Here is a 71,281-nt window from a genome sequence, read left to right as displayed (position 1 = left end):
ATTTCAACAGAGGTGTTTGCATCCAAGCTCTGAAGCCATTACAGGGAATTTTGCAAGGAAAAACGACTGATTGCTGCCCAAGATGAACCGGATTTCAGGAGGAAAGAGGAATTTGTGAGCCAGTCTACACATCAGAGGTAAGAATCCCATCACCAGAAATCATCTGAACTTTATGAAGGGTTGGGGCAGGCTCCAGCTCAAGCCTCCCAAGTGTCCTGCTCTTTCCCAAGCAAAAACCAGTGTGAAGACTCAAAGAACAACCAGGAATGTGTCACTTCAGATTAACATGAAGGGCACTTGGTGGGCATGCACACTGGGGAGGTTTGCATGCTAAAAATAGGTTTATCAGAAATCAACAATATTAAATGCCATTACAAAATTATTAATAATAACAATAACAATAATAACAGTAGTAATAACAACAATAATTATAATAGACCAAGTTTTTAGCAAGATTCCTCCCTGCCTGCTTGCCATTTCATTGCTGAAGCAGACGTGAGCTCCACCAGGCATCTGCACCTCCACAGTGTTGGTGGGAGCAGAAGCAGAGACAGTGGCACCTTTGTGGGCATCTGTCGCCAGACTTTTTGATGCTGCTGCTAGACTTAAGTCCTGGGTCTTCTCTCCCTGCCTCCATTCAGTTCTCCCCCAAGACCCTTCCTTTCCCTAAGAGTGATTAAGCCAATATTGCTGCAAATTTATTTTTTTTTATATGTTGAAAAAGAATGGGGAATTCAATCCCAGCTGCTTCTGCTCACAGGAGTTTCTAGGTGCAAATTAACATCTGCTAAGCTGTATTTCCTCTCCTGTGGCCTTCATTCCCAATTGACTGCAGGTCTGTCCTCCCCTGTGGACTGCTACATTAGCTCATGTCATTTGCAGAGGTTTGCAGGGGCTTGTTTCAAAAAGTGGTTTTGAAGGTCACCCTGTCCCAAAACAGCATATTCCCCAGAACGATTGATACTCAAGCTTATCACTTAATTTGGATATTTCACCTTCCACCAAAGCCTGCTGATTAAAAATTCTTCTACAGCACTGTGGGATATGTATGAAGGGGTTACCATGGTTAGAAAAATTAATTCAAATATAGCAGAAAAAAACAGGAGTGCTTCTTGCAAATGCAAATACTGCTGCTAGTATTTCCCCAGATCTTATGGTCTATCAGAAAGCAGACAGGATTGCTATTTGTTTCCTGCAGCTAAAACAAAAAAGTTTTTCTTCCTCATCAACATAATGAATGGCATCAGAAATCAAATTCCAACAGCTACATATTCCAATGGCACCATGGGTCTATACATAATGCTATTGATGGCTACTAAATATTATTTAGAATACTGCCTTTGTGCATAGTAGGGCACGTTGCTGCGGCCCCCCAGGAGCAGCTGGGGCCTGATGAGATTTGGCTGCTGCAATCTTAAGGAGTAGCAAAAAGTGTCAGAGAAGGAGCAAGCCCTTGCTCCCTGCTCTCTTTCCCTGTCCCTTTTTGAGGCTGGCAGGCAGAAGCAGGCAGCAGCAGGCAGCTGGCCTCTGCAGGAGAAGTGTTCAGTGTCATCTGCCTGTGCACGGGAGATGCCTGAGGTGGGGAGAAGGAGGGGTCTCTGTGCAGGTCTCTATGCAGGTCACTTTGCAACTCAGATCTTTTGCTGAGACTTCTTTTGTCATTTGCACTACACAAGTGTTGGATAATTATAGAGTATTCAGAAAAGCACCACCACACACCTGCTGTCTCTTGTGGTCTTCCCTACAAATCCACTTCTGGCTGCTGTGTTAATGGCTCCTGTTGGACAGCACCTTGGGTGCTGCATGCTGGGCTGAGCAGACTTTTGGCTTCACCCAGTGTGGACATTTTTTTTTTTTAAATAAAATCTTCTTGCCTCGTGGGCAGGGTTTTGCATGATTTACATGCTGCCATCAATGTAAATAAGCCAATGAGTGTCTTTTAACTTTTGCAGGCAATTTAACACTGCAGGCTGAGTGACTCAGCAAATATATGTTACCCCTTGGCAGTGAGCAGCACTCTGTGACACTCTAGGTGCCTTTCCTAAGTTTTCCAAGTTTTCCAACTTGGGAAAGGGGAAAAGGCAGAATTGCTTCCAGTTGTTTGCTACTGACTCTAGCTGGCATCAACCAACCATTGCCTCATGGCACCATCCAGGCTCCTCATGCACATAATGCTGGTTTGCAATGCATTTTAGGCAGTCTTCAAGTTAATTTTTAGTGCCTCAGCATTGTGCTGTGCGGGGCACTGCTTTCAGGACTTTGTATATTGCTGCAATATGGGTTTTGATAACAGACTGGGAGAGAGCACATTTGTTGCTGATAAAAGGCACCTTTTTCAAACTTACAAAAAGCCTTGATAAAGTTCTTTAGATTAAAACAACAACAAAAGGCCCTGATGAGACAAACTGAACAGAAGCTGTGTCTAGATTTTTTACTGGTTTATGCTGTTGTCTGCATGGGATCAGAACCCACTGTGTGCTTCGTAACTCAGCCATGGCGTGCCTGGATTTGTGTAACCATGTCTCTAGAGCAAGGTGTCTTTGTTTTAACCTGATGGGACTGGGAACATGTGTACGGCACAGGGAAAGGAAACCCACACTGGGCAAGAGGCTAACTGGCTGGGAGGCCAGCTGTGCCTGGGTCAGGGCAGTCCAGCTCTGACTCCTCCTGCTTGCTCTTCTCAAGGTCCCAACCTGCTTGTAGGTCTGCTCAGTCATTTCAGTGGTTGCATCTTTGTATATAGTCAAAGCAGTTTTGCTGAGAAATCAGGACTTGTGCTTATTCCTTTCCTAAGAGGATGAGGAAACCAGGACCAGCTGAAAGCACTGTGACAAGGCAGGGCACAGAGCTAGCTAGGAGAACGTGTTAGATGGATTTTCTAGAGCACATGGTCACAAAGAAGTGGAGCCTGGCTGCAGGCCAGCACGACTCCACACAAAGACAGGATCTTGTAGACTGAGAGAGGAACCAGGCAGTGACTGCTGCAGTGTAACTTTCTCCAAGTGCAAAATTACTCCAGGGTCTTAGAGTCCAAGCCCCTGAGCAATTCACCAGTCAGGCCAGCACCACCAGCTGCACATCCTTCTGCAACAGGGCTTGCACCAGCATAAATCATGTGTGCTGCTACATTCAGAGACAGGAAAACAAGGAAGGAAGAGAAACAAAGGGCAGAAGCAGAGATGGCCCTAAAAGGGAACTTACTTTCTTACAGAGCAATCCTGAAAGCAACAATCAGATGCTAAACAATAAAGCAGTACATTGCTACACAAGGTCACAATCCACCTTCCCCCACAACCACTCTCAGTGGGAGGCTCATTGTGGAGCGACGGATGCAGAGCCGAGTTGACAGCCCAACCTGGGAGATCTGGCTTTTTCCCCAGGATGGATCTGACATCCTTGGGGCTTAGGAGGAAAACAAAGGGTGAGAGAACAGAAATATTATCATTGCCATTCTACAGAGTAGGACAGAAAGCAGTGGCATTCAGGCTAGCTTCACGACAGGACAGCTTTATCCGAACAGGAATAGCAGCTTGCTATCCGGCAAAGCACCTCTAGTGAGGACAGAGCTATTTCAGTAAAACTGGATTTTTTTTTTAAATTTTTTTTTTTTTTAGCAGAATAACACCCTCCTGAATGCAGTGAGCAGCAGTGCAGCTACAAGCAACACTTTTGACAGTTTAACACTCAGAAGCTGCTTCCCAATTGCACATCTGGGTTAGCTGGGGATACCAGCCCTTCCCTCTCCTCACCCACAAAGCTGGCTTGGTTCACCTGGTTCAGACTTTCTGTGTCACCTGGGACAAAATGTTTAAGGTAGAGCTCTACCAGAGCCCTGATGGAGTTACCATTCTTCCCTACCACCCTGCTGGGACAACAAATGCAGAGGATCTTGGTTTTGCCCTCACTGTTTGGCCCAGCTCTGGCTTCTCTCCCTGAAACCTCAACTTTCAATGTGCCGATGCTGCTGAGAAGCCTCCAGACAGCTTGGTTTGCTTCCTTCCCTCCAGCCAGCATGGCTCTGCATGGAAAAGCTTCAGCAATACGTGGGAAAAAAGGCCATCTGTCACTACTGCTCACTCGGTTTGAGGAAATGATTCAAGCAGCATCAGCAGAGCTCCTTTGCTGCATGACATGCCTCTCTCGCAGGGGGCTTAGCCCCTGGGATGAAGTTGACCATCGTTTTTTAAGTAGGAACAAAGTTTTCCAGATTTTGAGAATTGTCAGCCTGTGATAAATGAATGGCTGGCGTATTACTTGTTTTAATGCTAGTGGGAAAATGGGCCTTTAGAGCAGAGGAAGAAAAGATGAGTTTGATGAGGAGTGAGGAGGTGGGCTACAAGCACCCCAATCTTCAATCTCTGGCAGAACACAGATTCTTAAGATAATTAGATGGCCCTCCCTTTGCTGTAAAGTCTGAAGGTGTGTTCACACCCCTTACTCAGGGAGCCTAATTTAGGAGTTATAACTACTACATTCAGATGAGTCATGAGTGATTCAGGCTGCTCAGACTTGATTCCTCAGACAATGGAGAGATGGAGTTGTGACAGGCGTGAGGGCACAAGCAGTCTGAACACAGCCCCAGCTGCCTCATACTCCCTAGATGTGTTCTCCCGATGTCCCCCCAAAGCAGGAAGCACTATTTCCATCTTACATACAGGAAAAGATGACTTTGTCCGGAGCATGCTACCAACCTAAATGAAACAAGCTGCTTCCACCAGCTTATCTCGATTTTGTCAGAGTTTACTTTGGCCGAGACCGGCACATTCTCCACACCAAATCCTCACCAAACTACTGAAATCACTATTCAGTGTAATACTTCCTCACTTATGAAAAGGTCATCAGCCATCTTATACTGAGTATAGATACTTGAAAGCAAAAGGGAATTTAGATTTCTCAACAATGGGGATTTTAACATGTACTGCTTGCCAATATGATGAGCGCATCCAAGAAATATGACTCAAGTCTTCATGTTTCTTGAAGCTAGGAACTGTCTTGTCTGCTAAACGTGCCAGAGTTTTCCATGGATGTGACTTGGCTTCTATTTTTGTTCTCCCTGCATTATCTTGAACTAGATTGCAGGCACAATGCAACCTAAATAGGTATACCAAAATACATACACTTTCTTCATGACGAGATCTGGAATTAGGGAAAAGTCACATTAATTTTATTCATGCATTTCTCTTCACACTGAATTTCTGGCATTTTAGCATACAGCTCCCCACGAGAATGTTCTTTCAGTTGTATTTAATCCCCAGACCCCCTCTCTTGACTGCAGCAAAGGAAATTCCAGTGTCTGAGCAACTATTCCTCTTCCCTGGAAGTGTCAGACCTTTGGACAACATGGGGAGATACAGAGCTCTTCTGCTGAGTCATCTTGTCAGTCAGATCAGGTGGGCTTCCTTAGGTCCAACAAAGGGCTAGAAAACGGGCTAGGAAAAGCTGAAATGTCTGGATGGGATAAAATAAAATAATAAATTTAAAATATAAAATAAAATAAAATGCTCTCAAACAAGAAAGGAATTGGTCCTACCAACTGCTTTTTCTTGCAAATATTCAACCTGCAAATATTTAACATTCAAGCTACCAAGATTTGCCCCAACAGAGGGGTTACCTGAAGCACTCAAGAAAAGCAAAGGTTTGCCACTGTACATCTGAGAGGTCTCCATAACCCCTTAAGCTTTTGTCTAGAAATCCATATCCAAGGTACCAGTAACCTGGAAAGTATTTTAAAATATAAAGTATTGTGGAACTAGGTAGATGAAGGAATAGGGAAGAGGATCATTAGGCACTAGAGTTATTCCAAATCTTCTGTCACAGGCTTCCTGCATATACCTTAGCAGCATAGTTTTGGATGTATTTCTACAACCAGGTCCCTCACTACAGCTAGAGGTAGAGGTTAAGGCCTCTTCCAAAAGCAACATTGGCTCTTAACACAAGGTATCCTAACACATTAGATATCTTGCTGGGGCTGGATCCTTGGGCTTTAAAATGTGGATTTAGAGAGATGTGTAACAATCTATGTTTTGCTGATTGGCTTGTGGACCTGGTCTCTTCTCCCAAGTAACTAGTGATAGGGCAAGAGGAAATGGATTTAAGTTGTGCCAGGGGAGGTTTAGGTTTGATATCAGGAAAAATTTATTTACTGAAAGAGTGGTGAGGCATTGGAATGGGCTGCTCAGGGAGCTGGTGGAGGTGTTCCCTGGAGGTGTTCAAGAAGAACTTAGATGTGGTGCTTCGGGATGTAGTTTAGTGGTTGTGGTAGTTGGATTACAGTTGGACTCAATGATCTTGAAGGTCTTCTCCAACCTGAGGCAAAAGCTTGATTGGTTGTCAGAATACAAAGCAAAATCAACACAAACTGATAACAAACACGAGTTAGTACCACAAAAATAATGTTAGACCTCACTCAGAGTTAATACATTCACATCAATTGCTAGGACCCCATTCCTTCTATTGTTTTTGCACACAGCTGTATGCATGGCAGTGCATTCCTACGAGAGCCTGCAGAAATGAAAACTGGTGTGAACACCCAAGGAAGTCTGAATTTTCATGAACATTTGCACTTGTCATCTCTAAACACTATTTGTAGGCCTGGGAGTAGAACTGCTCTCAGTGGGATTTAGGGGACCCAATGCACATCACAAAGGTTCTCTTTGCAGAGCATCTGTGTTACCATATCCTGGCATGATTCTTTTGTGGAAGAAGACATTTTTAGGCAATTCTTGACAGATTTCTAGCTTTATAGTATCTAACTAGGATTTTAAACTCCTTGGAATAGTACTACCTAACTTCACCTACCCCCAAAGCACCATAAACAGTTCCAGTATTATAAAAATAACAACTTGACTGATCTATATGTAACCTGTATTATGTGCCCTGCCATTTCTATTGATTTGTGGATGTGCAAATGAAGTCTGGTCCAGACTTTGCATCTTGCTGCCATGATATAATCATGGCAAACAGGATTAGTCAATACAAAGTTTTGCACTCAGAGAGAGAAGGTATCCAAGCTGTAACATTCAAAGCTTAACAAAACATTTGGGTGCAAACAATTAGTGCAGATATTCCAACCATTTCACTGGGATGCACGATTCATTCATATTAAAATGAATTTGCTGCTAGCAAATAAAATCCTAAATCTTAACTGAAAATTACTTTCAGAAACAGGTATTGCATCTCATTTCTCTGGGCAAAGTCGGGACTGGAAACACATCTGGGAAAACATCTGGGTTTATTGCCAGATGCTAAAAAGACACACTGAAACACAGTTTAATTCACATCCTTCTTACCCATGCACTGGAGTTAACTGTATCCTTGCTCCTCTTGTGGTGAATTTTGTGGTGAACTATCACCACAAAGCTTTTTTTCAGGTTAAAACTGTGCTATCTTCCCATTTTGATAAATATATGGTAATAATCTTTTATTCACACATCTTATTCTATAGAGTTTCCCTGTGTCACCAGTTATAGAACTGGTTACAGTTCTATAGTTACTGGTTAAGAAGTTTTCTGTCTTTTACATGAGGTGTAACTACATTGCACCGTATTACAAATACATTTTACTCTGTTTAAGATGATAAACGAACAACTTTGAGCTATAATGGAAGGCTCTTTTTCATATTTTTGGTGAATTTAGCAGCTATTTTGAATATTTTATGTTCACCAAAATGTTTTCCATTTCAAACACCAGCTTTGAAGAGGACAGCCTTCTCTGTATTTTAAAGCAAGTCTACATTAAGCTCAAAGCAGCATTTACTGTTACATATTCTTAAACACAGCAGACTTAAAAAAAGTTGTTAAATAAAGTGATAAGAATTTCCTTAAATACTTCCTCCGTCCCCCATGAACATGAGAAATTTAATTCCACAAGAAGCACTTTCATCTCAGTAGTCTTTCATGGCAATGAACCACAGTTGAAAGCATTGTTGAAAGATACCAAAAATAAAAAAGCTTCACACACAGCTTCCCTTTCCTTTCATAAACATATATATGCATGTATGTCTGTATACTCATTATACCGCAGTATAGGAAGGACATGTAGGTGCTAGAGAGGGTGCAGAGAAGGGCAACCAGGCTAGTGAGGGGTCTGGAGAACAGGTCTTATGAGGAGAGGCTGAGAGAGCTGGGCCTGTTCAGCCTGGAGAAGAGGAGGCTGAGGGGAGACCTCATTGCTCTCTACAGCTACCTGAGAGGAGGTTGTAGGGAGGTGGGTGTTGGCCTCCTCTCCCTGGTGACCAGCAATAGGACAGAGGAAATGGGGTCAGGTTGTGTCAGGGGAGGTTCAGATTGGATATGAGGAAAAATTTCTTCACAGAAAGAGTGGTGAGGCATTGGAACAGGCTGCCCAGGGAGGTGGTGGAGGCACCATCCCTGGAGGTGTTCAAAAAACAGGTGGATGGGAGATAGTTTAGTGGTTAGGGGTTGTAGGGTGGAGGGCTGGACTTGATGATCTTGAAGGTCTTTTCCAACCTTGATGATTCTAAGATTCTGTTTCAAGGTTGAAGAGCCAACCAACTTGATTACACATTATGGTGTGGGTCACCTAATACAGTAACATCACTTCAAGGAAGAGTCACAGAATGGTGGAGGTTGGGGGAGTTCTCTGGAGGTCATCTGGTCCAAGACCCCATGCCCAAGAAGGGACAGGCCACCTAGAGCCAGTTGCCCAGGACCATGTCCAGATAGGTTTTGAATATCTGCAAGGAAGGAGACTTCACAATCAGCCTGACCAAGCTGTGCCACTGCTTAGTCACCCTCACAGTAAAAATATTTCATGATGTTCAGAGGGAACTTCCTGTGTTTCGGTTTGTAGCCATTGCTTCTGGTCCTGTCACTGGGCACCAGTGAAAAGAGCCTGGCTCTGTGTTCTTTTCACCCACCCTTCAGGTATCTATATGCATTGATCAGATCCCTCTGAGCCTTCTCTTTTCCAGGCCGAACAGTCCCAGCTCTCTCAGCCTTTCCTCACAGGAGAGATGTTCTGGTATCTTCATCATCTTTGTGGTCCTTTTTTGGACACTCTCTAGTATGTCCATGTGTCTCTCATACCAAGGAGCCCAGGACTGGACATGGCACTCCAGGTGTGGCCTCACCAGTGATGAGCAGAGGGGTAGGATCACCTCTCTTGGCCTGCTGGCAGCCCAGGATGCCATTTGCTTTCTTTGCAGCAAGGGCATATTGCTGGCTCATGTTCAACTTGTTGTCCACCAGGACCCCAGGTCCTTTTTTGCCAAGCTGCTTCCCAGCTGAACAGCCCCCAGCATGTACTGGTGCCTGTGGCTGTTTCTCCCCAGCTGCAGGACTTTGCTGAATTTCACAATGCCCCTGTCAGCCCATTTCTTCAGCCTGTTGAGGTCCCTCTGGATGGCAGCACAACCTTCTGGTGTATCAGTCACTCCTCCCAGTTTCATGTCATCTGCAAACTTGCTGAGGGTATACTCTGCCCCATCATCCAGATCACTAATGAAGATGTTAATCAGGACTGTACCCAGTACTGACCCTTGGGGTACACTGCTACTTACTGGTCTCCAACTTCATGCTACTGTCACCACCCTCTGGGCCCAGCCATTCAGCCAGTTTTCAGTCCCTCTCACTGTCTGCTTATCCAGCCCATACATCAAAAGCTCATCTGTAAGGATTTTATGGGAGAGAGTATCAAAAGTCTTGATGAAGTTGAGGTAGACAACATCCACTGCTCTCCTCTCATCTACCAGGCAAATAATTTTTATAATAGAAGTTTATCAAGTTGATCAAGTATCACTTCCCTTTGATGAAGTCCTGCTGTCTGCTCCTGATGATTTTCTTGTCTTTAAATGTGTCTGGAAATGGTTTCCAGGTTTTGTTGCTACATCACCTTCCCAGAGAGTGAGGGTGAAGCTGATCAGCCTATAGGTCCCTGGATCCCCCTTCTTACCCTTCTTGAAAATAGGAGTGACAATCTTCAGGCACTTTTGCCAATCACCATGATTGATGGAGGATTATTGAGTGTTGCCTCACAATGACATCAGACAGCTTCCTCAGCACTCTTGGGTGCATCCTGTCAGTGCCCATGGACATACTAATGTTCAGTTTGCTTATGTATTCCCTGACCTGATGCTCTTGCACCAAGGCTACATCTTCCTTGCTCTAACCTTTCTCCCTGGTCTCTGGATTCCTGAAGTCTCATCTTGCTGAGGCAAAGACTGAGGCAAAGAAGGTATTCAGTACCTCAGCTTTTACCATGTGTCAGTGTCTCCCACCTCACTGACTGGCAGGTGCACATTTTACCTAATCTTCCTTTTGTCTTCTATGTACTTATAGAAGTCAATCATAGAATAGAATCAATCATAGAATCAATCATAGAATCATAGGGGTTGGAAGGGACCTCGAAAGATCATCTAGTCCAACTTGTAGTCTTTGACATCCCTAGCCAGATTGAATTCTATTTGGGCTTTAACTTCTCTAACTTTGTCCTTGGATGCTCAACGTTTCTGCAGCCCTCCAAGGTTACCTGTCCTGGCTTCTGCCCTGTGCACACTTCCTTTCTGTGTTTGAGTTTGGCTACGAGTTCTTTTGTTCATCCAGGAAGGCCTCCCGGCATTCTTGCATTATTTATTCACTGGCATGGAACCCTCTTGAGTTTGGAGGAGGTAGTCTTTGAATATTAACAAGCTTGCTAGGGTCACCCTTTCTTCCAAGTCCTTATCCCATGGGACTCTGCCAAGCAGTTCTTTGAAGAGGCTGAAGTCTGCTCTCCTGAAGTCCAGGGTTGTGAGCTTTTCATCCTCTTCCCTGTTGTCATGATCTTGAACTCTACCATCTCATGGTCTCTGCAGCCATGGCTGCTTTTGACCTTCACATCCCCAACACATCCCTCCTTGTTGGCGAGTATGAGAAACAACAGAACATGTCTCCTCAATGGCTGCTCTATCATTTGGAGGAGGAAGTTATCATCAATACACTCCAGGAATCTCCTGGATTGGTTCTGTCCTGCTGTATTATCTCTCCATCAGATATCAGGGAGGTTGAAGTCCCCCACAAAGACCACGGCCTGAAAACTTGAGGCTGCTCCTCTCTTCTCTACAAAGAGCCTGATCCACTTGTTCTTCCTGACCCAGGTGGCCTACAGCAGCCATCCATTAAAATGGCACCTTTACCTGTCCTCTCTTAATCCTAACACATAAACTGATCATGCACTTCAGCTGCCCTCTCATCTTCCCATCCTGCCCTTCGAAAAGATGCTGTATCTCTCCTTTGCAGCACTCCAGTCATGGAAGCCACCCCATGTCTCCATTAAGATTGTAGCCCTGCAACTGCTCACAGACAACTCATCATGTTTATTACCAATTCTGAGTGTGTTAGCGTACTGACACTTCATAAAGGCACCCCAGCATGTTGACTTCCTAGAAAGGGTTTGAGCATTTCTCCATAATGGTGCCATGTAGGCACTTCCTTGCTTATATGCAAATGCTTAAAACCCATTTTTTGATCCCTTCATGTCACACCACCCATACCCTTCATTCATTGAGCCTGTCCATCACACCCTCACTCTCCCCCCTCTCCATCGTTCTTGGTTTAAAGCTTTCCTTGGAAAGTGTAAAGCTTTCCTAAAAACAGGTCAGCCATTCTCTATTGGTAAAAACAGCTTTGCCCCACTTAATGAGGTGGATCCCACTTCTCCCAAGCAGATGCTGATCTGCATACAGGGTCCCATGGTCATAGAACCCAGACCCCTGTGGCCAACACTAGTTGGCCACAGCTCATCTGTCATACTAGGACCCTCCTCCTCACTCTGTTTCCCCTCACCAGCAGGACTGAGACCATCACCTGGGCCTCCATGCCCCAGACCTCTGTAGTCACTTTTGGTACTATCCAGATTTCCTCTGGCTGTATCCTTTGCACCTATGTGGAGTAACAGCAGGAGTCAGAGCACCGGATGAGCTTCAGTAGTTGCTCCACAACATTCCAGCTCCTAGCCCCCAGAAGGCAGCAAACATCTCTAGATGACTGGTTGGGTTGACAGATGGCTGCCTCTGTCCCCTGAAGCTGAGTCAGCCATTATGACTTGCCATTTACTCCTGGTAAATCTTGTGTGGTTTAAGGTTAGGAGGACCAGGTTCTTTGCTTGAATGCAGATCTAGCTCCTCTTCGAGGGCAGAGAACATACTCTGCAGTTGTAAGCCCTTAGGTGGGGCAGGAACTTCCCTCTTGTTGCCGTAAGTCACAAGCTTACATCCTTCCCATTCTCTAGTTTTTAACTTACCTTGCTAGTGCAAGGTAGACACTGCCTGCTTCCCTGTTGCAGATGGGGTCTGAAGCTCTTCAAGCTGTTAAGTCTCAGAGAAGCTCCTGGCTTATCTCCCTTTCATCTTCTCTGATGTAGTGCAGCCTGCTCAATTCCTCCTGTAACTCACCCATCACAGATTCCCCTCCCATCCCATCTGTGGTGAAGATCATGGTAAGGCAGGGTGTCCGCGTGCAGCCCATGGAGGTCCATGGTGGAGCAGATATCCACCTGCAGCCTGTGGAGAACCCCAACCAAGAGCAGGTGGATGTGCCCAAAGGAGGCTGTGACCCTGTGGAGAGCCTGTGCTGGAGCAGGCTCCTGCCAACACCTATGGCCCCATGGAGAGAGGAGCCCACAGAAGAACAGGTTTGCTGGCAGGACTTGTGACCCCACAGGGGACCCATGCTGAAGCAGCCTATTCCTGAAGGGCGGCACCCCATGGAAAGGGCCCACACTGGAAGTGAAGAATTGCAGCCTATGGGAAGGACTTACATCAGAGAAGATCATGGAAGACTGTCTCCTGTGGAAGGGACCCCACGCTGGATCAGGGGAAAAGTGTGAGGAGTCCTCCCTGTGAGGAGGAAGGAGCAGCAGAAACAACGTGTGATGAACCAACCACAACCCCCATTCCCTGTTCTCCTTCACTGCTGGGGGAGGGGAGGTAGAGAAATCAGGAGTGCAGCTGAGCCTGAAAAGAATGGAGGGGTGGGGGAAAGGTGTTTTAAGATTTAGATTTCATTTTCTCATTATCCCAGTCTGAGCTGATTGGTAGTAAAGTATCTTCCTCGAGTCAAGCCTGTTCTGCCCCTGAAGGTATCTCCCTGTCCTTATCTTGACCCATGAGCCTTTTGCCTGGGTAGGCCACCACAGAAGCCTCTCCTGTAGCAGGGACAGCTGCTCCACTATCTACTGGGGAAGATGAAATGAAACATATGAATGTTTTGTCTAACTTAGAATACTTATTAGACCAAAGCAAAGCAGAGCAGATTTCAAGGGGAGATGATAAAACTGCACTGTAATCTCCCAAGCTTTACACTGTAATGCTGACAAAGGCGTAATTTCTTTCAGGTTGAAAAGTTCTAGTCAACACTGCCACGTGACACCAAGGCTAAAACTAAGAAAAAACACAGGCCAGTCAGAACGAAAAGACAAGACACAGAAAATCATAAGGTGAAAGGCTTTGAGAAAGCTGTTTGTATTTGAAAAGTTCAGAATCAGATCGTTTCTAAAAATATTTAAACAAAACCATTAATTTATGTAAATGCCTTAACCCAGGAAGAGCCAAAAACAAAACCAAATGTCCAGTATGAAGATTTTCTTTACAATAAAAAGTATTCCACAAAGTATATTAAATATGGTGAAAGGGAAAAAAAGCATCTCACAATTTATATTCGAGGGCATCACATTTTAGAACAATGTCTTAGCCACTAATCATTTATAAATGATTCACAAAGAAAATAAACATGCTATTCCATAAAAGAATAATCTAATTTACAATTTAGATGTAAGGCTTCACCATAACATCTCATAACCTTCACCTGGCTCTTTTCCAGGTTGAGTGATCTGAACTTACTCTACTACACAGTATGGTGGTCCTCAAAAACCCAGGGTGTGTCCAGTTTTACTTTATAATGCTCAACAAAAAAGTGTAACTGAGAATGTCCTATTATTTGTAACAATAAAAGCAAATGAAAAGCTAGGAGAAATAGGTAAGTTTTATTTGTAGGTCTAAGGTTGAAGGACGAGATTAAATTACACCTTGCAAAAAAATTATCTAGCTGCTAGTTATGCCATTGTGTTATTAGCCATTGTGCACAACTGGGACACCACAACTCCAAAGCACAGACTAGACACACAGTGCTTCCTTTAGACAAAGTACGTAACTTCTGTGTGAAAAAAGCTGGGGAAAAAATAATGAGAACCATCCATCTCCATAGCTGTCATAGGTGTAAGAACAATTGGCTTTACAGAGCTTCAGTTTATTCAAAATCCTGAATGTAATACTGATGTCAGTAATAACCCTTAGTCTCCTTATGCATCAAGTACAAATCAGAGAAAAACTCTGCCCCTAAGCACTCACTTTCAACCACAAAACATTGTCAGAAATCTTGTATTTGCAACACAGCTATCTGGTGCTGCAGTCAACATATTAATTCTGCAGATGACAGTCACAAATACTTACTGAAAATACAGATATGTTTCCTAGGAATAATGTGAAGCTTTATTTAAGATGACAAAGCTTTTGTAACAGTGCAGGGTGCAAATTTTCAGTATGAAGACATTCAGAAGATTTGCTGCTCAAAGAGGATCTTTTCAAACCCTGGTGGAGGTGTATGATAAAATTCACTGAACTGACAATCCAGAATGGCACTGTCATCGACTGCAGAAGAGAACCAAACAGAAGGAATTAAAGAAGGAATGCTTGCAGTTTCATCCTCTTATTATACCATCTCACTAAATTACATACTCCGCTCAAACCATGACAACTATTCTCCAATACATCCATTACATATATACAATAAAAGAAATCTATTTGACAAATTTGCTAAAGCCTGACACGCATACTGAAGAAGAGCAAATAATCTCTCTTTCTGGCTACTTACTGTAGTCAGTAATGGTCCTTGGTGAAGTAAATGAGAATGCTACCTCTGATTTCACTGGGAGTATTAGTTAGGCTTCAGGCAATTTTCTCCAAATTTTCTACTCTATTTCTCTGGAAATCTACGGATTGAGGACACTGCAAGACACATACTGCAAGGCTGTCATCCCCACAGCTGCATATTTCTCTGCCCACTTCCTAGTTCTGCTGAAGTGTCAGCTGTCTGCAATTTTTCTGGAGGTTTACAAGGTTTCAGAAGCCTGTAATGGTCCGTGTCAGACCATGCATTTTAGCATGTGATACTTAGCGAGCTTCTTTAAGTTGGAAGTTAATGGGCTTTTACAATACCTCTCCTTTCTGCATAATCTGAAACACAAGTGTTACTACCTTCAATGTAGAATACAAAGAACCTTCTGAGGATTTTCAGGACAAAGCCTTTACGTATGGCATTAGCAAACTGAAACACCCAACCATCCAGAAAAGCAAGATTTCTTTGAAAGATAACTTCTTCAAAGATGGACCTGGTACACTAGCAACATTAGATCAAAATAGAAAAGCTTCATCTCTGTATTTTGGGTTGCAATTTGGGTATCTCAGAGCCCATGTAGAAATCTCTCCCTCATAGGCTCAGTTAAAACTCTTATTAGTATATTTGTACATTTCTGTAGTACTAATCTAGTGTCTGCAACTCACTTATGCAAAAATGCCTAAGGTACAGCTGCTCTAGGGACCAACCTTTAAGTATACTTTTCTGTTTCACATTCTCAGACTTGACACCATGTTTCCCTGTTCTATCATGTTTCTTTTAAAAAGAGATCTACAGTTCCAGTCTGAAGTATGGATAGGATAAATGCTTATGAAAGTCTGTTCTCTATGGTCAAATCCTTTCACATAACTAGAAGTGCAGATTATATTAAGGACATTTACAGTTAAAGTTTATCCCAATTGAGTATAATGCAAAAACAATCTGCAGGCTGCAATTGTTCTAGCTATATGTAGTAGACATGATAATTACATTGAAATGATGCCCACTTGTGGAAGATGATAACAGCCTGGCAATGAAAGGTCACTGCATTCCCCAGACATGGAACTTCTTCCAGTCAGAGAAAAAGGCGATTTATGGAAGGGCTAACATGACACCAAATGTTTTCTGAATGCAACCTGCTCTCTCCGTGCTATGTAACACCATTTTCAAAATACAGGGAAGATGCAACAAACCAGTTATCACACAGCAGCTCCCTCCCAGCTGTTCAGGGTTTTTGCCCTAGGAGATCCCGCGGTTTTCCGGGGCAGCTACTGTCTGCCACAGCATTTTAGCAGCGCCATCATGTGGCACAAGAACGCAGCACAAAAGGCCATACAAAACAATTTCCACCCTAACAGCTTGGAAAGATATTATTTGTTAGCTACTTTTACGGACGCCCAAGACTCTACAACACATCTAGAGTATTTTCTTCCCGTTCATAAAATCCAATATTACAAATGTATCAAGCTATAAATGGGAACATGCCAATAGTTCATTAGGAACCAATCAGCAAATGAAAAAATGAGCCACATCACATAGCTAATGGTATCTCAAGAAATTATTTTGGAAGAACCTACTACTTTGATGAAGCTCACACAAGAATGAAGATAAACTAGAGATGGCTGTAGGTAAAATACAGGGAATCCAATGAGCAGTTATCATGTGCTGTAAGTGAAAAGCCTACCCAGAGTGTAATGTTGACCATGCACTGAGCTAGGGGAAGTGCTGCCTTTCAGGTGAGATGTTAAACAGAATTCTAACTACTTGGGGAATACAAAACAACCACCAAGGTCTGGAAGAGTGGACTGTTAACACATATATCTTGGCCAAATTCCAGCTTCCATAATTCATAAATTTCTTCTTGAACTGCCTGTGCAGGAATTAATTGGATGTGGTATTTCTTTCTTGTGCAAAACTGCTGTGTTGTATTGAGGGCAACAAAGATGGTGAAGGGCCTAGAGAATCAATCTTATGAAGAACGCTTGAAGGAGCTGGGAATGTTTAGTTAGAAGAAGAGAAGGCTGAGGAGAGACCTCATCCGTCTCTACACCTGCCTGAAAGGTAAAGAGGGTGGTGCTGGTCTCTTCTTACAGGTAATTAGTGACAGAACAAGAGGGAATGGCTTCAAGCTGCAACAGGGCAGGTTCAGACTGGACATTAGGACATTTTTTTTCACAGAAAGAGTGGTCAGACCCTGGAATAGGCTGCCCAGGGAGGTGGTTTAGTCACCATCCCTGGAGGTGTTTAAGGGTCGTTTGGATGTGGTGTTGGTGGATATGGTTTAGGGGAGAACTTTGTGGAGTAGGGATGATGGTTGGACTCGGTGATCCCAAGGGTCTTTTCCAATGTGAATAGTTCTATGATTCTATGATGCTTGCTAGTGATGGTTGCTGGCAAACCAGCTACCACAATTCACTTTCAAATTGCTAGATTTCAAAACTGGGCATCAATTTGGTGTAGCAGCAAAGAGCTGTACCACACTATACAGCAGGCAGCTGTTTTAGTACTACATTAAAGTTATTACTTCCATAAGAATATATAAACAGCAATTTAGTATCCATTCATATTTAACACTCAATGCATTTATGAAGTATGTGAAATTAACGGGCATAAACATCAAGCTTCGCAGATAAATCAGATTAGCCCACAAGTCTGCATTACTCTGAATTTCCATTTTTTGTGGACACTGTAATTAGTCGGTAACTGGTGCTTTTTTTTTCACTTACTAGGCAGCATTTAAGATGACGTGAAAATATACTGTTGTATTTTCCCAGGTTTGTATTTTCATGCAATTTATTGTTGTTGTTGCCAAAAACAAGTGACTGGCATGTGTTCCATTTAAGTAGGAAAAAGAATACACAGCTCACAAGACAGATTTGGTCAAAAATATTTTTACACACTGTAAAACAGTTTGAAAATCTCTGACTTACCATAGACCACTGGGTAGACAGTCCCTCGGATTCCTGAAGCTGGACAATGCATGTTCTTCCCATTTAAATATACATTTAATTCTACATGGTCATATGTAATGCCCTATAAAGTACAGAAAATTGCCAAAGAAAAGCATCAACAAATTTATACATGTAAGATTGCTACTTAATTTAGCTTTCTTAGCCATAGGCAAATTTTAACACCATTATGCTAACCGCAGCATCCTAGAAAACCTCACTTGAAATACTCCTGCAGAGGACTGGAAGTTAATAAATTACCAGTAGCATTTGTATTTTCAAATACTCAAGATTCCTTATTGCTCATCCAATTTAGATGCAGCACAGAACTGCACACTGCTTCTTACTAAGGACAGATTACAAAACAAATTCCCAAACTATTCTTCACTATGTTAAAGAAACACAAAATCTTCTATTACTTTGAACGTTAAGCAGTTTGCCATCTTCTTGCTTATTAAAGCTATTTCCTTGAGGAGATACAGTGATGCCATGAACTAATTTTATCTGTCCATACCTCCACACAGTAGCCTCTCTCAGCTCATTTAATCTGGCAGCAGCAACAGACTGTGATTTCATACATAACACCATAAGTATGCTGACTAAAGAGCAGAAAGCAAACACTAACAAGGTAATAAATGACTTGTTAGCTAAATTATTTTTCTCGCTGTTTTGGCACAGCTGAGTGTGATAATTCGTTTTGTCATTCATTACTTCAGGAATCTGTCTTCAGGATAGAACAAAATAAATGGAAATTTATGATAATTGGAGTTTGCAAAGGAACACATGAGCTACTTTTTTTGTGATTAGTTGAAGCTCTTCAGACTACTTAGGTTCATTAAACCTTGAAACAGTCTGCAACCCCCCAAAAACCAATTTCTGAAGGGGATTAAAAGAATAATATACTATCTGTGGGTAAAGGGTAGAGGAGTCAACCTTAGGCGTTTGAGGCTTCTAAAGATAAAAATTCTAACCATCACTATATAGAGGCAAGGTTAACCCAGCAAGAAAAAATAGTGATGATAAATGGCCTAAACTTAATTGCATTTTTCCTATGTATTTTTGAAAATAAATCTCTCACAAGTCATTGAGAAAAATGACAATGAGAGAACACAACCCTTTGAACAGAATCCCTTAAAGTTGTTTTGAGAAACCTAGAATAGTAAGGTACAAAAAAAAAACATTAAGGTTCTCCATTTGCTCTCATTAATTATTCTCCTAGTGAGTATTACCCCCTCTCTACTTAATACCTCTCCTTCCCTACAAAAGCTTAGCCTGGCTAAAAATACAATTCACCTACCACCCAGGACCTATCTCTGCCCAGCTGTGTCCTTCTAATCATTAACCAGTTAGCTACAAGGTCTCCAGCTCAGCTGGGCATCGTGCACAGCTATGTAATGCATTCCAGCACATTATTTGTTCAGGAAGGTCCCATCTCAAATAATGTAGGATCCTTGTGATGGGAGTTACCCATCAGGTAGGTAATACAATATTGCGTTAGACGCTACTTTTCAAACATTGGTAAAGTCTGTCCCTCATTCAAAAACTTAACAATACTGAAAATGAAGTCCACTGGTATCCAGGCTGCTGATCCGTTTTAAACACAATGGGAGTTTGTGTCAGCACTTTCCAAACAGGGAGTTGCAAGCTGAACAGTTTGACTGAAACAGCTGAGGAAAATAAAGAAGCCTTAAGAAACTCACCACTACATCACCCTCCTGAGGAAGGCTGTTTGCTGGGAGTCTGTTTTTCTCCTCGTTGTTATAGTAGAGAGCTCCATCATTCCTCATCACCAGGCTATGGACATCTCGACCAAGTGGAATTTGATTTAAGTTTGCTTTCTGGGTTGCGACTCCAATACCCCAAATCCCTAAAGTGGGAAATGGAGATGGCAAGAAAAAAAAAAAACAAACACATTATTTTGAAGACTGTCTGAAGCAGGACAGCATAAAGAATGTGTTTTTAACTAGGCAGTACTACCAGTAAGTATCTCTAGGAAATACAGGGACTACTGTGATTTAGCCCTGGCAGGCACCCAAGCACCACCCAGCCCCTCACCCACTTGCCCCCACAGCCCTCAGTGAGTTGGAGGAAGAGGAAAGGAAGAGTAAAACCCAGAAAACTTGTGGATAAAGATAAAAATTGTTAATAGGAGAAGTGGAAGAAAGAAAGAATCCTAAGCAAAACAAAGTGATGAAAAGGCAAGCACTCACTACCTCCCAGGGGTAGACCAATGCCCAGCCAATTCCCAAGCAAAGGACAGTGGCTAACCTCCCTAAGTCCCCTCCTCTCTCTTTTGTTGCTGAGCCCAGCATGTGGCATGGAATATCTCTTTGGTTAGTTTGGGTCATCCACCTGGTTGCATTCCCTCCCAGCCTCTTGAGCACCCCCAGTCTTACTCACTGGGAGGGCAAAATGAGAAACTGAGGAGGCCTTGCTGCTGTGCAAACACTGTTCAGCAATACCTAAAACATGAGTGTGTTACCAGTGTTGTTTTGGTAACACGTCTAAAACACAGCACCACAAGAGCTGCTATGATGAAAATTAACTCCATCCCAGACAGACCCAGTACAAGCAGTCACAAGAGACTGAAGATAAACAGCACCTATCCTGAAAAAGAAGGACTCACATTATTGTAACTACTTAAGCTTTTACTTTTATTCCCAGAAAAATACTGAAAACAATCTCTAAGACCATAGGAGGATGTAAAAAAATAAACCCAACTAGCATAGACTTCTGAACAACACCATTTCCTTTACAGCTGGTTAGACTAGTCTTAGGGGGGAAAAAAAGAAACTGTAAATATGATAGATCTTGATTTGGTCATTTTTTTGAAACTCATAAAACATTGAAATAGCCAAATTACAAAAACATGGTCTAAACAGTTACAGCAATATGAATGCAGAACTGGTTAGAAAACTGTACTGCAGAACTACTCAGCAGTAGCACCCCAACAAACCAAAAAAGATCACTCAAGTGGGGTTTGAGGTTTTGCACCAAATGCCCAAGGCTGGGTGCTGCTCCATATTCACAACCATGCCTTGGATAACATGACAATGTGCTTATCAAATGTGCTATCAACATCAACCTGACAGGACTGCAAGCTCTTCAGAAGCCCCTCAAGTTTTAAATGATCCTGACAAATTGGTTAAGAGGTCTGAAATAAGGAAAATGCATTTGCTTTTTCTGAATTATGGTGAACAGCAGGTAACTAGAGCAGTAAGTGGCACAAATACAACAGCAGCTTGGCAACCAGTTCATAGAATGTAATTTGGGGGTATTCACAGACCACATGCTGAGCATGAGTCTGTGCCCTACTGCTGTGAAAGACTTCTAGATGCATGGCATGTATAAAAAGCAGACATTTTGTATGGACAGCAGATGAAGGATGTCTACTGCTGCTACAGGTAGAGCAGAGTGTCCCTTTTAGGCATCATACCTCAAGGCAAAGTAGGTCAATTAGAGATATTCTAGAATAAACAACAAAACCAATCAAAAGTGTAAAAAACACCATCTATAAGAAGACAGTGAAAAAACTGGGACTGTTTAATCTACAGAAGACTAAAAAAGAGGCAAAAATATACGAAAATTAGTTTCAAAAGACAAAATCGCAGAACAACTTATTCTAATACTTACATGACCAGAATTAAAAGGACAAGAGCATAAACAAGATTCAGATTAGACTTAAAAAAACTTCCCAATAACCAAGATGTCTCCATAGATGACCTTCAACAGATTGCACAAGGACACTTCTGGGAATCCAAGTTTTTAAGCTAGGCGATCTACACTTCTGCCTTGGGGCAGAGGAAAACATGAGGCACAGCTCATGGGGACCAGGACAGCTTATTTCCTGTGTTTCTAAAATAAAGTGTAAGAACATTGATCTCTGTGAATAATGAGCATATATGAACAACAGCTGCAGTGGATTCCTTCCCCAGCAGAAAGGATACTAAAATTGCCCAATTATGACAGAGATGGGGTTTATATGTATTTTTAAACTCAACAACTGGTTTGACTGCAAGGTGTTTTGGACAGATCTGTGTTCATGCTGCCTGCACTCCAACCCACTGAATGCAAACAACCCTTACCCAAAAAGCACCAGGTTCGAGCTCCAGCTGGTACTGTAAAGCCTGTCTCTGGACTAACACTTCCTTTCTTCTTCCCTCACCCTACACACTCAGGGGAAGAACAGCTTCATTTTCACAGTGTCTGCCATCTAAAAAAATATAGGTTGGTTGATTTTAAGATTAGAAAACAGGCAAGCCTAGAAGGCACTCTGTACTACTGAAGCTGACTGTATTAGTAAAAGCATAATTCTTCCAAATTTCATTCACTTTCAGCTGCCTTGCACTAGATCTGTGCAAAACAGATAAAGAAACAGGGTGCTCAAAGGCTGCTCTTGGTAAGACAGTGTCAGAATAAGTGCTGCACATTTTGTTTGAATAGCAAAGTGTAGCACAACGAGTGTTGCCCTTGCATGGTGCATGCTAAATGCAAATGAAGGTAGGCAAATAGCTACAGATATTGCTGGATACACCGCACTATTTTAAACAAAAATATTTCATGGCTACAGTGTTTATGTGGTCACAAGCATTTATTTACCAAAAAACATTTCTCTAATATGCTAACTGAAAAACATGCATAAAACAGCATATAAAACAACATTGTGTTTTAGCATTTGCACTCCTTTAGTAATATACTTACCATTCTTTTTAGTATTTCAGAGACACAATTAAAAAAAAAACCTCTCTTTTACACAATGACAACTAAGAAAACTCTCCAGTGTTCACAAGTTCAAGGATGCAATTAGAAAGATGCATGTGCTCAGTATCTGAGATATGACTGCAGGCAATCTGACATACCTTCCAAGTTTAAAGTTGTACATTTTTGCAGACTAACCTGTGGACTGGATTTTAAACTCAAAATAGCTCTTGTTCTGATGCAAAGGTGCATTGGCTAAGCAGCCTCCTGTGCCACATATTCTTCTGCCATTTTTAACAATAACGACATCTGTTCCTGCAAAAAGAAAAAAAAAACAAAACAACCATGCAATACTTCAAAACATTTTCAGAAGTCTGGAAGCAGCCCTTAAAAGGCCTAAATATTGATAGTTAGATTTTGTTCTTTCTGCATCAAGTAAGAACTTCATTACTCTGTGAGAATTATGATGATAAGCCATGCTTTGAAGTAAGAAAAGGAAGGCTGTTTACAGGCTAGTTCATCTTTCAACCAGGGTTTATTTATTTAAAACCTATATGCTGCTCTAATTTTGCATCTTGTGTTCTATGGCCCCACACTGATTACAGCCTTTGTTCAGCCACATCAGAAGCATAACTTACAACTTAAGTCAGAAAGGCATCACTGTGAGACCAAAGCCCTGTACCCTGCCCCTATACACGGGAGAACAAAAATCTGCAAGGAGAAGGAAAGGCACATCGGGTAGAAATGTTTGATGGAATTGCAAGGCGTTTAAATATTCTTTGAAAAAAAAACATTTTTATGTGAAACATGTCTGTCAATACAGGGAGGAAAAAAAAAATCTCTGCAATGTTTTCCTTCTCCAGTGGAAGACTTCATCTTTCAGCACTGTTGTCATGGTCAAGAACATGGGAGACAGTCAAGGTCCACTAATACAACTGAATGAAAACAGGCTAATAATTGTGCTTCACCACTGGACCCTGGCTTGGCCACACTGCTTTCCTCCTAGTTTTTTCCCTGCCTCTCCCACAGCTGACCCAGATCACTTCTCTGCTCGGCAAAGCCCACTGCATGGTTTTGAGAACAGCTCATCCCAAGGATGAGGCTCAAGGAGCGGCGCGGACAAGCCTCCGTCCCGCCTGGCCCCTTCTGCACCCTCACGGCCACCACCCCCTGCCCGCAGCCACCACCCCTCGCCTAACCTGGCCCAGACCTCCAGCCCCTCGCAGGCAGCCCTGCCCCCTCAGGCAGCCCCTCTGCCGCTCAGGCACCTCCCCACCCCCCCCCTCCTGCCCACCAGCTGCCGCTGCATTCGAAACAAAGTCATGTATTTGTTTTCCCCGTGACAACCGCCAAACCCTCCTAAAGAAACAGCCAAAACGGGACTTTCCCAGTGGGTTCCACTGAGAGCGGTCACACCCCACGGGCCGGTGCGGTTCCACCGCTCAGGAACACCCCGGCACGCCCAGCAGCTCCGCGGTCAGGCTTCCCCGCAACCCCGGCCCCGAGCCCCCCTCACGCACGGGGTACCCCCTCACGGGCTGCCCCGCGGCCGGGCCCGCGGTCTCCCCGCCGGGGAGGCGCCCCGAAACGCCACCGCCCCGCAGCCTCCTCCGCCGGCCCCGCGGGCGGCTGGCGGCGAGGGCCGGGAAGAAGCCGGCCCGCCCCGCTTACCCATGCGCTGCGTGTCGAGATGCACGGCCGGCATCTCCTTCAGCGGGATGTGGCCGGCGCCGGCATCGCGGCACCAGGAGAAGCAGCAGAAGACGGAGGCGGCCATGACTGGCCGGGCCCCGCCGCGCGGCCGCAACGCCCCGGCGGGCAGCGGGGAGCGGGGAGCGGGGAGCGGGCAGCGCCCCTGGCGGGCGGGCGGGCACGGGGGGGGCACGGCCCTGCCCGCTGCCCGGCATGGCGGGAGGCGCGGGGCCTTCGGGAGCTCGGGTGTGCTTAGAAAGAAAACAAAAGAAGAAAAAAAAGGAAAAAAAAAGAAAAAAAGGAGAAAAGATGCCATGAAAACCCCAGCTTTCCTCAGGAAGGCAAAGTTTGAATTAAAAGGTGCGGCCGGAAGCGAGCTCCTCTGCGGCCGAGCAGCTTGTGCCTGCGGTGGCGGCTCCGCTCCGCCGGCCGCCCCGGCCGCAGCGCGCAGGCGGCTGAAGGGCAGTTTACAGTCACAGAATCGTGGGATGGTTAAGGCTGGAAGGGACCTTAAAGATCATCAAGTTCCAACCCCCCTGCCATGAGCAAGGACACCTCACACTAGACCAGGCTGCACAAGCCTCATCCAACCTGGCCTTGAACACCTCCAGGGAAGGGGCTTCCACAACCTCCCTGGGCAACCTGTTCCAGGGCTTTACTACCCTCATGGTGAAGAGTTTCTTCCTGATGTCTACCCTAAATCTCCCCTCTCTCAGTTTAAAACCATTACCCCTTGTCCTATCACTATCTTCTCTGCTGAAAAGCCCCTCCCCAGCTTTCCTGTAGCCCCTTTCAAGTACTGGAAGGTGCTGTAAGATCTCCCTGGAGCCTTCTCTTCTCTAGGCTGAACAGCCCCAACTCTCAGCCTGTCTTCATATCAGAGGTGCTCCAGCCCTTTGATCATCTTGGTGGCCCAACCCTCTCCAACAGCTCCATGTCTTTCCTGTGCTGAGGGCACCAGAGCTGTACACAGTATTCCAGGTGGGGTCTCACCAGAGCAGAGTAGAGGGACAGAATCACCTCCCTGGCCCTGCTGGCCACACTTATTTTGATGCAGCCCAGGATGCAGTTGCGCTCTGGGCTCCAGCACACACTGGCGGCTCATGTCCAACTTCTCAGCTACTACCACCCCCAAGTCCTTCTCCTCATGGCTGTTCTCCAGCCATTCTCCCCAAAGCCTGTATTTGTGCCTGGAATTGCACTAACCCTATATATATATATATATACACACATACATACATGTGTATATAAAAGAAGGACATTTTTTTTCATGTGTAAATATATATATAAAAGAGGCCGCTGGTATGATGGGCAGATGGTAGGTATCACGTCAACTAACTTCACAGTGCTGGGCCATGTGGGAAGGGACTCCTGCATGGAAATTTACTGGTCAGATATTCCTGGCTCCAAGTAACAAGAACGCCATTTATCTTTTTTTTTCCTTTTCTTTTATTATTTTCTTTTTTTTCCCCTCCTCTTTTTTTTTTTTTTTTAATTCTTTCTTGAACAAGTCAAAAGAGACAGGACCCTCCGAAGCAAAAGCTTTGTGCAGCCAGGCCTGGCAAGGGCCATCCGCCTCCCTCCTGCCTAAGGTCCCTCTGCCTGCTTCCATGGCTTTTGCTCCCTATAGGTTGCCCTTTCTCTGCATCTTCCAGACCCTTCCAGCTAGTGAGTCCTAAGTCTGAGTTTTTTCTTCTTTGCTTCTAGTGTATTTTCTCATCTGTTCGAAAGCTTTGGTAGAGTGTTTTTCCTGATTTACTCAGGTCTTGACTGAACTCAACTGTGAGGGCGGCTACAGTGAAAAACCAGCATGCTATCATTGCACTTGTCATTTTATTGCAAAGCACACCTTGGGACCCTCTCCCAGAGGCAGAATGCCACAGAATTAAAAAAGCTGTAGCTTCTCTTCTGGCTTTCAGGTTACACAGGTGTTTCTTTAACAAAAGCCCTAGAGCAGTCCTTGTAGCACACAGCATCCAGAACAAGGGCCACAAACTGGGTTCCCACAAACACAGTAAACAATGATAACACGGCTATAGAAGCCCACCTGTACCTACTTCACATTTTTATGAATCCACAGAAAATGATCCAATAAATGTTGTGCTGTGAACTGCTGATCTAGAATGTTTGGCAGACAGCAGATATTTTTAAAACATATATTTAGAGGCCTATTTATCTCCAAACCAATTTGGGATGAAATTGTTGTTTCTCATTATTTTCTGCTGGTGCCTTATTTTGTGGCATTGCTCCTACAAAGCTCCCTGAACATTTTATTACAGAATTCAAGATGATGCAACTAATGTGACCCATGTGGTACAACGTTACCTGTCTTGGAGGGGTAGGGGGCTAAGCAGATATTCAAAAACCATTGTTAAATGAAATCTTCATAGGAAGAAATACCTTATTGGTCTGGATGGGTTGTATCAATCACACTTACCCCTTTACTTGAAACATGAGGTGAGATGCTGTCTTTCTCAAAACTGCCTAAAAGCAATCCGATTTTAAGAGCAGCTTTAAAATATGCTTCCTTTCTTTTATTGGACTTACTGTTACAGCCCATAAACATTTGAGGTCAAGAGCTCACTTCCTTAAAGTATGCCAAATGGGATTAGTCTTGAACTCCTAAGAAGTAAATATTAGGTGGGAAGTGATGTTTATTTATTTCGTATGGGGGGCATCATGATTCTCATTGGTAGCTTGTTGTTCACATAATTAGTTCCATTTAACTCACTGCGGGATTTTTATTGTCTGTCACACACTGCGGGTTTGTTACAGTAAATGCTAAATGACAAATGTTAATATAGTTTTTAAAAAACCCAAACCTTAGAAAGAGACTCCAACCTCCAAATGACTCTGCATCCTGTCTTTTTCTCTGCGGCCTTTTAAGTCCTTTCCTCCCCAAAATGAGCACTGGGAATACAAACGCATCTCGCCACATGAAGTCAGCATTGCCAAATCAGTTGGACTCAAGGGGCTGGGGCTCTGGGGAGTGGTGCCTGACTCTGCCTTCCTGCCAGTTTCTTGCTCCACTACTTTCTTAACTTGAGAAGCCAGTTTTACAAGCCAGCAGACTGCAGCACTTGTTGGGTAAAGTCCATGCCACAGGCTGGAAAAGTTGCCAGTGTTGCTCTGGAGCACATTGACTCCACTGCCTATTTGCTCAGCGGGCTGGCAGCCCCGAGGGGACGAAGGTCAGTGCAGCTCTCATCCCTGCACCCATCTTGTCTCCCTCCGGCTGAGCACCCTGAGAGCAGCTAGTGACAGCTGGGTGTCACATTGGGTCGTGCAGAAACAGTGGCAGAGATGTACGTGTGCCCCAAGTGAAGGCTCTGGCGCAGGACAAAATCAAGCAGATAACAACGTTGGTCCGGTGGAAGTAAGCCAAAGGCAGCTGGTCAGCTGGTAAGAAACATGGCTCGTTTGTATGCTTTCCTTGGAGGATGAGGTGAGCAATTCCAGCAGGATAGTACTGTATGTGTAAATGGGCTTGGCAGCCTGTTCAGCACATATTTGAACACTAAAGCTTTTACAATGCACAAAGAATTGCCCCAAGGAAATTAAGATCTGGGCTCCAATATTTGGAAGTATAATTGTGCTTGGTAATGAAGGGTTAATTCAGCTTCTGCCTTTCCTGAATGTGCATTTCTTTCACTGGGGAGGCCAAGTATTTAGGACCCTCCCACACTGGAAGCAAAATTATGCTCAGCATGCCTAGACATGTTTTGTTTCTCAAAGTTTTTTGACTTTATTTCCTTGAACAGTAGCAGCAGAGACATTTTGTCTGGGAGCCATGTTAGAAGGACAGGGAAACAGCCAGTCCCATCCACTTCAAAAATGCAGGTGTATGTGAAGGTCCTGCTGAAAGAAAATGATGGTCATTGACTTGTTTTCTTCTCTAGCTCAAAGCTTTATTCACAAAATACAACTGTCTCCCATTAGCCCTGCAAAGCAGATCTGGCTGCAGACAAGCATGTTTCAGAAAGGTTCCCTGATGCACCAAATTTGTGAGAGAGAGGGGAAGTCTCTCCGGTTGTTACAGCATGTAACACAACATGGCTAAACAGTTCTCAAAAAAATAACTTCTCTTCACTCTGGTTGTAAAAACCACTGGGGCTTGCTTCTCCACTGCCACAAGCTTTGTGGAGGCACTTACACCTGTGAAAACCAATGAAAAATGTGGTTATTAAATATGCTGGAATGGGTTTAGTGATGTGTCCATGCAATTTGCACAGAAGTGAATGATGGTGCAGGACTGGAAAATCAAGGTTTGTTTATTGAAAGCAGTCCTTCCACTCCCAGGGTCAGGCCTGTGGTTTGGAAGATGATCCAGACAAGGTCTCAGATGAAAAACAGGTTGTGCTTGTACTTTTGAAATCTTCATTATAACGTGTTCTTGTGAGGATTAACTTTCTGTAGGAAGTCTTCTGTTTTATACAGTTAATCTGATGTTTGCCAAGTCACAGAAGAAATTGTACATGAAAATTAATTTTGTTCCTTATTGTTCTACTTACTTTGGAGGTGACTTCTTTCCTCTTTATGCAAAATAAGCAAAACCTGCTGGAGCAGAGCTTTGATCTGCAGGCAATCACAAACCTCATTAAAACTGACAGGCACGCTGACCATGCTTTGTGCAGGAAGGAGCAATTAAGTTCTTTTGTGCCACAAGACAGCTAAAAACTAGAAACTGCTGCCCACGGCACAGGCTTACATGGGCAAGAGCTGAGATGAGCTAACTCGTATGAGCAAGCACTAATTTGGGGAAAGTCAGAGATTTCTCCAGGGACTGCTTGCAAAGGCGGCAGCAAGAGCACAGATTGGTTGCAGCTGTGTTTGCCTGTGTGCATGTCCGGGACCGGAAACACCAGGCCAGAGCCAGCAGACAGTGGGAGAAGCAGTGGTGCATGGCCCTGAGAAAAAGCCAAGGGACAGCTTCTTCTGGGCAGGCATCCTGGCTAGAGCAGCAAACTTGGACTGCTGCGCAGTGCTCCCTCCCATTTGCTTCCTCTGCGTGCAAGGAAATGGGACGTGGCTGCACATTCTTTGTAAATAAATAGGATTATGCTAAGGAGATAACGGAATTCATAATCGATCCCCCCCTGTCCCCCACAGGAAAATCTGGTAAACTGTTAAATATTAGTTAACTGTGTGGGTCAAAGTTCTGTATGTAAAACTACAGAGCTTTTCAGTACTGCTGAAGCATCGGGGACCCTGTAGATATCAAGGCAGTCTCTGAAATTCAGGCCTCAAAAGAAGCACTTGATCATTTCAATCACTGACAATCCTTCATGGATTTTTAATGCCTGGTATTTCTACAATGCACATTAAAAGTAGCTTTTATGGAACCATAACAAGAAACTGCTTTCTCTGATCCCTCGGTTGGAGTGTTTAATATAGTCCAGATGTATCTGTTGAAAAGAAATAGAGTCAGATATGATATAGTTGTGAAATGTTTATATGTGAGTAAGGTGTTTGATACACGGAGCTATTCTGAATAGTTTCTTTATTTGTATTATCTTACAGCATCTACTGAGATGCTTACAAAGCCCTTGAAGATCTCTTTCTTTAGGTCCCCACAGCAACTGCATTATACATCTCAGGTTGTCCCTCTCCACGTGAGGGTGTGCTCCCAGCAGCACAGCTGAATAAAGTAGAGTGCTTTAAGAAGTCACTGTCCTGACACCAGCATGTGCTCTGTTTGTGCTTTGACACCACTGCAACAGGACGTGAAGCCTCAGCCTCCTTTCAGTGGGAAATAAAAGGCAGACTTGCAGCCAAGGATAAGACTGGAAAATGCCCTCAACTCACCTCTTTTCCTTGGTGTTTCACCCTAGGAGACAATTACAATCTGATAGGTCTTTGGTAGCAGGGCTTCAGAGAAGCCTTACTGATGGGGGAAAAGGAAAAAAAAAAGCTAAAAAAAAGAAAAAAGCTGCTTTTAACTCCAGCTACATTTATAAATCAGGTTTTTTTGTCAGACATCTTCTCCAGCACAGCACAGGGGGTGCTTGGGGCCCAGAATGAGCAGCTGGTGTGGCTGAAGGGGAAGGCTGTGTTACTTTTGGCAGCAGCATTGGCAATAGGTGGCTGGAAGCATTTGTGAAATTATGGCCTGTGGGGGCACTTCTGGTTTATGCTGATGTGTGTGCAGTGCGTAGGCTGCCACCGAAACAGGCCTTCTTGCTGGCTCTTTTTGGCATTGGTGTGTGTTTGGCTGAGGGATCAGCTGGCTGCCAAATTGATCTTGCTGAAAACTTTTTTTTTCTTTTTTTCCCCCCCTTTTTTTTTTTTTTTTTTTTTTTTTTTTAAACTGGATTAGCTTTCAGCTCTGTTGGCAAGCAGATCTAGCCTAACATGTGGCCGCATGAAAGTCAGAGCCAGCGGAGAGGAGACATCAGGAAAGCATGACTAAGGGAAGAGAAAAGAATGGAATTATCTCTCTTGCCAGTAGCACAGTCTCAGCTTGGCTTAACCCCCCCATGAATCTACCTCTCAGGGTAACATTACCTGTTACAGCTTGAGTCACTTTAATGGCTTTCTTCCACAGAACAGGGAAAATCTTGTTCCTCTTTTCCTCATTCCTCTGATGTTAGACCTGATGAATGTCTAATCTTGCACTGAACTGGTTTAGCTTGTTGAATCAGCAGAAAACTAACCCAGGCAAAGAAAAGGGAGTAGCGTTCTGCTGGTTTAGTGGGTTGAATCAGCTTGGTAAAGCATCTGCCAAGTGTGGCAGAGCTGGTACAGGCAAGGAGGGCAGTCACAGAGGCATGAAGTCGCCGACTGAACCACAGCATACAGCTTTGGTCTCCAGAAATCTCCTGTCATAATGCTTAGAAGAGCCATGATCTGGGTTTTCTCCATAGTTTAAAGATGAAAATAGGCTCTATACCTTTGTCTTACAGTAAACACAGTGTTTGTCTTGTAAAGCTGGAAGTTGCCACCATTTTATAATTCCCTCTAAACTCCTAGCCCTGTATTTTGATCTCTCCCATATAGTAATATAATAATTTTGGTTGGGAAAGACATTTAAGATCATCAAGTCCAACCATTAATGTAGCACTGCCAAGTCCAGGACTAAACCATGTCCCTAAGCACCACGTCTGCATATCTTCTAAATACCCCCAGGGATGGTGATGCAACCACCTCCCTGGGCAGCCTATTCTAGTGGTTGTTAACACTTCCAGTGAATACATTTTTCCTAATATGCACCCCTGGCACAACTTGAGGATGTTTCCTCTCATCCTATCACTTGTTACCTGGGAAAAGTGTCACATGGGTAAGTGACATTTATCCTACCACTTCTCATCAAGATGGGCCTTTCCTTTGAGCCTAGATTTCCCTTGGGTTTGTTTCCTTATTAAATATGGAAATGCTGCCACAAATCTACTCATGCTCTTTTTCATCATCTATAACGTTTCTCTGAAGTTTCACCAAATGGCCTCTGGTGCTGCTTTGGGAAGACACTCTCTGCTCTAAGATGTGGGAGTGCAAGCTCCTCTGCAAACCACTATTGAAAAACCTCTATAAACAAGAAAGTGTTCACAAAATGCTTACAGAATCATAGAATCATTTAGGTTGGAAAGGACCCTTAAGATAATCGAGTCCAACCACAAACATAGCGCTGCCAAGTCCACCACTAAACCATGTCCCTAAGTGCCCCATCTACACATTTTTAAAATACCTCCAGGGATGGTGACCCAACCACTTCCCTGGGCAGCCTGTACTAGTGCCTGACAACCCTTTTGGTGAAGAATTTTTTCCTAATATCCAATCTAAACCTCCCCATGCCATTTATATAGATAGATAGTATAGAAAGATGGATTTGTATGTGTGCAAAATGCTTGTGTGCAACGATATCAGTCAACGGAATGCCCAAAATGTAATTGATCATGCTCAGGACAGCCATGGTACACTTAAGTACCAGTGCTGGCTGGGCACTGACTCTAACCACCAAGCACAGAAATCCCATGCTGTGTTTGCCCTGAAGTTTAAGCTTTCATCTTTGGCAGAAACAAGCCCAGGGAAGGAGGAACAAGAGCATATTGAGGTTGTGCTAATGAAGAAGAGATAATCCCAAGTGTGCAGGCGTCCAGTCTCAGGTCTTTCATTTATAAGGAGACAGAGTAGGACCAGCTGAAACAATTAAGGGAGAATAAAATGTACACTAAAAATATATCAGGAAAAAGTTACACAATACGTACATTAATTTCTAGTGAGTGAGGAATCGAAAATGCCATGTTGTTGTGAATAGCTTTAACCATAACCTTAAAGAGATTAGTGGAATCAGGAAATTCTTGATATAAAAATGGCTATTGGGAAAGCATGGACAAGGGGTTCTTGGGAAACATGAAAGTACAAGTATTGGGATGTCACTTGAATGTGATTTGGATAGTTGAGGAATGGATTAAGCCATCACTTTTCAGAAACTACCTGGAATTACTTGTTTTTAATAAATGGCAAAGAAGATGCCAGACATTTAAAAAGAAACAAGCAAACAACTGAAGTGCATCTAAAGGTCTTGGTAGCTTTTGTGCAGCAACTCCACCTTCCAGGACCGTTCTCCCATAGATAATGGATGAAAAGCCCAAGTGCATGAGTACTTAGAAGGAGATCTTAAAAAATACTTGTCCTTGGTTCCTGCTGAGTTTGGCTGAGATGGCAGGCCAGGTTGCATGGATGCCGAAGGAGAGTGCAAGGGACCAGCCCTTAGGATCTATACTTGCTGGAATTGGTGTTGAAACCCCATTGTAACCCCTAAACAAAGTCTCATTCGCATCCCAAAAGGTCTGCCTGAGAGGATGGAGACAACGCTGATGGTCTCCATATGGCCTGCATGTACAGTGATTGAGATAAGGATGGAAGGGCAGAGGGGGGGAGGTCCTCTCCAGCTGCTCAGGCTCATGACTCAATGGTGGGCTTGGGGAGCCTCACTGACAGCAGCTCTCCCCCGTTTGCTGGCCCAATGCTGGATCAAGGAGTTCTGATTTTCTATTATCTATTTCTCTAAACTTTTCTTCTCCTACTCTCTCTCTCTTTACCTTTCTAACATCAGTAAGTAACACAAGGCCTAACCATGACTTTTTCTCTGGTTGTGCAGCTTAAACATATATGTATTATACTCTTGTGATCTAATTGTCAGCCTTTATGATCATGCAGCCTAAGATAATAATTGAAGTATCCATATTCCTTCTGTAGTTTTAATTAAACCTAATATTGAAATACAGACCTTGAGTGTTGTTTCACCTTGTTGTGCTCAAGGGGTATCAGATGCTCGAGCATTTCCTCAGACCATGACATTTTAATCACTCTCTCTGGAAGGGCCAGGTCTGAGACTAAGGTTGGATCCAGCTGCACCTGGGCTCCTCTCTGAGAAGGAGTTCAGAAGGTAAGGGGATCCAATCTGAATCCCTCTGGGTTGCCCTACTTGGGTCATGACAGAGGGAAGGTGAGGAAGCAGGTTTACCAATGACACCAAGCTGGGTGGTGTGGTCAGTATGCCAGAGAGATGGGATGGCATCCAGAGGGACCTGGACAAACTGTAGAAGAGGGCCCAGGTGAACATTATGAGGTTCAACAAGGCCCAGTGCAGGGTCCTGCACCTGGGCGAAAGCAACTAGAGGTATGAATACAGGCAGGGGGAAGACATGCTAGAGAGCAGCCCTGTGGAAAGAAACCTGGGGGTACTAGTGGATGAAGAGCTGGATGTGATCTGCCAATGTGCAGTTGCAGCCCAGAAGGGCAAGCACATCCTGGGCTGCATCGAAAGAAGTGTGGCCAGTAGATGGAGAGAGGTGATTCTGCCCCTCAATTCTGTCCTGGTGAGGGTCGTTGCGGGCAGATGCAGGATCCCTCCTGGGCTGTTTCCCTGGGACCAGCAGGTGTTATTCTGGGAGCCCTGTGTGGGCTTGACAGGCCGCATCACTCTCCAACAGATTCGCTAGCAGGACACGTACAAAGAGTGCCTTACAGCAAAAAAGGAACGTGTCTCCCTGCTTTGTGAAGCGCACGGGAATCTCTGGCTAAAATGAGGCTGTTTCTCTCGCAAGGGCGCTCAGGAGGTGGGAGATGCGGAGCGGGGTGGCCGCCCCGCCGCGCTCCTCCTTCGCTGCTCAACTCGCGCCGGGAGCCGCCGCCTCGAGCCTTCGTTTGGCGGAGTGAATAAACAGCGGAGACCCGGGAGTGTCTCGGCGGAGGCACCGGAGCCTGCTCCGCGCTGCAGACCGAGGCCGCCGCCTTCCGCAAGCGGCGTCCCCCGCCTGGCCCCGCTCCCCGGCTCCCGCTCCCCGGCTCGGCCGCCTCGGGGCTCCCGCTGTCGCTCGCCGGCGGGCGGAGGCGGAAGAGCCGCCGCGGCTCCTGCCCCGGGGACGGGGCGGCCAAGGTGGGTGGACGGACCCGGGCCGTGCCGGCGGGCAGCAGCTCCCGGGGGGCGTGTGGCGGGGCGGCCGGCGGTGCCGGGCATGGCCAGCTGCCGCGGGCCGTGCGGAAGGCGAGCCGGGCGGGCCGGGCCCGGGGGCGGGAGCGGCGGCCGGCAGCGCGGGGCCCGGGGGGGGGCGGCGGCTGGGGCTGGCCGGGCAGCCCGCTCCCTCCGCGGCCCTTCGGCCTTCCCAACAGCCCCGGCCCGCCGGGTGAGCGGCGGGGCTGGCGGCGGCCGGAGGGGCAGGCCCGGCCGGGCCCGGGAAGGCCGCCGCGCGGGGAGGCGGCGGCCGCCTCCGTCGCCGCTGGTTTCGCTCGCAGCCCTGCCCCCGCGGAAGCCCCGCTGCCGGTTCGTGCTTTGCGGGGCTCAGGGTGACTCCGAGGGCCGCCCTCCCCCGAGCAGCCGTGCCCGACGGAGCCGCCGTGAGCGCCGGGGAGAGCACGGCCGGCGGCCGGGAGGCGCGGCCGGGCCTGGCGGAAACGCCGTCCTGGCGGCGGGTGCCAGGGCCCCCGCTGGAGGAGCGGGGCCGTGACCAGAAGCCCTGAGCAGGGCCCCGCCGGGATGGAGGAGCGAGGAGGCGAGCGCCGGAGCGTGCCCGGGCTCGGCGGGCTGGCAGGCGGTGCGGGTGGAGCGGCGTTCCTGGGGCTGGAGCTGCCCGTTTCCCCAGGCCTTTCTGGCTTTCTGAAGGCTGAGCGTGGGGGATCTACCTGGTATTCCTGGAAAAAAACCAAAACCCTGCTGTCCATGAAATAGCAGGTTTAAAGCCCGGCCGCTTTCCTGAGCGTTGTTTTGGCCGCCTGCCTGCCTGCTGCACCTGGAGGTCAGTTGTTGCCGTGTACGCCGACCCTCCGGGAGGTGACGGTTCCCCTAGATGGGGTGAGCAGAGTTTTTAGATTGTTGCTGCTGGAAGCGAGAGCTCCCCTCTGCCTTCCTCCTGCCGTGTCTGCGCAGGAGCCCTTTTGGGGAAGATTCAGCACATCAGTCTGACAGAAGACTGGGGAAATGGCTCGTAGGAGCTCCTTGGGAAGGAAAGGAGACGAGACCTCTCTTGACTAACTTAGTTGTTTGTGGAAATGTAGCCTGGCTCAGTCGAATTTTATTTAGAATACTTGCATGCCATTTCAGGAAGCTTGTAATTCAAGAGCTATCTTTTTGTTTGACGTTTGGTGAAATTCTGGTTTTGCTTTCAGCTTGCTGCTTCCTGAGAAGCCCAGCTTCTGTGCTGAGAAGCATGCTAGATGGAGTGTGGGAAAAAGCTGCTGTGGTTGTTTTTGGCGTTTAGGGTTCGATTTGTCTTGCCATTCTTCTTCCTGATGGTACAACTGTGCAAGTTTCTGATGGGTGGCATTTGCGGGATTGGTAATTTATGTAGCTCAGGTGAAGGAAGAAACCGCTGTGCCTTTTGGTTCATCTGCTACAAATGAGGAATTCCAGACCCATCCAAGCCTGGATCAGAAGTTACACAGAGAAATTTCCAATGGAAAAGCTGAAATATTGCTGTCGTTCCCCACACAAATATCAAGTTGCTAATACAAAAGGATGTTTTAAAATCCACAGGCAACTTACTCTTTGAAATTAATGCCCTAAAAAAGGCAGAAGTTCAGCTGTCCCAACCAGTCATGCAAGTTTTCACTGTGTATTTGGTTTGCTGTTGCAGGTGGCATTGTAAGAGGGGGAAAAAACAAAGCTCATAGACTTGCCCGTTTCTTTTTTTTTAAATCCTAAGTTTTAATGATGCCATAGAATGGTTTTGAAATTCAGTTATATTTATAAAGTATAATTATTTAGTTGGATGAGTGGGATTGGAATGCACTAGGACACTTTTATTTAGATCATGTAACCTTTTTGTATACGCTTTTTGTATTTTTAGGAGCCTGCAAGTCTTCAGTATTTGTCCTACAATTTGGTGTAACGTGTTGTAGTAAGTGTTTTCTGCAATGGTTTGCAGTCCTTACTGTCAGGCCTGCAAAGCTGCTTTTCCAGCTCCCTAACTAAGAAGTAAAATCCTTCCTGGTAAAGGAGATGGACCAGAGCAAATATTGTCTGCACTGTGAATTTCCATTCACTAAAAGATTGAGAGCTATCATTTTAGTTTTGTGCTCTCAACACATGAGCAAAATTATTTTTGTGCTACTGTGGCTAAAGGCTGTGAGTACAAGTTGGAAAGAGGGAGCTATTCATGAACATGAAGATTCGAGGTTATGGGGGCAAAGTCAGCCTCTTGCTGTCATTCCATTCTTTTTAGCAGTAGGAAGAGGACAGATGGGAAGCCTTGGTTGTCCTAGCATTGAGAGGCACTTCAAATTTACTTTCTTCTCACAGAAAATGAAACTTCTGAATGGGATGTGGAGTCCTATAGGAAACCTTAGTAAGTGAAGTCATTGGACTGTTATTCTGGGGCTGTGTCCCTAGCTATAATGGTGGCCTTCATATACCTGATGACCTTAGTCCTGAAGATGAGTAGAAAAGCTGGCAACTTTTCCAAGCTATCCTTAACCAAACAATCAGGGGGAACACCTCTCCTCCTCTTCACTGACAAAGCATGGGAGGCTTGCTTATACCTCTCAAGAATGTCTCTTTTACTGTGGAGTCTTGCTGGGACTGTATCTGTCCTCTTGTGAAAAAAAGATCTTGCCTTTCTTCCCTGTGGTTGTATTTGCTTTGTTGATGATTTTATTGCTCTTCTTGTCCTGTGCAGCATGGAACTTCCTTTGCAGCTCTCCTCTTGGTTCCCATGTTTGCCACTTCACATCTCTTTGAGGGAACAGGAACCTTAGTAGTAACATCAAAACTAATTAAAAGAGCTCGTTCATATGCCTTCCTTTCATAAGACTACTTTGACCCACTTTTTAATGATAGAGCTTTTAATTTATAAAATGAATTTTATTACATACATGTATGAATATATATTGTATAGTATGGAAGGAATTTATACAAGGGAAGCATCTGTCTAATTATAGTTCAAAACTAAGTGTTGGAGAGTTTTGGCTAATACAAACGCTCACCCATTTTGTTTTTTGTTAGCTACTTGTTTTTTTAAAGCATAAGGTGTCTGCGTCTGAGAACTTGGCTCTGGGTAGAGGCACTAGGAAGGTAGTGGGCTGGGTCCCTTCACTGGGACTTGGCAGTACAAAGAAGTACATGATAAATCCTCTTCCTGTAGGTCCTGTCCACAAAAAAGAAATTGCTGAGGTGGGAATACTGTGAGAATGGAATTGGAAGTAGAGATGGCAGATGAATGAAAAAAGGTTAACAGTTTTGGTTTGTGATGGTTTATCAAGGGTTATGGGCAGGTTTTTAAAGTATTTTATCTTCATGCTGAGTAGCTCAAGGATAACACATTCTCTTGGTTATTTAAAAATACTGTAGAGGCAAGAGAAAAGCTCACTTTTAAAGTGAGTGGTGACTCCCTTTTATTTTTAGGCAGAGCAAAGAGCTGTGTTTCACATCCTGTAGCTGAAGAAATTCTGAAGCTGGGATTTTTCAGTCATCTTCATATTCCCTTCTTACAGTAGTGTGCATGGAGTTTGAAACTAAGCTTTAGATGAGTTGAGCAAGTAGAGAGTGATCAAATCTTAGCAGGGTGTATCAGCTGGGTATCTTCTGTGAAAAGCCAGTTTCTGAGTATTGCATCAGTGAGGAAGGATGTAAGTCTTGAACTGTTGTTATGAGTACATGAGTTATTTTCATTCAGAGTTCTTGCTGGGTTTGGCAAGCCTTCTTTTCCAGCATTTCTGGTTGAGAGTCCAAAAAATGGTTCTGCCTGGGCACTGAGCTGTTCTTGTGCCTGCCATCTGGTGGCCAGATACCACAGCTAACTGGACTGGCTGCAGGAACCCAGCTGAAGCTCTGTCTTAAGGATACCGGAGAAAAAAATAGATCCTTTTCTCACTGAGCTGTGTCTCAGGTGGAGATGGGCTTTTTTGCATAGTTTCCCTGGAGGAGAAATACATCCTGTAACTATCTTTCTTCTCTTTCCTAGGATATGATGGAGCTCCTAGAGGAAGATCTCACCTGTCCCATTTGCTGTAGCCTCTTTGATGATCCTCGTGTCCTGCCTTGTTCACACAATTTCTGCAGAAAGTGTCTGGAAGGAATTCTTGAGGGAAATGTGCGGAATGTGCTTTGGAGGCCATCCCCTTTCAAGTGCCCCACGTGCAGGAAGGAAACTCCAGTTACTGGAGTCAACAGCTTGCAAGTCAACTACTCTCTGAAAGGTATAGTGGAGAAATATAATAAAATCAAAGTAACTCCAAAAATGCCTGTGTGCAAAGTGCACAGTGGGCAACCCCTCAACATTTTTTGCCGGACAGACATGCAGCTGATCTGTGGGGTTTGTGCCACCCGTGGTGACCACACAAAGCACATTTTCTGTTCTATTGAAGAAGCATATTCCCAGGAGAAGAGGGCTTTTGAAACTCTGTTTCAGGGCTTTGAAACCTGGCGCTGTGGAGATGCCCTCTCGCGGCTGGATACCTTAGAAACCAGTAAGAGGAAGGCTCTGCAGATGCTGTCCAAAGATTCTGACAAGGTGAAAGAGTTCTTTGAGAAGCTGCAGCACACACTGGAGCAGAAACGAAATGAGATTCTCTCTGACTTTGAGACCATGAAGCTTGCAGTGATGCAGGCCTACGATCCAGAAATCAATAAACTGAACACAATTCTGCAAGAGCAACGGATGGCTTTTAACATTGCAGAGGCCTTCAAAGATATCTCTGAACCCATTATATTTCTGCAACAGATGCAGGAGTTCAGGGAAAAAATCAAGGTGCTTAAAGAAACCCCTTTACCTTGTTCCAGTGTGGACATTAGCTCTACAATGAAGAGCTTTGATACCAGCCAGTGGAATGGAATAAAACTAGTTGATGTGGACAAGCTTTCCTTGCCTCAGGAAAACAACACTCTTAAATTCAAGATTCCCTCAGTCTTTTCACGCAGATTTATACTGACCTCTCTTATTTGCTTGCTTATTCTTGCTGTCACCAGAATGTCCTTTGTGGAGTCAGTCGTTGACAATCTCCAGTGCTGGAAATCTCAGTTCTTTACAATTAGCTTGTCCTATTTGGCAGATACAGTGGAGATAGCAGATCATGCTGTCTTTTACTGGGAACAGATGACAGATGGAGCTTCACTTCTAAGAGAAAAGTGTAAAAACTATACGTTGGTTGTACTGGATAATGTTGCCCAGTTTGTGTGCAGATATAAACTGTTGTGAAGTTCCTACTGAAATATCAGAATGAAGAGAGATCTGATGAAGAAAACATAGAACTTCTTGAAATTAATTGATTTTTTTAAGACTTCCATTCAAAACATTCAAAGATTAAAAATATTTCCAAAACATTCATACTGTTCATGTAGTTTGAGCACTGATAAAGAAGGTCAAAGGGACCTTTGAAAGACACATTGTTTCTGGATTTTCCTTTCAGTGGTGATTATGGGAATATTACTCACTGTAAATAATTTTTCTTACCAAAACGTAGGGCCAAACTGCATCCTTATTTTAATGTTACTGTAATTGTAGAATAAATTACTTCCCTAAAGGTCATAGTTGAAAAAAAATTTTCTCACTGGGAGGTGGTTTGAAAAGAGGAGGAACAGTTGTGGTTGAGAAGAGCGCTGTACTGAGAGGCACGTTAAGGACTGCCCTTCCACTGCAAAATACAGAGTGCATCATGCATGTTCTGCAACCACTTTCTATGTGAGGAAGTTACTTCTCACTTGACATAGAGACGTGTTTTTTTTTTATAACCAAATGTTGTAATTATCATGTGCATTCAGGTTGTAGGGCAGATGGTTCGACTTGGTGATCTTGAAGGTTTTTTGCAACCTTGTTGATTCTATTATTTTACTGTAGATATGGTGATTGTTTACATGTTCTATACAAAAATACATCTTCAGGGCAGGCATAAATTCTAAGCGTAAAGAAAAATCTGTTGAGGCTGATAAGAACAAGCTGGAAGACAGTGCATAGTTTGCAGCAACAACTTTGCAAGTTGTTGGCGTACCTGAGCTGTCCTGTTAGTTCCATGTTTTCCTGAAGCCACACTTTGTTAAAAAAGTCACCTTAATGTAAATGTTTCAGTGCAGTGAAGGCGTGCCTGCCTCAGCCACAGGACGGCAACTTGTGCTTCAGCTTGCAGAAGTGGCAGGTAGAGCAGTTCTTCTCCACTCTTGATCTGTCCCGCCAGATCATAATTCCAAAAGCTGGGAAGACTGATGGGATGATTCCTTGGGACAGAGCATGTAACGTGACAGTAGTATGGATGTTGTTGGTGTTTGGAAGTGCTTTAGCACTGGAACATATATAGGCTCTTCTGCCGTTACTGTATTTTCACATACCTTGTTTCAGGAGTGAATTGGATTTTTCTGAGTGTATTGACTTGGCGGTAGGATAACAGTGATTTAAAGTGAACTGTAAGCTTGAGTTCTCTGAAGTGCCCTTCTTTAAGAGCATTTGACACTAAAATGTATTGCTAGATTCACATCTAACCTCTTTTTGCAGTGGTCCTATGAATGTCAGTACGTAGAATGAGAAGAACTAGTTGACGTTTCTGGGAGACAAAGGTGTATTGCATGCCGTACTGTGGGGATATGCATTGGCTTCTTGCAAGGTGAAGGGAGTTGTGAGGGTCAATTCACTGTCTTCCAGTGCTTCATGCAAGCTGTTAATTTCAAAACCAAAACATTAAGTTCCAAGAACGGAAGTTTCCAAGCAACCAATCCCTGCAAACAAAACTACTGTACAATGATATTTACATCCTTGTTGCCTGGGAATCCTGCTGCTGCTCCACACCTCACTCCACTTGCTAAAAGCACTGAATGTTTCTTGCAGCTGCAGGTGGCTTCCAGTCCTGGAAAGACCAAGTCACAAACACATAGATCAGAGTTACAATTCTTGAGTGGCTGAGATAACAATGAGTAATCGAGAGGTGGTCGTTCTGAGTGTGGGAGGTGTGAGATTTGTAACCCAGGCTTCTACCTTGCAACAGTTCCCTGAGTCCAGGCTGGCACGGATGTTGAACGGTGATGACCGGGAATTTAAACTGGTGAATGGAGAGTTTTTTGTGGACAGAGATGGAACTTTGTTTAGCTACATCATGGACTTCTTGAGAACTCTCCAGGTCTCCTTACCTACTGATTTCTCAGATTATCAGAGGCTGCAGAGAGAAGCAGAATTCTATGAGCTCTACCCTCTGGTGGACCTCCTGAGCCAGGAGCACCTGCTGAAGCCGAGGCTGGAGATCTTGGAAGTGCGTTTTTCTGTCTTGGAGATGCAGGCCTTTTTCCGTATCTTTGGTTCCTGCAGTACCACTGTTGAGACACTAGCTGAACAGATCATTGTGTTTACAGGACAGCAGTCAGGACAGAGCTGGAACAGCCCTTTTTCCTCTCAGAAACCACTCGTTCCACTTCCTTTGGAAAGACCTTCTCATCACGACATGGTTTTTCAGTGTGGTACTGACTACTCTGCAGGTGACCAGTTTGTGGCCAGGTACCCTCCCTAGTGTGACTTCTTATTATGGAAATGTCTTTGTGACTTGTAGTTCATGAAATACATGCTGTGTGCTAGCAAAGCTCATTTTAAAGAAACAATCAGGCTGCTGTCTGAGACAAAAAGAGATATGTTCCATTTTTTTCTAGTTCTGAAATACCCAGTTCAGTTTCTGTTACACCAATTTGCCTGTTCTGCAACTTACTGTTCTCAGTGCTTGTTTTGGAGTTCTGCTGGGCCTTTCTCTCTGCCCTTTCTTCCTTGCTCGCTCTCTCAGGCTTTAGAACTTCATGGCATCACTGACCTTCTACAAGACCACACAGAGTAAAATGAAGCAAAGGAAACAAAAATATGGAGTGAAACTACTGGAGAAGCCTAAAATCTCCACTAGCTTGAGCTCCAAAAGACTTTCATGTGGAAAAGAGGAAAAAGAAAATGGCTAAACAGGGTTGAAAACACCAGTATAACTAAGGTTGCAATTCAGGTACTGGAAAGCTTTTATAGAGCCTTTTATTGGGGTGTGGGAGAAGGGGTAGGTTATTGACTATATGCTACACAGCAGGTTTCCTTTGAATTCAGAGCCAGGTTCTGTTTTTTATTAAGATCCCCATATATCAGTGATTTTTGTGATAGCAGTTCCATATTCTAATGACAACTTACCTTTTTTAAACATGCTTTTACTGGATGTCTCTATTGTATGGAGACGTGTTCTTACTGTAGAAGAAAATGTAACCTAATTTGTCCTCTGTGGCTGTTAGAACATCTGGAATTTTATGGAAATTTCATTGAAATAGTTCCAAAAGGACTGTTGTTTCTGCATATAGGAATCAACACAACAGTCCTTTGTTTATTAAAAAAAAAAATCAGTGAAGTTTATCTTTCTTCTAGCTTTCTTTAGCTAAGCAAGTAGAAGAAAAATTACTTTGCATTTGTGAAGCAAGATGCATTTATGTGTCAGACTTTAATTCTATAATGCATTACTGATTTTAATGGACTCACAATTGGTTGACTAGGTTACAGTGAGAAAAATATTCCTGATTGCTTCAGACTTGTTAAAAACTTTCCTTTGCAGAAAAGCTTATCTTGATTAATGAAAGAACTGAGGTTTGATGATGTTGCCTGCTGAATTTCTATCAACTTAGTCTTTGGTGACATGCACTCTTTTGCCTTTTTTGTGCTTTCCATGAATGTTTGATGTACTTTCTGTGAACTGTCGAACAGTTTCACTCCTGTCAGCTTTGTATTTTGTAATAGTATTTTTACCTGACTTTTACTTGACCTGTTCCACAAAATCTCTGGATAGATTCTTAAACTGTGCTTTATATCAAGTAAAATCATTTGAGGCAATGTGAAAATGATTTTCATACTTGTTACCACAAGACCTGCTGTACAAGGTAACTTTGCAATAAATGTCACTGTTTGTAGAAAGAGATCCTGTGCAATGAAAAGTGATGCTGTTGGGGTGAATGTGCCTTCACTGTGTCCTTTCCATCGCTGACTTTTACCTGAGGAGCTGTTGCAGCACTGCACAGAGCATGCCACTCACCTCTCCTCCATGAAATGAAATGGGATGGAGATTGTCACAGCTATTTCTTAAGGAAGTAAGGTTTGGTTTGAGGGTGAAAGAGAAGGGATTCCTCTCCATCATGTAAGTGGACAAGCAGAGAGTGACTGGCTCTTATAATGAGGGAAAGAGTTCAGTTGTCTTCAAAGGAGGAAAAAAATGTCCAGAACCTTGGTTGCTGTAAACCTGTGGCAATTGTGCTGACTTGCACCATCCAAAGACCTGGTTTGTTTTATTAAAAAATTTTATTCTGTCCTTCAAGAAGTAATTAAAGTGTTAACTGCTTTTTTCTTATTTTAGGTATGTTTCCATAAAGCCTGATAATAGAAAGCTGATTAATGGTACCAATGTGCTAGGCCTGCTACTTGACACTTTACTCAAAGATGGATTTCACCTCATAAGCACCAGGACAGTCTCCAGTGAAGAAAAAGTGGAATGCTACACTTTTGAAAGGATGAGAAGGCCAGCAGCCCTTACCATCACGGTGAACCAAAGCCTGGGGAGCTCCGGGGTAGCACAGGCAAGGAGAGGCCAAGTGCAGAAAGGGAAATAAAGCCTTTTCCTTTCATCTGTTGAGGGTGGAAGAGGGGTGTGTCAACACTGCTGGCCTTTTTTGTTGAGTTGTTTGAAACTGCAACTATTGAGGGAAGTAACAAACAAACAATTTTTTTTCCCCAAGTGTTGGGATAAAAAAAAAAAATTGCTTTCCTGCCTTTTACTGCTCCACCCTCTTCAGCTCTAAATAAAAGAACCACAGATTCAATACCGATTTTGTGGACCAGATTCCAGCATTTTCAAGAGTTGTTTTTGTTTATCTCTGCGGCTAAAATTGATAATAGGACTCACAAAAAACCAGCCCTTTGTTCTAGGAAACTGATTTTATGTTCTGTGCTAATCTGTAAGTAGGTTTTAAATGTGTGATAATACATGAAGAATTAACAGCTCGACACTACCATCATCCCACCAGTTTGGAGAAGTGGCTGAAGGAGGAATGCAAACCTCAGCAACTGAATGTTGCTTCTACTTTTGAAAGATACACATACCGTGGTTCTCTTGCAGTTCCCTGAAAGCAGCCTAATGGAAGCTCCCTGAGTTGTATTGCTGTGTGGCTGCAGCCATGAGAACGTGGCTTTGTGAAGCCACCACCAGTGTCCATGAAATAATGTGTTACTGTCTCTTGCAGAATGCTCCTCTGTTCTCTCCTCCCACTCTGAAGCCATTAAGCTGCTCTCCAGTGCTGAGAATTAAAACGATAAAGGTCTTTGTGAACAAAGGGTCAGTTAACTATAAAAAGAATGAAAATGTGATAAACAGTCCTTCAGATGGAAGAGTTAGTACAGTTTTAAACAAGATAATAGGATTTCTTAAAACTTTTTAAGTGCAAAACATGTTCAGGAGGAAGGTTTGGCAGAAGCGGCTCAAAGTCTTGGGAACGTTAGCCCTGTGCAGTGCTTTGTAAAGATGCCAAAATTAGCTCAGGTACCAGGAGAGGTAGATTAATGAGGCCATATAAATTAAGAACCTTTTGTCCTTCCTTCAAGACAGGGAAAGAAGACAGCAATAACTTAAAGGATTCATTATTTGAATCTGACTTTCGTTGTTGATAAAACACCATCCTTCCAAAGTTAAAACCAACTCTTTTGGGCTTTCTTGGCTGACTAATTAGATCTGGCTTTTCATTACCTTTAAAATGTGTATTTGTTGCTTAATTTGCAGCACTTAAGAACGGGGATGTGTGGTGGGAATCACACATCTGTTTCTTGCCCACAGGAGTTTCAGTGAGATGGGTCTTCCCAGACGGGTGGTGCCACTGTTGGACATCTCTTTTCTTCTGCCACCGCTGTAGTGAATTTTAGCTTGATACAATTTCAGAGCTTCAGTGGTATCAACAACACCCTCTTTGCTTGTTCTAGAGCTTCCTGGTTTGACAATTATGTGATGGTGGGACTGCAGCTCCTAAGCTGTTTACAGGTACATGTTGTACATGTGGTACATGTTGAGGAAGGTAAGAGTGGGTGCTTTTGGTTCAAATGGGGTTTCTGTCAGTAATGTCCCTATGTTCATATTCGTCTTGTAATACCGTTTTTACAGTGAGAATCATCGCTCACTGGAACAACCTCCCCAGGGTTGTGGTGAAGTTCCCATTGCTGGAGGTTTCAAGGTGCAATTGGACAGGGTGCTAGATAATCTCACCTGGGCTCCTTTTCCCATGAAGGCTTGGACCAGATGATCTTTTGAAATCCCTTCCCTGAGTTTGAGGTTGCTGACAGCAGCATTCAAGTGACACCAGGGACAAGCTCTTGTGATTGCTGTCCCGACAGGTTGTTGTACTACAAAGACAGTGCTGCTAGTTTTCTAAGTTTATTTTGAGGTCCATGTACTGACTTTACAGAAAAGTTCCCATTCCTCAAATTGGGATAAAACTGAAAGCAATAATGATGAGTACTGACTGAGTCAGCAACTAAATATTGTTGGCAGAGACTTACCAATTATAGCAAGAAACACAAGACAAAAGTGACAACTTTTTACAGGGAAAGGGGAAAAAAAAAGACTTGGGGCTGTATTTAAACATCAACCTTAAATGATGGCTGATAAGCAGCAGTGTAAACTGAGACTAGTTTCAGAACCCCTTGTAGTAACAAAATTAGTCTTCACCTACTGCAGAAGTAGTGAGGTTGTTTTCCTTGCTGTAGCAGCCACTTGGAAAAATTTAAAAAGCCCTGGAGCTTATGCCATTACTCGTGCTCCATAAATTGGAGCAAAATAAATATTTGGTACAGCCATTTCAATAGCAACTTGTGACAGGCAAGTGCTGAACACTTTCTGGTTTCCCTCATGGGTTTTTTTTTATTCAGCACAAACATAATTCTATGATGTGAGATTTTGGCTCTGGAAAAATACACCAGTGCAAGTTCCTGTCCTGTAAAGAGCCATATGTGCTTTACCTGGACCTTGTGTAATGACACACTGTGAGACTGCATCTTTTTGAAGTGAAGCACATGACTGTTAGCAAGTTTGGATTCCCATTTGGATTCCCAAAGTTCTCCTAGTGCTTAGTCTTCCTTGGCACTGAACTGAGAGAGGTTACCAGAGGAGGGCCTGGAGAGGTTAGTTGTGCACCTGCAGGGAACATGACTAGGCTCTTGTTCAGGGCTTTTGGTTTTTTTTGTGTGGTTTCTTTGGTTGTTGTTTTGTTGGGGTTTTGTAACTGATAGTTGCTTAAGTAAGTTCGAGGGCATCTGTGTCAGTAAGCTGGCAGACATTTGATGGAAGTGCCTGACTGAGACCCGTAGGGTAACGACTTTTAATTGAAGATGATTTTTTTCTTCAAAGGAAAGCACCTCTCTGGATTTCTTGGTGCAGAAAGTGGAAGCAGCAATGGTAGAGCTGGTGTAGCTTCAAGCTACAACTAAATGGCAGAGATCACAGTGGAAGGCCTGAAACTCTGTTTGCAGACAAATTAATGTAAACCCATCATCAATTTACCAGAACTTCAGTGGGCCTGGGTAGCTGCTGCCCTGCACCTTACAAGATTACTTAGGTTACTGTGAAGTGTTGCTGAACCAGGATGGCAATTTTTCTGTGCCTTTTTTGGAGTGGTACCAGTGCATCCCACAGGCACTGAGGTAGATACTTAGAAGCAGTAGTGGCCGGTATTTTTACTGCATTTTCCCTTTTGAAGTCCCCAACATGCAGGGATGCAGCAGAGAGCAAACTGTTGAGATGTGTCATCCCCAGGGGGGTTCCCAACAGTACGTTTCCACAGAAGGTAATGGCTGTACAAGCAGAAGTGAACTTGGCTGGTGGGAGCCCAGGTTAGCTACAAGTCTGTCTGGTCCGGTCAAAAGCAGATAATGTGTTGAACAGAACTTTCACCCAAATCTTGGCAGGCAAGTCAACTCCACTATCTCACAGTATGATCTCTGCTGGACTAGAGTGTACTGATGGTGACTCGGTCCTGCTTTTGCATACAGCAAAACCAGGAGCTCTGATAGCTCACATATACTTCTAGTTTTGATTACACAGGAAGGAGATTTCGAAACATTGAAACTTTTTTTTTTTCCCCCAGTAATTTTGGAATTTGTGATCACTGGCATGATCCACTTCTTCCAGTCATTGCCAGCTTTCTCAAGAGAATTCCTTTTCCCTAGGGAGGTGCAAAATTTGCTGATTTCAGCAAACTTACTGCTGCATTCGTCTTTTTATTCTTCCTTGGATTCTGCAAAAAAAAAGGCAAACTGCTCCACTGCCTGAGATGCTAGGGACTGACTGCCATAGTACTGGGGGGCAGCCTTCTCACTCTCTTCTGGAGAGTGGTGAGCTCTCTTCTGCTTTTGGACATACAAGCAGACTCCCAGTACAGTAAAATCACTGAAGATTAAAGAAACTAAAAAGGTAAGATAACACCATCATTCTGTCCCAGACAGACCGCAGTTTACATGGCAGTAGATAATTGAAATAACTTGGTCATCTCATCGTTTACTGCTAGACTTGCAAAATGCAGCTGATTTGGAAACACAACATCTAATTTCTCTTATATTTTCTTATTTTAGTCACTTTCCCCTCACTTACAGTTGACAGACTGTCAAGGGCTTTACCAATAAATTCTTGAGGTGCCTGTTGGATATCCCAACAGGATAGAAGCACCACACTTTTTCTACCCCTCTGTTCTTGCACCATGTTGACTTCCTTTCATAGTCATTGATTACATTTTTGTGCTTTTAAGTAACTTTTTGTCTGCTTCTTCACATACTGGGAAGTTCTCTTACGTCCTTCTTATCATTTTTGAAGACATGTCATTTACCACCTGAATTGTTCAGGAATCTGCTGATATCAGGGAGGAGAGAGTCTGATGTGAAACACTGTCCTGGTTTGAGCAAGGATGAAGCCAGTTTTCCTTTTGCTGATTTTTTTTTTTTCCCCCTTCAGTAAGCTTTCCTTTAACTAGTAGCAGAGTGTTCCAGCTAGGAATGATAATGGTGGGATGTTTTTCTAACTGCTGGATCTTCAAGGTTGCACCTTCACTCTGCCGGCTCAGACACTACGGGGAGATCTGTGACCCCCCCGTAGGAGGCTGAGTTAGACAGACAGCAAAATTGGCCAGAGATATTCCATTCCATATATCTATGTAAGCTCAGAGGAAGGTCAGAGATCACAGAAGACAACTTCCTTCCTGCTTCTTCTTCCCTTCTCTTCCGTCCATGGCCGGCGTCCGGGGAGGACTCCGTCCATCCAGCACCGTCGACCCCCCAGACTTGAGCTCTCCTGACCCTCATCACTCTCCGCTTTCTCCAGCAGCTCCAGGATTTTTTTCAGGACTGTTCACAGCTCAGGAGGTGTTGTGGGAGTTGCTGGGGGTGGGGGAGGCAATAGGGGTTCTGTACATTTCCTGAACACATTTGTATATAATTGTATATATATTTTTTTATCACTGGTGTTTAATTAAAGCTGTGTAGTTTAGTTTTCAATCCAGCAAAGTCTCTCTTTTTCTCTCTCTCCTTCCTTAACTGGGTGGGAGGGGGAGGGGATGGAGAGCATTGTTGTCAAACTGAGTCAAATGGTGACAAACACCTTCCTATTCTTTGGGTATTGACTTCAAAACAACAATTCATGAGGGTTTTAGTTCTTTTAAGAAGCACAGTCACTGCATTCATACAGTCAGTGCTCATAGATTGTATAATTGGTAAAGAAGAGAAATTTAAATAAGACTATTGCCATTGATACTATGCTTAGACTAAAAAAGACTGATCTCTCAGCACTGGTAAATTTTTCCCTTCACTAAATAATTCCAAACCATTTTTCATTTCCCTGCATAGCTGAATCTCGTGGAAATAGTAGAAGACTCCACCCTAAGATGCAGTTTATGAGGAATTAATACCCATAGGGCAGAAGAACGATGCTGGAGTAATTGAATCCTGCTCTGCTTCCACAGGCTTGGAAGTAGGGTTAGTAACTTCTGACTTTGGAGAAACTGTTGGAGAAACATTTCTCCACATTGGGCTGTTCCCACTTCTTACCTTCTTTGGGTAGTTTCTAGTTTCCTAATGCTCAAAAAACCTCCTTTAATCTGAGCTGAGTGAGGGGGATGTGCTTTTGTCTGGCTCTGGAGGGCAAAATTCTAAGGTATATCCAACACACAATATGGGTAATACTCCGTTTTGATCCTCAGCTGAATTCAGTACAAAAAGCCACCAAAGTGGATCAGCAGTCCTGTCTGAGATCACAACGGAGTGTTCAGAACTATGAACATTTATATATATATATCTATTTAACAATGTTCCCAGATTGCTGGAAAGTGATATTGAATATTCACTGGGAAACGAGCTGGGAATTATCCAAGAGGGGGAGGGCGACTCACTGCCTCTTACTTGTGATTTGTGCTGAACCATTGCCCTACTTTAACTTTACAAGGTTTATTTTTATTGATTTTCAACAATAAACAGTGGGAGTATCTACAATAAAAGATTTACAGCACATCACAAGGAAATGCAACTCCCCACCAAATACTATATTGATCTATTCCCAGACGCTACTGAAACAGCGTATAAAAGCCCAAATCAAGTCCAGAGATGGACAACTTCCTCTCTCTAGTGACAGATGAGTATGACTGTTCTGTCTTCAGAAAACAATAAAAGGGAAGGGAGTGACTCTGCTTCTTTGACTGTATCTTCAACAGCCCAGTTAAATCTGTCAACTCAGTGTAATCCATATAAATAAAGAATTTGGGAACCAAGGGAACTGCCAGTGTGTCTGAAGATTCCCATTCTTTGAAGTTGCCTCTCCTGCTGCATCAGGCCATAATTAGTCACAGAAGGCCTTGTTGTGACTGGAAAATGGATGGACCAACAATGATTTGAATAGTCTGGAACCGGCTGGAGATACGCCTGGAGCCCTGAATATTCTCAAATGGGTGGGTGGGATGTAAATCACTAGTCATCACATAAAATACAAATAAATCTGACTTCTACTGAAAAAAAAAAAAAAAGGAGTGTTGGTTTCCTAGACTATCGTGTAGTTTCTGCTGAAATAACCCCCTGAAGTGTGGTCTGATGTGTGAATTTTGTCAAGAATCCTTCTTCCATTTCTACTCAGTTTCCATTCTAATGCGATGGGTCAATAATTGGTGGCATCTTTCTGGTCAGAGAGATGATGAATGTAGCCCTAAAGGTTGGAAAGAATACTGTGTCCAAGTCTACTTTAGAGAATGAATTTAGGGCTTCGCTTTCTAAGCAACTTTCTGCTTCACCAGTCAGCTGAGTGCTTGGTGAAACTGTGAAGAATTAAGCATTGCAACATTGTTCCATCCTGATTCTCCATTGGGAAAAAAAGCTTGGAAACATCAAGTCTTGGCTTTTAGACTTTTGCTAGTACTTCGGAGTCAGGAACTCTATTTTCTTTGCATTTCAAAGGCAGTTTGTAGCTTTCACTGAGGGCCTTCTGAAAAGACTGGTCTATGGTTTTTGTGTTTGTTCCCCAGTGATAACTAAACTGAGTCACAAAATAATTGCTGACATACTGTTTTATTTGCAGAGCTGTATTCAACACTAAACAGAAGGCACGCTGGTCCTTCTATCTAATCACATCTTCTTTCTATGTCTTCAGCTCACTCTTTGTTTTGGTCACTGGTGGAATAAAGCAAAAGGCTACATGATAAAGGCAGGCAGACATCCAGAGAAAAAAGCAAACTCATTTCTTTCCCATTACAGAGAAGGTGTTAAGGAATACAATTAATCTGGAAAGAGTCGCTGCCTTTTTGGGACCAGAGATAAAACTTACTGGAGTTAAGGGGGAACAGTAAACAGAGCTGTCAGAAATGTCAGTGCCACCAGCTAAGGAAAAGCAGATCTTAGAGGAGTGACTGAATGGGTGGGTGAGAGCTGCTAAGGGAACATGGAAAAGGCACAGAATGACTTAGGTGCTCATGTGACTAGAGGGACATTTTATTTTTCCACGGTGTGTTAGGTGAGTGAATCTGCAAAACATCTTGCATCAATAGGTCACACACCTGAAGAACCAAATCTGTCTCTCAGAGGTAGTTTCTGCATTTGCACTATGAACTGGAACATTGCAGGATTCAGGCATAAGATGGGTTAATAATGTTAAAAGGCTTTTGGTGGCCAAATAGGCAAACTCTTAAGACCAGAATACCAGTACTGCTTTGGCAGCACTGGGGCTATAAGCCTCCTGGATCATTGCTGGATATGGCCTGGTGATGATCTTAGTTTCAATTCCAGTTGCAGTGTCGTGACCAGTTACCCTGTCAGGAAGTTCCAAATTTTCTATAAACTGGAAACCTTCTAGAACAGACTAGTTTACATTGTTTTCCCCATTTACAAATTGACCCTTATGCCATATAATTTTCCTTTGCTACCTATGATTGTTCAAAACCTTATCTTCTGAAGACGGGTCAGTAAATGGTGGATCCCTGAAACACATTAACAGCTTAATGATTAATATGGCTGTCAAGAACGTAAATGACAAATGGTACCTGTATGGCCCCTGATGTAACTGAGATCTTTCTGCCATCTTTGGTTAGGCTAACAATGTTTTCTGCTGTTACTCAATAAGTTTTCTTTGACATGTAAAGCATAACAGTGCAATCCAGACTTCACTTGTGTTCATAGTGCCACAAAGATAATCCAAGGGCTGGAGCATGTCTTCTGTGAAGACAGGTTGAGAAAGCTGGGGTTGTTCAGCCTGGAGAAGAGAAGGCTCCAAGGAGAACTTATAGTTGCCTTCCAGTACCTGAAGGGGCTACAGGAAAGCTGGGGAGGGATTTTTCACAAGGCCATGTATCAAAAGGACAAGGGGGAATGGATTAAAACTGGATGAGGGGAGATTTAGGTTAGACATTAGGAAGAAATTCTTCAGTCTGAGGGTGATGAATCACTGGCACAGGTTGCCCAGAGAAACTATGGGTGTTCCCTTCCTGGAAGTGTTCAAGACCGGGTTGGATGGGCCTTTGAGCAACCTGGTCTAGAGGGAGGTGTCCCTGCCCATGCAGAGGGGTTGGAACTAGATGATCTTTAAGGTCTCTTCCAACCCAAACCATTCTATGATTCTATGATATGCAGTCTTGCAATCTCTACAGATACATGTGGAGAAGGGTTATCTTTCTGCTAGACTCATCTTTAATTTCAGAGATTCCTTCCAGATCTTTGTCTGGAAAATGCACTAAAAGGCACAGGGACACTTGTGTGTCCATTGGCTGTACCTTCCCCTACAAGCTGCGCTGTGCCAGTCTCTTGTGCTTAGCTAGGAAAGCCTGACATATGCTCTCTCTGAACTTCTGAGGTAGTCTTTGAGATTGAATAGAAAAGCTGAAAAACATGTGGAATTGTACAAGGCTAATGGAACATCAGCCTGCTGTGGTTTTGATCTTCTATATTCTGTGGAGGGATTTATACTGACTTCTTGTCTACTCCCAGCACCAAGATATAGCTGAGAACAGAGGATCTAATGGCAGTTCTTAGGAGTTCACATCCAGAGCATTCCAGATATGAAGATGGGGATTTCTGTTCTTCTGAAAGAAATGGTGACAAGCACACAGATCTTCAACTGAAGGCAATGACTCCTGCTACAAAGACCACACAGCTCCCTCAGGCTGGGTGGATAACGGTGTGGAAATAACTGTTTTGAAAACTCAAAATAGGGCTTTTTAACCTGGCAATGACAAACTGCTAGCTGAAGACATTACTCTGTACCTGATCTTCCAGATGTATGTATTCACACTGCTTGAGATCTGGGACAGCCAAAGTGAACACTGTAGTGGAATCAAGTCATTACCACCTTTCCCGCTCCCTTTTTAAAATACAAAGCAGGATCTCTTTTTCCACAGGAAAAAAGAAACGATGTTACTAATGATTCAACATACTCTCCTTGAAATGCCCTGGGACAGACCGGAGACAATGAGTGAATAAAACAGAATATACAACAGTCGCTGTGGCAGCTGGTAGGTACTGACCTGTTAGAAAACCCCTTCAGTGGTTGAAAGGAAAAGGTGGAACATCATGAACATTTCAGACCAGTCAGACACTCTGCCACGTCGATAAAGCAGCAGGTGAACTGCTACACACAAGGACGCTTCTAAGCCTTGTGCTGCTTTACTGGAGGGCATGTAGGTGTGCATGGTGGGAAAGCCTGTGCTCTGTGATATTCATGTTTGGGAACTGGTGTTTACACTCTTGGGGACCTAAGAATGGTGTGCACAACCTTGTCTATATAAACAGATCACAAAGCATTGAATAGCTGCTCATAATTCAAAATCCACAAAGTTGTCTTTGTAAAGATGTCCGTGTCTGAAAGAGTTGTTATTGCTATAAATGGTCCCTACTGCACCATATCTAAATTCCTCACTAGGTGTCTGTGGCAATTCTTGGAATTTTAAATTAGCAGATACTAATTAAGAATACCATTTTTAGCTTGTATGGCTCTGTAGTCCGGGACCCTCCTTTTGGGAGGGTAGCTCTTTCTGCAGCAGAGATAAAACTTCTTGCTATGTCATTTTTTGCTGTTATTGGAGGCAGCTTTCCTTGTGGAGGAGGTTGCCCTGAGGCACTGTTCTAGTCTGATGGCATTTAGTAATGGTTTTGTTAAAAACTGTCCTGTCAGTTGGATCTTTGAAAGCTTTGTAATCACTGTAAGCAGGTAACGAGTCAGGAGCTACCCTGTGGTGAGAAATGGAGAATGAAATATGCACATGGACACTACTTTGATAGCTGGTGACATATCAACAACAGGCTTTCTTTGAAGGCTGCAGTTGAAGCTCTGCATTCCACCTCAAGGACCCTCTCAGAAATGAGAATATAGCAATGCTGAAAAATGCAGAAAGTTCTCATCTCTCTAAGCTACCCTAGTGTGAACTACACCTGACCTCTCAGCCTAGCACAGAATGTCCAGTTAAAGAGAACCTCACAGAAAAACCTTTCAGCCCTGTTCTGATTCTGACTGAGCACAGGAATATTTTCTATGGAACTAGCCCTACAGGATGCTGGAAACTTGCAGAAAATCATCTCTCAGTACCAGTAGAATATAGAACGATTGAATTAACACCTTTAAGGTTGGAATTCATGGAGGCTTGTAAAGGGTGATTATGAGCATGATTTGACAGTGGAGTGTTGGATTGCTGTCTGCTTTCAGCTGAAGGATCCAAAGGTGATTTGACCCTGTCAAAATCAATTTTGTTGTCATTGTTACTGAAAATTTCTGCTCTATCTTCACAGCTGCTGAGGGATCCAAGAACTGGATGAAATATCCAAGGTAATTTCATACAGATGAAATATCCAAAGTAATTCCAACTCTGCATCACAGGACAGCCTGGTGTTCCCAGGATTCAGCGATGAACATCAGAAGAGTTTATGTAAGAGAAAATCAGGATCTGATTTGCAAATGTCCTGTTCCTTGTCACCCTCTAATTGAGCCCTCGCCATGACAGACTTGCTGACAGCCTAGGGCAAGAAGTGGAAACAGCAGAAGAATTCTGGTCTTCCTCAGTTTCTGCTCAGGCAAACTAGAACCAGAGGCCAGGTGCCTGAATCACTTGAGACATCCTGAGGCAAGATGTTTTTCTTGCTCAGCCTTCTTAGAAGATTCATGTGATGCTCATCAAGCCAAGCAAAATGTATCTTATGTAGATAGCTGTTAATGACACCACTACCTTGCAGCGAGTGCTGGGGAGGTCGCGCTCACTCGTGGGGCATGCACTGACATGGAACTCCTCCCAGGATAAAGCAGCTTATCCAACAGAAAAATAACAGAAATGCTACAGTTTCTACAACTCAACCCAATCTTACCAGCTATTTGAATGTTAATATAAGTATAAATTAGTGAATAATAAAAGACTGGTGTATCAATGGCTAATGAAAAGCTCTGTTGGTAGCCAGCAGGCTAGAACAAGAGGCTGGCAGGATTAACACCGCTCTTGCACAAAGACACAGAGTTACTGCTTTCACAGGTGCTGCTGAACAATGTTCTCCCATACAGGATTGTCAGGTGCACAATGGCTGCATGCAGTGCCCATGTACCAATGCACAAACACACACGTGGGGAGGAATCCCCAGTATCTTTAAACATACTTGAATCCAGGTGGTGTTTTTTTGGTTTTGTCTATGTAGTATCAAGAGCAGGATGAAAGAAATTGGTCAAGAAGCTCAGTATAAATGATTTGGTCTCAATGTAGAGGGTGACATAGACATTCCTATCATAGAATCAGAGAATGCATTGTTTGGGTTGGAAGGGACTTTATAGATCACAGAATATTAGGGGTTGGAAGGGACCTCTAGAGATCATCTAGTCCAACCCCCCTGCCAAAGCATGATCACCTAGGGCAGGTCACACAGAAACACATCTAGGTGGGTTTTGAATCTCCAAAGTAGGAGACTCCACAGCGTCTCTGGACAGGCTGTTCCAGTGCTCATCACCCTCACAGTAAAGAAGTTTCTCACATTGAGGTGGAACTTCCTATGCTCTAGCTTATACCCACTGTTCCTTGTCCTATTACTGGGCACCACCAAAGAGATTGCCCCCTTCCTCTCCTCAGATATTTATAGACATTAATCAGATCCCTTCTCAGCCTTCTCAAGGCTGAACAGCTGCAGTTCTTTCAGCCTTTCTTCATAGGAGAGATGTTCAAGTCCCTTAATCAATCCTTGTAGCTCTCTGTTGGACTCTGCAGTAGATCCCCATCTCTCTTGAAGTGGGGAGCCCAAAACTGGATACAGTATCCCAAGTGTGGTCCCAGCAGGGAAGAGTAAAGGGTGAGGAGAACCTCCCTAGACCTGTGGAACACTTTTCTTAATGCACCCTAGTGCATTCTTGTTCCAGCTCCTTTGCATGAGCAGGGACACCTTCCACTGGACCAGGTTGCTCCAGGCCCCATCCAACCTGGCCTTAAACACTTGCAGGAAGGGGCTTCAAGAGCTTCCCTGGGCAACTTGTGCCAGTGTCTCACCACCCTTATGCTAAATAACTTCTTCCTAATGTCTAACCTAAATCTTCCCTCTTCCAGTTTTAATTCATTACCCCTTTTCCTATCACTACACGCCCTTGTAAAAAGCCCCTTCCTGTAGCCCCTTCAGATACTGGAAGGCTGCTGTAAGGTCCCCTTGGAGCCTTCTCTTCTCCAGGCTGAACAGCCCCAACTTTCTCAGCCTGTCTTCATAGCAAAGCTGCTCCAGCCCTTTGATCATCTTTGTGGCCCTTCTCTCACTTCAAGAGCTCCATGTCCTTCCTGTGTTGAGGGCTCCAGAACTGGACAGCACTGAAGGACTATCCCAAGAACATGCTTTATGGGGAATCACTGTAGCTTCATCAGGTCTAGACACCTCAAAGGAAGAGCCTGTTGGCAGCCTGAGAAATTCGAACACTGTAAATCTCCAGGACCAAATGCTATTTTTATAAGAACTCCAAAATAAATGGGAAAACCTAGAGACATAGTTAAGAATTTGTCTGCTATTAAAAATACCCACTGCTCTGAATAACTGTTCATAGCTAAAGGGAAAAAGGTGCCATTTTGGAGTTAACTGTCAGAGGATACTTCCACAGTACAAAATAGTGCCTTTCTCAGGCTACATCCTTTATGCCTGAATAAGCATAAAGTAATGAGATCACAACACCACAACTCTGCAAGTAACCTTTATGTTCTAAGCTACGAGAACTGCTTGAACCAAATAAAAATTACAGATACTCCAGAAGCCTTAAGGAAGTTACTTCTTGAGTCTTCTTATACCCAGAACACGCTCTTATGAATTCCACTAACATGGGAGATTGTAAACCTTCCCATCCAAAAGGAAAAAAAACCCACAACAAAACCAAAACAACACAAAACAAAACAAGCAAACAAACCCTCCCAAAAAACAAAACAAAACCCCAAAACTATGGTAGTGAAGGAGAGGTGAATCCCTTTGCTGGTTGTTGGAAGAGTCTTGAAATTCTTTTACCCTGCTAGTTGCTCCCTGCATTGCCTCTTCAGCAGCTTTAGAGAAAGTAGATGCAGAAAGCAGTTTAAAGCCACCTTTACTGGTGCTCTTTAGCAATAAGAAACAGAACTTTGGCATAATAGAGGTCTGTGATGCAATTCACAAATATTCAGTTATCTCAGTGTTCATCTACTGGAAACATAAGGTATTCCTTTAGTGAGCTTTAATGGGTTCTTATATTTATTGTATGCTCTTTTATGGTTACTTCAGGAACATCTTAGGAAAATAATATGGAACTTGCAAGGAACTGTACAGTTAGTCCAATAAAAGCAAATTCCACTACCCTTTGAAATCCTACCTGCAGCTTGCTTTCATCTGCTAACAGTAATAGTTATCACTGCCAACAACCTTTGAACAAAACTGTTTTGTGACTTTTATTCATTTTTGCACATATCCTTGATTTAACAAGAAAGATGGGGAACATCTGTGGGCAACCTCCACTGGGCACTTTTTTGGAAGCAGGAGATGGGAACTTGAATCCCCTTGGGTTTCTGAAGAACCTGAAACCCAGGCTGTTTGTTGGGAGAGTCCCCTCACCTTGAGATTGCTTCAGCCAGTTCCTTAAACTCTTCTGATGGATTTTACTAGGTCATGACAACATTTAAGTAGCTCTTGGTCTTTCTCTCCCTGTCTTTCCCATTCCCCCTCTTCAATCACAGCATGTACTCTTGCCCTCTGTTGCTTCTGCCAACTGTTAAAAGATATCTGATTACAATTGAGCTTTTAAGGTGTTACCAAAAGGGAGGGGGGAGAAAGAAAAAGAGGTCTTAAGCACCTCGGCTTTCTCAGCATCGTGCTACTCTTCTGTTCCGTGTTGTAGTGGAAGACTAATTCACACATCAGTTTCTCCACTGTTACAGCTATGGATTTTCACCCACAAACCATGTTCTTCAAAAGATGAGCTGATGCAGAAAGACATCACCTCTGTATTGTTTATCCTGGAGCAGAAGATCCTGTGCTTCTGAGATAAGAGTTCTTCCTGAAGAGTTTCATTGGGCCACCCATTTGCACCACAAATAGTGCCTTTTAAGCACCCATACATGACCAGATTCTAGAAAATAAATACTTGAACACATTCATACAGTGTATACAGCACTCCCATCATCAGATGGATATACAGTGACCATTACAGAGCAGATTTTAGGTTCCCTTTACAAGCACTTAAAAAAAAAGTCAAAATACCAAATAAGTATCCTTCCATTTTCCAATATTTTAGACACCTATTTCTTTTGGAGAACCAGGTTTTTTGTGTCATGACACATGGGAAAACACAAGAAGTAAGCAGCTGGTTGCACTGGTAGCAACTTAAGCCACATACAAGAGATTGAAGCAAAGCAAACATGAAGAAAAATCCCCAAGTCTCTTGGTAAAACTGTACCTTGTTAAATAGCAGAAGCTCTCATAGACATGCCTGCAATAGACTCCCAGTCATTAAACAAGGCTGGAACCTATGCCTGGCTAGTTTGCTGCCAACTTACAAGTTTTTATGTTTTAAAATCTATTACCTGCATCATTTACAGTTTTATCTAAATACTTTGTACTAGCCAGGCTGCAAATGTGATATTAAAGTATGCCAGTCTCAAGTTTTGATCACAAGGACAAACTACTGTTGCACTGTTAGATACTCTATTTAACCAAATTCTGACATTTTTCTTCTATACAAGAGGGACAAAACTTGATTCAAAGGTAATTTTTACAAATGCACAGATCCTTTTTTCCCCCCCATTATCTGTATTTGTGATGTGGGAGTGAAAAAAATAGCTTTATGGAAATGAAGAAAATAGCTTGCTGAGTGCAGAGAGTTGCTGAATTAAAGCACAATACATTTCTCCACAACAATCCAACCAACAGGGGGCTGTCTGGCTATACGATGTTACCAAATCAGCAGTGAAATCCCTTTTGTGACTGTACCACTTACCATGCCCTCATGCTTCCTAAAACTAGTTGCCACACTGGTCATTTAGCAGATTTCATACACCAAAAACAGTAGAGCTCTTTCTCATCTTTGTCTGATACTACCAGAGGTGTCTTTTATTGTGTCTGAAGTTTCATTGTACAGAGGTGGATAATACAGTTTATGTATTTACTGATATGTTTGAAAACAACCGATATTGCTTATTGGAATAGAGGGAAACTTTTACATTGTCTTGAGAGGAAAGGTGTGCCACAGCTGTTTCTATATGCTAAGAAGCTGTATCTATATGAACATTTTTGTGTTAGTTTCATAAGTTGATACTAACCTTCTGTAGAAGGAAAGAGGTAGACCAAAATGTTGTTAGCCCCTTTGAAACTGATTTAAATAGCAAACAGGCAAGTTTGTCTATAGGACTATCCAGAAATTAAGGACAAGGCCCTGAATATTCCTTACATTGGTTTAAGCAATGAAAATTAACTTTGATACTTTCTCGAGAGCAGAGGGAACTTTTTCTTGGTGCCAGCACTGGTGCTCATACAGCAAAAGCACATTCAGCTTTGCCAAAAACAAACCCAAAGTCATTCAGTGAAACCACCATGGAAATGTCAGAGCCAGCCTAGTATTGAAGGAAACAGGAAGACTGTCAGTCCCAAACTTGTCTGGCTTGAGAATCACAGGACTGTAGAACCATAGTAATATATTATTATTGACTATTCCAGTTGGTCCAATAACATAATCCCTGAAGCTTTTTCTTGCCTTTATTTCAATAAAATATTAAAAATATATCCATTAGAGACTTTATATTCTATAATTTATGCCTGATATAGTTCAAATTTTATAATACTTAAGGTTCTTTTGAGTATTTTATGACATTCCAAAATGTTTTACTTTGAAAACCACTTAGAAGTGTAAAAGCTGCTGACAGAAGGTTCATATATAGGTAATAAAGCCACATGCTTGCCCTGCAAAAAACATAGGGAAACATGAAACTTTCTATCCATGGCTGTCTCCTATGGCTATAAACAGCAGAAGAAAACATTATGGACATATTATTCCCATCTCAACAGAAGTTCAGTCAGCCTCTAGCTACTCAGCATTGTATATTTATAACTGAAGATTCAAACTGGATAAATGCTGCTCTAATTAATTTTTTATTTCAGAAGTTTTAAGCATAGGGTTTGTATTATACATTAAGAGACAGAAGTAGTATTAGATAAATTTAATTCGATTTATTAATACAGACCTATTGTAAGTGAATCAAATTTGGAAAAGATATTGAGTTGTTGTTCCTCAGAGCCATTAAGTAGCTTCCAACAGAAAAAAACCAATTAATTCAGAGTCAAAAAGTAATACTGCAGTGATATTAACCCCTGATGAACAATGTCACTGAGGCTATTGGATTTTCTCCATTGTTTTTTTCAGGTTATAGTTAAACATTTTCTTCTGGTACACAGTTACAAACTGCCACTTTGGAAAGGAGATTCGCATATATCAGACATAAGTTTTCCTTCAAATAGATGTTAAACTTTTGTTTGTTTGTTTTAAATGAAGACTTACTGCTCTATTTCAAGTTAAACTGCTGCAAAATAGTGGCTCACCACTTCAGATATATTTCTATCAATCATTTTGTGTGACTTTTATGGCTGGAGGTGGTGATAAAGAATATAAAGGGAGCATGAACATTTCACATTTCAATAATTGCTACTAGTATTGCTACCTGATTAGGAAAGACTTCTCCCAATACTTAACAAGATACCATGATTAAGGGAAAAGCTGAAACATTTCCTGTTGTCTGTATCTTAGTATCAGGTACAGAACCAGTCTCACTCAGTTAAACTGTGCCATATGCAGTACCAAGAAAACTGCTTTGGAAATTTGAAGAACAATGGTGTGTAGAAGTCCTAATCACATAGGTATAAGTCACTTTACATTTTTAAAGACTGTTTATTACTGTACATTAGAAACAAAGTATTACAATTTAACTATTCATTCTTTCTGTGACATAAATCTTTACAGGTAAGTTTATTGTAAAATATGCTGAAGTTCAAACATAATTACATTTAGTGTGTAAAAGATTTTGCAGAATACTGAAGGTGTTACTCATGAAAACACATTTCAAAACCGGGACAAACAAGTATTTAATAATAGTAGCTTTATATGCAAAACAGATCAGTGACAAGATAGGACACAAATCAGAGATTTTGGGAATTTACCAGAACTGGATGAATAGACCATGCATCAATGACATGGAAATTTGATTTCTCAACTTGAGCTAGTAGCAAGGAAAGTTGATTGCAGATCTAGTCTTTAAAAGATGAACAATACTCACCTCTTCCTCCAAGATGAGAACTGAAAAATGCCATAGAAAAATCCCACTAGGAAATGCATTACTGTAGTACAACTACTAAGCAAAAGCGGTTGTTTTTTTTAAACAAAAAAAAAACAAACCAGTGGCCCTTCAAGGTAAGTGTCTTACCTCTATTTTAAATGTGACCTGGAAGTGGAGAAACCATAGGGGTATGCAATACTTTGAGGTACCCTTTTTAAGAAGATAGCAGACTGTCAACAGACATAACATTACATGGTATTTCAATTCAAATGACAAATCCTAAGAAGCTGAGCTGCAAATGTGAGCAGCCAGTGTTTCCACCAGACAGAAGAGTTTTAGGTCAGACACCTCTGAAGTGAGCAATACAAGTACTAGGAAAACAATGGCATGATAACTTGCTTAGCATCATGTAAGAATAAAGGCAGAAAAGGAACATCACATCCAATCCACAGGAATTCTCATTTGACATAACCATGAAGATACGGTTTCCTCTACTTGCAGTCTTTTGTTCCATTGCCTACAGAATTTTCTACTGGTTTCTGCAGCACCTTTAGCAGAATCAGGCCACTTGCTGACAAAGCCCACAAACATCTTCCCTGGCTCAGCACCACACCAGGTCAAACCTATCATGAAACTTTCTATATGATCACGAAGATTGCTTCATAGCACACTAAAACAAGGGGGCAAATGAAGATTGTGAAATCTTAAAGCAGGAGTTATCTAACTTCTTAGTGTTTAATTTTGTGATCTTCATGGTCTTTTCTAAGTTTTTTACAGCTAAGTTGTGTTTTGGATTTTTTTCCCCAAAGAGGTTTTTCCCCTTTGAGTTCCAATTCTCAGATTAATTGAAAAATTATATTTACTTCCACAAAGACAATGAAAGAACTGAAGCATCTTTCATGTGAAGAAGGGCCGAGAGAGCTGACACTCCAGCCTGGAGAAGAAAAGGCTTGTATGTGTGTCATCTTATCAAAGTTGTAAATGTCTGCTGATGGGGGTGAGGGAGAATAAAGAAGACATAGCCAGGCTTTTCTCAGTTGTATCCAGTGACAGGACACAAGGCAAGAGGCACAAGATGAAATGCAGGAAATTTTATCTGAACAGGACAGGTTGCAGAGTCTCCTTCCTTGAAGATATTAAAAACCTGACTGGACATATCCCTAAAAAACCTGCTCTGCCTGACCCTGCTTGGATTAGATGACCTCCAGAGGTCCCTTCCAACCTCAGCTACTCTGTTATTTTGGGATTTCTTTTCAGGATCAAAAATCATGAAGTGGTTGAGCGCACTAATAAGGTTGCCCTCTTCTATGGGGATTTTGATGAGGGGAATGAAATGGACTGCGATTTAATAGATAGCAAAAGCTATTACTTAACAGTCTGCATTCCCTTCTGGAGCGGAAGTGCAGAGGAGCCTAGTGAATGTTAGAAAAGATCTGAGGTGTGCAAGCTCCTTTCCCCAGGCCTAACTCATTCATTCTCTTTGCCTCAGGCTATATCCCTTCTGTCAGGCTGCTGCTTCTTCCAGTTTCAAGAAACAAACAGCTAAAAGTTGCAGTTTATTTTCTAGAAGACCTCTATTTTCTTTCCCTTTTTTATGAATTAAGCATATTTTTCTCCATACAGTTCCTAAGTCTAGCAGAAAATAAGCACCTGAACTGAAAACAGCAAGCCTTCCTTTCTTGCATTTGGCACTACCCTTAGAATGCCAGAACTGTAATGCAGAGGGTGTTCCATTCAGCCACTGACTATGACATGGCCTTTACAGGTCAACCTCTGGAAAATACAATTGCTTATAATACTTAAGGCAACTGCAAACCATCTGAGAAATGTGTCATTCTTTTCAAAGGTTTAGGAACTGAATAATTTGAGTGGGCCTTCATAAGCACTTAAAGTAAGCACTTTGGTTCCTCAGTCAAGCTCTGGTTCTGCAAATGCTCAAATTCTATTTTCATCACATCACTAAACTGTTACAAGCTCCTAGGACCACCAAACAAGGCTGTTGAACCTTTCTTTCCCCTTCTGCTTCTTCCCACTCCCTGCCATCCTCTGCCTCGTGCTAGTTAAAGGGGTCTGCATGTAGAACCAGAAGGAAGCAGTTGGTTTCAGAATTCCCACGAAGGCCTGCACAATGAAGTAGCCAGGATGACATTACTTGGCCAACAGACTTGGACAAAGCCATGCAAATAAACGTTCTTGTTGCATGCTCCCACATCTTTCTGTCATCTCTTTAGATTCCCAACTACAGGAGGAAAAGCCTAGATACATTACAATACTGGATCTACAAGAACAACAGGTTGGATGGCCCTCTGCAAGTACCACAATCTGCAGCATGCAAACAAAAATCAGGGACCTTTAAAGGGAGAGGAATAGTGAAAGAATAATGTCTTTTTCTTTTGTAACTCAGAGAGTTTGGTCTTTCCAATCAATTCTAAGTTTTCAAATAGTTAAAATGTATACATACACATACATGTTTCCCACAGCAGGTCTTTAGTATAAGCAGTTACAGATAAGCAAATATAATGCTACTTCAAGGAACCTCAGTGAGAAAACTATCCAGCTTTGAGCCAGACAGCATTTTTTTCTGAGTAGTCAGGTTCACTGTGGCCACATATCTTATGAGACCTGTAGTTGGTAAATGTACACACACAAGTGTTTACTTTGTGAAAAGCTGTAGGCTAATACTGCACAGCTTTGCTATTGAGAACTGCTCAGGTCAAAACTATATTGCAAATTTTAGCCATCAGTAATTTCACCAGTTCAAATACATAGCAGTGGCTGACAAAACATGTGTGATCTTTACCAGCACATACACCAGACTGAAATTTTATATGGTCAAATAAAGCAGATTTATGAATTACGAAAACTTGGATTCATATTAATTTATGTCATGTTTGTACCTCTGTGCAACTGCACCAGTGGCAGGCCTGTGAAGCCTGAAGTAAAAAGAAATCCCCAGTGCAGATAAGCTTTCTTCTCCCTTTAAATCATTTACATGATATATGAACTTGAATCTGTGAGCACATATTTGAAGAAGGTATGTGTATTTTAATGGTAAAATATAACAGGGCTAATAAAATGAGATTAGCAAGTGATACTGAGTCATGATAGTGCAGAAAATAAAATCTTAAAAGGAAACACTTTCAGATCTTGACTGCATCTAAAATTAGTGACATTTACATAACCATTAGTCTACATTTGACTCACCACACAGTTCTTGCATGCAGCTTTTAAAAGGAAAGGAGCTCAAGTAATTCCCATTCTCACTGCAATTTCAATCACCTCAATGAAAGATTCCCCTGCAAGAGAAACATCCTTGTGCAAGATGAGAAAAAAATTAGTAATTACACAGCTTAAACTTTTAGCCTGTCTACAAACACAGTAATTAAAGAAATTGTTTAATAAGTTTTGCTAAAAATTTTGGAAGATGCTTTTACTTTTGTGCTCACTTTGCTAAAAACATAATAAAGCACTTCCCAGCTCCATTCATTAAGAAAATGCTGTAAAAATGAGTGCAGAGTTTTAAGAATTTTAACAAAGAAATACTGACATTTAAAGTAACACAATTTTTATCTTGAAATGTAAACACTTACCAAAGCACTGTTAGACAGGTGTAGCTTGAGATGACTCCTTTAGTAACTTCAGCTTTCAAGTAAACCAAAACATTCACTTACACATGTCTATTCTATGTATACCATCAGATACAATGAAGTCCTAAGTATTGTTTCTGAATAGATGAAAATACAAACAAAACCATCAAAGTGTTCATAAGCAATCAACATACAAATTACAACAACAGAAATAGATGAAATATCCTTTTTCATGACTCACATGCAGAAGTGGCTAGCCTTACTTCAGCAGCACAGTTAATACTGGAGATATTTGCAGTCTTAACACCAATATTTACGTGCTGCTAAAGTATGACAGACATCAGCATCACAAGATTGACTAGTTCATAAGTGATACTTCTCTTCAGGATGATGAAATCCTTGTATTTTTGAGGCAGCACAATATGGCCTGCACCTTTTCAAAACCCACAAACCATTATGTGCTGCTACGTTATGCCAAGGTGTCTGCTGCACTTCAAGGAAATAGAAACATATCCTGAAAGCTGAATGCAGAATTTTCTTATTGAACATTGGTTTTCCTGAACTGGCATCAGTTGTATTAACAGACTACAAAATATTTATGAAACATTCGTTCATTGCCAAGCTGACTGTTTATTTACAGTGAAGCTCTAGACTCTATTGTCAACTGGGCATAATATCTTAATGGAACACAAACCAGGAGCTGGACAATTGTGTGTCCAACTAGAAGAACTAAAGATTATACTGATGTTTACTTCAAAACAAAACAAAGTCAAGGTTATTTTTTAATCTAACTTTTGGTCATTTGGAAACCTCTGGTGCGAAAACACCAGCTTTCATATATAAGACAAGAGGTAATTTGAAAATAAGCTTCTGTCAAGTAATGTATCAGTCCTCAAGTGGTTTGTTACATCTGCAGCTTACCCTTGACATTATTGTGCAGACAGATTTACAAGTGTGAAAAAAAATATATTAAAACCCCCCCACAACAGGTTGTTAGGAAGATGAGTAATGTATTGTTATCAGGAACAGGAGTTAATCTGCCCCCAGCCCAGAGCAACCACGCTACTTTATTTGAAGAGCTAGGCAAGAGACTCAGAGTTCACATCCCTGCCAGGTATCCTTGTCTTATACTAAAGTATGCCAGCTTTTTAAGTGTGTACAGTCCTCTTACTAGTTAGCTAGATAACATGAATTATGCTGTTGTTATAATGTTTTTATCCCAAATTATTAAAACAAAGGCTACTTACACAGCAGGGAAGCAACCTTTCCACTGCACTGTACTGAGCTTTCTAGTCAGTTCATAAACAGTAGTCAGTAAAACAACTGATGGAAATTAACAGGGCTATCTGTAAGCACAAAAAAGTCTGGCAGGCCATAAAGGGGGAAAGTTTGGTGCATTTTCCTTTTTTCCTTGACTGTTTTTGCTCCTGCAATAACACAACAGGAGGATCTCTTCTAGAAGGGTTTGTTGCTACAAATGTGCCAACTAAAGTGAGATTTTCCAGTCTAAGTTAGATGTAGCTGCAGCAACACTCAGGTTTTTATATAATTATCTAGGTACAAATGCTACTTTAGAAACTACATAGAAGAGCAATTTCTGGTATATTTTATACACCAATAACTATATTTACACTTCCCCCCCCCCTTCTTGCAGCCTATGCTTGTTTGTTTTTTAAATTGGATTGCTAAAATAGGCAAGCTAGACTATATTGGCACAACTCACCCAGTACCATGGCAAAGTAAAACATGAATGCAAAGTCAAAATAAACTGAAGTGTAAAGGTATGCTGTGACAATTGGTCTGCCCCTTGAAGAAGCTGTGCTAGGCATAATCCAAGAGAGGAAGAGGTAAAGAAAAATCTCCACCACCATATATACATAATGTGGAAGGTAAAGATAAATCCAAGTAAAAATGCTACCCAGAGGTAAGAGATTTACTTAACTTTTCTGGGAAGACAATATGAAAGATTTTCTCCAGCAAGAGAAAATACTGCTTCTTATTTGTAGATTTACCTCAAAAGATTGAAATGAAATTATTTATATATGATAGCTACAACACTGAATACCTTTGGAAGTACATTTATCATTTTTAAGTTCAGGCCAAATTGCTAATCTGTAAATTATGTGTGTTTAACTAGGTAGTGTTTTTTCAATTGCTTAGTTGTTTTTAGTTTCCATCTTAAGCATGGAGGTGTTTGTTGTTTTTTTTTTCTGTTAAATACATCTCTCCAAAATTAAACTACACACACCACAAAATGAAGATTTGGCAAAACGATTATGCTATTTTATACAGTAAGTACATCAGTAAAAGAACTTGCAGGTAATTCCCTCCACCCACCCAAAACATGAACAAAAAATCTCAAATGGGTTAAAGGACTGTGGAGGATTTTTGGGTGCTTTTTGTTTGTTTTTTTTTAAACTTCAATACAAAAAAGCCCCAAAACTACAAACAAAAAAAAAAAATCAAACACAACACAGCTGTATATTTTCTGTGTTGCTGCTAAAAATGTATTTTATCTGTAAGGAGAATAAGCACATTTCCACATAAAACTGAAGACATCGTATGTGAGAGAATAGGCTGAAGAACAGGAAAAGGATGAAAGGAGACTAAGATAAAAAGTGCACTGATTGCTAAGCCAGAATTCTACTGACATCCAGGAGTGTCTTCATGAAGCTTTGCACTTCTATGTTTTGGTCCTAATGCTAACATAGTAATGCTACCAAGAGTGCTTCTCCTACCTCTATCCTTGTTTCTTAAGATGGGTGGCTGTGCGGTAAGAGAGACAGAGACTTCAGTAAAAGCTGGGAATCATGTATGCAGGCAGCTCCGTTAGATACCCCAAGCCACTGAAGGCAAGAGCTCTGCTGAGCAAGAGGGAAGACGGATGGATTTTGAAGATGCAGAAGTGAAATTCCATAGAAGCAGGTTCTCTACACAGAAGTCAGGAATGCTGTTAGAAAACACAAACTGGAGGTGGGGGGAGAGGGCAGAAAAGTAAAAAAGAAAAAAGGGTGTGTGTTTTTGCAACTGGGCCATTCTCAATCTAGGAAGCCTTTCTTTGATTTCAGTATTTCTTAGTTGATGTATTCAAAGTTGATGTATAAATCATCATGTTCAGTTTTTACCGGTTTATGGTTAAGAGCTTATGACAACACCCAGCACAATTCAATCTCTTTCTGACCCCATGAAAACCAGCTACAAGTTAATTTCTGGCTACTATAGCTACTTACAGGGTCCTTAAATTCTGTGTAATGTATTGTATCCAAAAAGGTACCAATAGCAAGGAATCTGACAGTTCAGTTATTTGCAGTAAAACACGTCAAGGCCTTTCTGTTAAATACTGTATACGGTCTCAGATGCCAAAGAACATGACATAAATTTAAACATTCACCTTATGCCCTTTGCTCATACAAAAAAAGTACTCTCTTGATACATCTTGGCCAAAATATCTTCCTCACTGATAGTGTCATACACTATTTGCACACACTCATATTCTGTTGTTTGTGTTACTTACTCATTAATGAAAAGCAACGCATACCCACTGTGAAACCAAGGCTATTGTGACCCTTTCCCAACCTTATTTCAGTTTACAACTAGAAATCTGAAGGTGAAATACAGTAAAAGACTCTTAGCATTCCCCAGTCTGAAGCATTACATTACCAGTGCTACTCTCTCCCATTGCACAGATGTCAGAAAGTGTATCTTCCTACCTCAGTTTTCCCAGTTTAGCTTCTTAGTTTAAACCAGAGGTAAGACAGGCCTTGCACTCAGATGGCACAGTATGAAGTGGGACAATTTTGACAAGTGTGTCCTGTTCAGTGCGTTCCATGAAGAGTAACAACATTTTGCAGTGATAGCTTTTTGACAACTGCTGGTGAATTTGCAGCTTTCCTCTCAGAGCTCACAGTTCAGTGCCACTAACACACCATTCAAGATGAATAAACACACTGACAGCTCAACACTTTCTGCAAATCTTTTCTTTTTTTTTCTTCTTCACTAAATTAATCTGGGCAAAAGACAAAATTCAAGATAATCTCACTTCACTATTAGGAAACCTAAACACTTCTATTCTCAAACATCAAAATTGTAAGATCTACAATTGTATGTAGCTGCAGCTTGATAATAAACTGTTTACTAACCCCCCTCACCCCCACCAGTTTAAACAACAGTAGTTTCATTTTATTTTTGTCATATGCTTACTCAACACCGTAATATTTATACTGCAAACACACTGGAATTTATAACTCTTGTCCATTCTTAAAACTTACAGTTAGAAGTATATTTTACTCCTGCCTTTTGGTTGCTTTTGTTAAGGAACCCTCTTTTCCCCTGTTTCTTAGCTTCAGCACCCTTTTAAGTCTTATGCATATACTTAAAAAAAAAAGGATGAAAGATTCAAATGAAATATTTCCAAGTATGACTTTGAAGTTATCGGTGTACTTTTGGCTATTATTGCATTTCTATTTGGTTCAGGTATAACCTACAATGTTCAGTTAATTCACTAAACTCAGCTGAGACTACTTTGTGGTTATAGAGGAAGAAGAATTAAGATAATAAACTATAACTTTAATTGCCATTCTCCTGAAATAACAATAAGCTTTTGAACTCATGTTTAAGAGTGCAGCACTGAAAAAAACCAAACAATCCTGTCTCTGACCTAGTAATTCTGTGCTAAGGTTGGTATTTTGGTTCTGTTATATATATATATATAAAAATTAAAATACTGTAATCCAAATAAATTAGCCCCTCTTCACCTCAAAAAGGAGGATTCAGGATCGAGCTTATACACACTCTCCATGTGTAACAGATCTTTCCCATTTCTTATACAAAGCTGTTGATTATTTCTAGGACTATTATCAATTTGTATTAATGTTGCAATTAATGCCTTAGATAATATTCTGAACACAAAGATGAATATTTGAACAGAGATAACTAGCACTGATTGGGAGCTTTGCTTGTAAATCATGGTAGTAAATTTGTTAAGCAGACAAACTTTTGACAAAAAAGGGTCTATTAACTATTTCCTAATCACATCAACAATTTCCCCTGTATAACCATGGCAAAAGACTGGAAACTACAGAAGTTGTTTGGAATGTAAAATATTAATAATGAAAGTTAAGTAGATAACTGCTGATTACAGAAATCTACAAAATTTGGAAAATCTGTATCATGTGTCCAGCCATCTCTCAAAGGATCATGAACAAACATATTTAGACTAGCTGGAGAGCTACTGCTTAAGATAAACATAAAATAACAAAGCCAGCTAAAAATAAAAACCAGGAAGTAAACCATTAATAAATTCAGAAGTATAAAAATACCTGGAAATTTGGAAGTGCAGTTATGTGCTATCAGGATCAAATTCAGTTTTACATCCTTTTTACTACATCTCAGCACTCCAACCACTGCTTATACTGGCTTGACTCACATACTCGTTTTTACGAGGTCCACTCTCCCCCCACCCTGCCCCACTGCAGCCATGAAAACAATCAAAGTGAAGACAGTTACTTGGTACTGCAATATTGATGCTTCTGTTGGAGCAACAAATAGCAACTAAAATGCGGTGGATTTCTGTGGAAGGCAAGAAACTACAGGAAGTCAGTTCTGACTTGAATAAATACAGAATGCCAAACAGTTTTTATAGCCTGCTAGCCCAAAAAGCAGGACTGAGGGATGCTTTTATAGCACACAAATATTATCAATGTATATTTTAGTTTATTAGTACATCTTAGTATCACTCTATCTTAAACATAAAATGGAATAAGACTAACTCCTCCCACC

General features: G+C 42.5%; 3 protein-coding genes across 6 annotated transcripts; 2 read left to right on the top strand and 1 right to left on the bottom strand.

Annotated features, from left to right (window-relative positions):
• Nucleotides 1-13,430: 13,430 nt before the first annotated feature.
• Nucleotides 13,431-24,348, bottom strand: SPRYD7 (SPRY domain containing 7). Its single transcript, XM_051642249.1, has 5 exons — nt 24,206-24,348; nt 22,733-22,849; nt 19,537-19,703; nt 17,819-17,921; nt 13,431-14,644 (listed from the first exon to the last, which is right to left on the bottom strand). The coding sequence occupies exons 1-5, from the start codon at nt 24,309-24,311 to the stop codon at nt 14,547-14,549; spliced, it is 591 nt and encodes a 196-aa protein (XP_051498209.1). The 5' UTR covers nt 24,312-24,348; the 3' UTR covers nt 13,431-14,546.
• A 3,089-nt stretch (nt 24,349-27,437) lies between these two features.
• On the top strand, nt 27,438-39,980 carry TRIM13 (tripartite motif containing 13). Of its 4 annotated transcripts, none has more exons than XM_051619795.1 (2): nt 27,438-27,628; nt 38,623-39,980. In XM_051619795.1, exon 2 carries the CDS (start codon nt 38,626-38,628, stop codon nt 39,853-39,855), a length of 1,230 nt encoding a protein of 409 aa, XP_051475755.1. In that variant the 5' UTR covers nt 27,438-27,628; nt 38,623-38,625; the 3' UTR covers nt 39,856-39,980. The 4 variants fall into 4 exon arrangements, with proteins under 4 accessions (XP_051475755.1, XP_051475770.1, XP_051475779.1 ...); XM_051619810.1 differs by lacking the exon at nt 27,438-27,628 and adding an exon at nt 34,539-34,604; XM_051619819.1 differs by lacking the exon at nt 27,438-27,628 and adding an exon at nt 34,870-34,988.
• A 309-nt stretch (nt 39,981-40,289) lies between these two features.
• KCNRG (potassium channel regulator) lies at nt 40,290-49,173 on the top strand. The gene is made up of 2 exons (XM_051619831.1): nt 40,290-42,132; nt 43,997-49,173. Exons 1-2 carry the CDS (start codon nt 41,555-41,557, stop codon nt 44,247-44,249), a joined length of 831 nt encoding a protein of 276 aa, XP_051475791.1. The 5' UTR covers nt 40,290-41,554; the 3' UTR covers nt 44,250-49,173.
• The last annotated feature ends 22,108 nt before the right edge of the window (nt 49,174-71,281 follow it).

Source organism: Apus apus, chromosome 1 (genome assembly GCF_020740795.1).
Source record: "Apus apus isolate bApuApu2 chromosome 1, bApuApu2.pri.cur, whole genome shotgun sequence".
NCBI lineage: Eukaryota > Metazoa > Chordata > Aves > Apodiformes > Apodidae > Apus > Apus apus.
This window is presented reverse-complemented; position numbering and strand designations above follow the sequence as displayed.

What these genes read in the sequence shown, in the direction of transcription:
- TRIM13 (XM_051619795.1), top strand. Translation starts at nt 38,626, where the DNA reads ATGATGGAGCTCCTAGAGGAAGATCTCACCTGTCCCATTTGCTGTAGC.
- SPRYD7 (XM_051642249.1), bottom strand. Translation starts at nt 24,311, where the DNA reads ATGGCCGCCTCCGTCTTCTGCTGCTTCTCCTGGTGCCGCGATGCCGGC. An exon ending in CTCAGGAGGGTGATGTAGTG is followed by an intron (nt 17,922 to 19,536) that starts GTGAGTTTCTTA and finishes TGTACTTTATAG; the next exon opens with GGCATTACATATGACCATGT. An exon ending in TGTCTACCCAGTGGTCTATG is followed by an intron (nt 14,645 to 17,818) that starts GTAAGTCAGAGA and finishes TCTCTTCTGCAG; the next exon opens with TCGATGACAGTGCCATTCTG.
- KCNRG (XM_051619831.1), top strand. Translation starts at nt 41,555, where the DNA reads ATGAGTAATCGAGAGGTGGTCGTTCTGAGTGTGGGAGGTGTGAGATTT. An exon ending in GGTGACCAGTTTGTGGCCAG is followed by an intron (nt 42,133 to 43,996) that starts GTACCCTCCCTA and finishes TTCTTATTTTAG; the next exon opens with GTATGTTTCCATAAAGCCTG.